Raw genomic sequence first — 72,089 nt, 5'->3', positions numbered from 1 at the left:
GAGCCAAGTGACTGGCAGAAGGAGGAGGAGCTGGCAGCGCTCACCCACAGTGGTATGCCGATGAAGAAACGATGCTGGTAAAGCTGGCGTTCCAGGCTGCCCTCCTCTCTCCTCAATAAAAGGGAAGGATATTGGCATGAGTGTGAAATTTCAACCACAATGCAGTTCCTGAAAACAGATCCAATTGTAGCTTTCGAAAGGAATTGGATATATCAGTGAAAAGTACAAATCATGAGAAAGATTGGGGAACTCAACGTCATTGGATGACTCACCCCGGTATAGGCCTGATGGGCCAAACGGCCTCTTTTCATTTTGAGATTCAATTAAATCCAAATCTCCCCCTGTTAAATCATGTCCTTCCCTTCTCAGAGCTGTGAAGGTATCTTCTTATGTTGTCTTCTGGATAGTAATTCAGGTTATTGAATAAAGATCCCCTGTGAGGGAGTGTTTACTGTAATTAATTCGAGATCATGTGCTTGAGTACAAATTGTGAGCTTGTCTATACATTCGGCAGAGAGTTCTGTTTGGCTCAGTGAATGTACAGTAGAATTTCTTCTTGGTGATTGTAAGGATTTACTGCCCAAATTGGACACTGAGATTGCGTCGAGGAAATTAAAAAGCTTTTGTTTGTCTTTCCGATAAGCACATGTACAAAGGAGGAAGTGGGCTTCGGAATGGCAAGATTAAATGTGCCTTTGTGACATTTACTCACTCTGGTGTAGCGTCACTTTCCCCACCAGACATGTATTTGGAGCATTTCTGCAATTCATCCCAGGTCTTTGATGTCTCCTGTCTGAACTAAACCTCACGGGCTATCACTAGCTAAAGAATCTAGAATCATAGAATCATACAGTGCTGAAGAGGCCCTCCGGCCCATTGCATCAGCACCAACACATTAGAAACATCTGAACTCCCACCTCATCCCATCTGCCAGCACTTGGCCCAAAGTCCTGAATGTTATGATGTGCCAAGTGCTCGTTCAGATACTTTTTAAAGGCTGTGAGGCAATCCGCCTCCATCACCCTCCCAGGCAGCGCATTCCAGGCCGTCACCACCCTCTGCGTAAAAAAGTTCTTCCTCACATTCCTCCTAAACCTCCTGCCCCTCACCTTGAACCTATGTCCCCTCGTGACTGACCCCACAACTAAGGGGAACAGCTGCTCCTTATCCACTCAGTCCATGCCCCTCATAATCTTGTACAACTCAATCAGGTCGCCCCTCAGTCTTTACTGCTCCAATGAAAACAACCCAAGCCTATCCGACTTCTCATAACTCAAATGTTCCATCCCAGGCAGCATCCTGGTGAATCTCCTCTGCACCCCCTCCAGTGCAATCACATCCTTCCTATAATGTGGCGACCAGAACTGCACACAGTACTCCAGCTGTGGCCTCAACAAAGTTCTATACAACTCCAACATGACATTAGTGCTTTTGTAATCTATGCCTCGATTGATAAAGGCAAGTGTCCCATATGCCTTTTTCAGAACCCTACTAAAATGCCATTCTGCTTTCAGAGATCTGTGGACAAACACGCCAAGGTCCCCTTGTTCCCCTAGTGTCCTACCATTCATTGAGTACTTCCTTGTCAAATTACTCATTCCAAAGTGTATCACCTCACACATTTCAGGGTTAAATTCTATCTGCCACTTATCCACCCATTTGACCATATCTTCTTGTAGCCCGAGATGCTCCGCCTCAATGTTAACCACTTGGCCAATCTTTGTGTCATCTGTAACTTAGTAAACCTACGCCCCACATAGTCTTCAATGTCATTTATATAAATGACGAATAATAGACAAGTGGGATTAGTGGGCAGGTCAGGGCCTTTCATGCATCGGTGCAGACTCGATGGGCTGAAGGGTCTCTTCTGTGTTGTAGTATTCTGTGAATAGAGGGCCCAACATAGATCCCTGTGGTACGCCACTGGACACTGGCTTCCAGTCACTAAAGCAGCCTTCTGTCATCACACTCTGTCTCCTACAGCTGAGCCAATTCTGAATCCACTTTATCAAATTACCCTGTATTCCATGTGAATTTACCTTCTTTACAAGTCTCCCATGTGGGACCTTGTCAAAGGCTTTGCTGAAATCCAGATAAACTACATCGACTGCACTACCCATGTCTACACACCTGGTCACCTCCTCAAAAAAAATTCAATTAAATTTGTTAGGCATGTCCTCCCTCTGATGAAGCCGTGCTGACTATCCCTGATCAAGCTTTGCCTCTCCAAATGGAGGTAGATGCTCTCCTTCAGAGGTTTCTCCAATAGTTTCCCTACCACTGACGTGAGACTCACTGGTCTGTAGTTTCCTGGTTTATCTCTACAACCCTTCTTAAATAGCAGAACCACATTAACTGTTCTCCAATCCTCTGGCACCTCCCCTGTGGCCAGAGAGGAATTGAAAATTTGGGTCAGAGCCCCTGCAATCTCCGGGGGCCATAATCTAAGAGTTGGGGGCCAAGCCTTTCCGGAGAGATGTCAGAAAACACATCTACACGCAGAGAGAGTGGGGGAGGTTTAGAATTCTCTTCCTCAAATGGCAGTGGATGCTGGTTCCATTGTTAGGTTTAAGTCTGAGACAAACTTTTATAGAGCAGGGATATCAAGGAATATGGGCCTAGGGCAGGTACATAGAGTTAGGCCACAGATCAGCCATGATCTTACTGAATGGCGGAGCGGGCTTGAGGGGCTGAATGGCCTACTTCTGTTCCTCTGTCCTTTCTATGTTCCTATAACATGGATCTGATGTGCCTCCAAGGTGTGCATAAATGACCATCCCAGTACATGAATGTGTCACGTGACAAACCAAAAAATTGAAGCTGGACAGGTTAAGGCCATTAATTGGCTACTTAAGGACTTTAAGCGGTCAATGGGCAGTTTTCCTGGCGAGATCCTCCCTGCCCAAGCGTGAAATAGTGTCTGGGTTTGGGAAGGTGTGTTCCCTGGAAAAATCCCGCCCATTCAATTTTACACTCAGAACCCACCCACCCCCACTTCTGAACCAGGCTTTGGGGGAATGTAAAAGTCTGCCCATAGAGTCATAAAATGGTTACAGGAGACCATTCAGCCTGTCAAACCCATGCTGGCTCTCTGCAAGAGCAAGTTAGCTATAGTTCCACTTCACCCACCCTTTCCTCGTGGCGCAGGATTGTTCTCCCTTCAAATGTTTATCCAGAATTCTCTTTGGAAACGGTTCCCCTTTCCACAGATGTTGCCTGACTTGCTGAATCATCCAGTGACTTCATGAAATTTATCTCAACACTTCCTTGTTGAGGGAAAGGGTTGCAAAATGCCACACTTGAAGGAAAAATGAATATCAGCTATTGTCAACATTGGTTCAGTGCAGTGGTGGGATGGGATGTCTTGGGAATGTAAGAGATACATCTCCCACAGAACAAGCTATTCCAAGTAGAGAGTGCTCCGCAACAACATCCACATCGACTTCATGGAATCATAGAATCCCTACACTGCAGAGGGAGGCCATTCAGCCCATCGGGTCTGCACCGACCACAATCCCACCCAGGCCCTGCCCCCATAACTCCACATATTTACCCTGCTAAAACCCCTTACACCACGGGTCATTACAGCATGGCCAATCCACCTAACCCGTGCATCTTCGGACTGTGGGAGGAAACCGGAGCACCCGGAGGAAACCCACGCAGACATGGGGAGGATGTGCAAACTCCACACAGACAGCGACCCAAGCCTGGAATCGAACCCGGGTCCCTGGCACTGTGAAGCAGCAGTGCTAACCACTGTGCCACTGTGTCGACTTGGGGGGAAGTCCAATGACTAATGGTGCACAGTCACGGCAGTTCACAGAACATCTATCAAAGACTATTTCCTCGGGTGGATGGAGCTATTACAAGGGGGCATAACTATAGGGTTCGTGGTGGGAGATACAGGACGGATATCAGAGGTAGGTTCTTTACGCAGAGAGTGGTTGGGGTGTGGAATGGACTGCCTGCAGTGATAGTGGAGTCAGACACTTTAGAAACATTTAAGCGGTTATTGGACAGGCACATGGAGCACACCAGGATGATAGGGAGTGGGATAGCTTGATTTTGGTTTCAGATAAAGCTCGGCACAACATCGTGGGCCGAAGGGCCTGTTCTGTGCTGTACTGTTCTATGTTCTATGTTCTATCTACTTTGTAAAATTCTCTGTTCTGTTATGTGTTTTTCCTTATGGATTGGGTTTATAGAGAACATTGCTTAACCGTTTTTGTTTGTACTTTATAATTTAAATGTGCAAATCTGTGGATAAAAATTTTTACAATCAGTTTTTGCATTGCAATTTCTGTGAGGAGAAGCGGCAGCAAATCAGAGAATTGAAATATATAAAATATATATAAATAAATCATTCAATATTTTTCTTAATTGAAAACAAGAAATGCTGGAAAACACTCGGTAAGTCAGACAACATCTGTGGAAAGGGGAACTGTTTCCAAAGAGAATTCTGGATAAGCGTCTGAAGGGAAACAATCCTGCGCCACGGGGAAAGGACGGGTAAAGTGGAACTATAGCTAACTTGTTATTGCAGAGAGCCAGCATGGGTTTGACAGGCTGAATGGCCTCCTTCTGTAACCATTGAATGCCTCTATGGGCAGAACCTTATGTTCTGAAGTGGTCCTGAGGTGGTGGGAGGGGGGAAAGCGGGTGTGGAGGGGGGTGGGGGGCGGGGGGGGGGGGGGGGGGGAGGGGCGGGAGGAGGAATGGGTGGATTCTGAGTGTAAAATTGAATGGGTGGGATTTCCTCTGGGAGCACGCCTTCCCAAACCCAGACACAATTTCACACTTGGGCCGACAGGGCCTTGAGTGGGAAATGTGCCCATTCACCTATTAGAGCCATTAAGTGGCCACTTAATGACCTCATCCTGCCCAGTCTCAATTCTTAGGTTGGCGAGATGGGAGGGTGAGAAATGGATGTTTTCACCTTTCCCCATTTTCTGCGGGATGTGGGGGGGGGGATGCCTGAAGTCCCTCCTCACAGTTGGGGCACCCCCCCCCCCGGGGGCATTGGAGCCCCAGAGCCTACCCCCCCCCCGCCACTGCGATCACCCCTCTCCTGAATCCCCGGGCATCCCCTACCTTCCCTCCTTGGGTCACCCGGGACTTCCCTTCTCCAAGGTCCTGGGACGTATTCCCAGGAAGAGCCTTGCATTACTGCTTCTGGATTGGATTGGAGAGTGGCATGGTGTAAGGTGGTACGATGGCACGGTGGTTAGCACTGCTGCCTCACAGCGCCAGGGATCGGGGTTTCGATTCTGGGTGACTGTGTGGAGTTTGCACATTCTCCCCGTGTCTGCGTGGGTTTCTTCCGCGTGCTCCGGTTTCCTCCCATTCTAATATATGCAGGTTAGATGGATTGGCCATGGTAAATGTATGGGGTTACGGGAATAGGGTGGGGGAAAGGGCCTGGGTAAGGCACTCTGTCGGAGTGAATCGGTGCAGACCTAATGGGCCGAATGGCCTCCTGAACTGTAGGGATTCTATAATAACAATTCTATTCTATGATAACTGTTCATCAATCTGACCGGGTGAGACTTCCTTCCAAGGGTGAACAGAAGTCCCAGCCACTGCCAATCAAGGCTCCAGGGAACATTAAATGGAAGTCGGAGTGCGAGAGTTGGTGACTGCGTGTTAGGTGCCGACTTGCGTGATGGCAAGCATTGATCGCTCACCATCCTCAAACTTCTACATGATGGTTCTTTAAGTTGAATATTTTCCTTGGGTGGTTCATAAGACCTGTTCAAAATAGATCTGATATTCCTTTATCCCTTATTAAGGTATGATGTTGATGTTTTGAAAAGTCAGGGGTGATCCTGCCTCTCCCAGGCCGGAAGATCTGTACTGATGTGATGGCCTTCAGGCCATTAATTGGCTCAGGATGAGACTTCTGCTCTCATTTGGGGGAAAACCCACCTCTGAGAGCTGCTGGCCAATCAGATGGCCAGTAGTTCTTCAGTTCCAGTAACTTCCAGGGAGTTGCTGCCAGTCCCCAATGATGGTCATCGGTTCCAGATACCATGATGAGTAGGAGGGGTGGGGGTTGCTGGGACCTGTATGGAGGCTCTAGACGAGGGGTTGGAGGGGGACCCATCATGAGTGCAACAGGGGGAAACAAGAGGGAAGAGGGAGCACCATGGGCTGGTGGGGAGCCATGTTGGGCACAGGGTGCCTGAGCAGAAGGCATCTCCCACTCCTCCAAAGCCTAAAGCCAGACCTCCAGAGTATACTGATTGCTTGGCCATTTAAGGACTTCAAGTGGCTCAAGGATGGACAGGCCACCTCACACCTCCCCTGCGGTTGGTCAGTCACCGGTGGAGGCATTACGTGACTGGCATGACACCCCAGTCATACCACTGATTTTCCAAACCCTGCCAGCCGACCCAATCTCAAATGGAGATGTAAAGTTCAGGCCCTCCGTGACCACACCACAGTTGCACATCCTGCATCTTAATGGCAGAACGTTAAACGCTACCACGATCTTAGAATCTTAGAAATCTTAGAAACCCTACAGCACAGAAAGAGGCCATTCAGCCCATCGAGTCTGCACCGACCACAATCCCACCCAGGCCCTACCCCCATATCCCAAGATATTTACCCACTAATCCCTCTAACCTACGCATCCCAGGACACTAAGGGCAATTTTTTTAGGATGGCCAATCAACCTAACCCGCACATCTTTGGACCGTGGGAGGAAACCGGAGCACCCGAAGGAAACCCACGCAGACACGAGGAGAATGTGCAAACTCCACACAGACAGTGACCCAAGCAGGGAATCAAACCCAGGTCCCTGGAGCTGTGAAGCAGCAGTGCTAACCACTGTGCTACCGCGCTGCCCTTAGAAAACAGGATTTCCGGCATCTTCTGCAGAAATATTGCGAAAATTGTTTGGTTGAGAAAGATATGAATCAGAAATTAACCACAATGACTTATACATCAATTCTGAAATGTTAGATACATTTGAGGTGGTGCAGGGTGCAGCTGGTACTGGTTGCTTTGTACTGGTTCAATGTGGCTGAGCTACAGAACAAACCTTTGGTTTTTTTCACTTTACAGTTGTTTGTGGGCTATGGCTTGTGGTAGTAAGTTTAAATTTATTTGTTAATGTTGCAAGTAAGGCTTACATTAACACTGCAATGAAGTTACTGTGAAAATCCCCTAGTCGCCACACTCCGGCGCCTGTTCGGTTCCGCTGAGGGAGAATTTAGCACCTAACCAGCACGTCTTTCGGACTGTGGGAGGAAACCGGAGCACCCGGAGGAAACTCACGCAGACACGGGGAGGACATGCAGACTCCGCACTGACAGTGACCCAAGCCGGGAATCGAACCTGGCACTGTGAGGCAGCAGTGCTAACCACTGTGCCACCGTGCCGTATTCCATCCTATTCTGTCTTATTCCATCCTATTCACAACCATTTCACAACAGATAAGAAGACCAATTACTGGGAATCCTACTGTGCCCCACTGTATGAATGTTAATAAAATTATCGAATTTTTTTCCTTCTTTTATTTGACATGGACTCGGTTAAACTGATTCACTCACAGATACATGCTCTGGTCAGCCAACTGATTTTCCTACCCCAATCCCGGGAACAATGTCATCAATTCTGCCTCTCTCCTTAGGACCAATTAAGAATGCACAGATGGTTGATCATGCCTTGTCTCTGTGACACAGTAGCACCCATGCAGTGTGTGCAATGATATTTGGGACACCAAGGATGAAATTCTCCAGTCTCGCTCGGCCCACTACTGTTGCCAGCGAGAATTTGGCACACTCAGCCAAATCTCCATTCACAGCAGCGGGGCTGGAGAATCCCAGCCGCCGGTGAGGTGGGAGAATTCCGGACTAAATTACATTTCAAGGTGAAAACTTTATTAGGACTGTCTTGTTAATGGATAGTTTGAAAGATCCGCAGTTATTTTAACTTACATTCAGTAGAATGTTAGTTGCTTAAATTTTCTATAGGCAAAGTTTATGACCTTGGACGAGAAAGCTTATAGAACGTAGAACAGAACAGGCCCTTCAGCCCACGATGTTGTGCCGAGCTTTATCTGAAACCAAGATCAAGCTATCCCACTCTCTATCATCCTGGTGTGCTCCATGTGCCTATCCAATAACCGCTTAAATGTTCCTAAAGTGTCTGACTCCACTATCACTGCAGGCAGTCCATTCCACACCCCAACCATTCTCTGCGTAAAGAACCTACCTCTGATATCCTTCCTATATCTCCCACTTATATCTTATGTACTGCACTGAGTTACTGTGCCATGGAACTATTTCCTATTGGGTGAGAATTAGGTTACAGACTGAAAGCAGAGAGTAGGAATAAACAGATCAGGATGGCAGGCTGTGACAAACGGGGTACCGCAAGGATCAGTGCTAGGTCCACACCTGTTCACAATCTATATAGATGATTTGTTTAAAGTTAAAATTTATTTATTAGTGTACACATAGGCTTACATTAACACTGCGATGAAGTTACTGTGAAAATCCCCTATTCGCCACACTCCAGCACCTGTTTGGGTACACTGAGGGAGAATTTAACATGGCCAATGCACCTATCTTTAGGACTGCGGGAGGAAACCGGAGCACCCGGAGGAAATCCACGCAGACACGGGGAAGAACGTACAGACTCCGCACAGACGGTGACCCAAGCCGGGAATTGAACCCGGGTCCCTGGCACTGTAAGGCAGCAGCGCTAACCACTGTGCCGCCGTGCCGCCCTTGAGTGCGGAGGTCAGTTGTAATATTTCCAAATTTGCTGACGACACAAAACTGGGTGGGAACATAAGATTTGAGGAGGATTCAAGGAGGCTTCAGGAGGACTTGGGGAGGCTAAGTAAATAGGCTTGAACATGGCTGATGGAATATCATGTGAATCAATGTGAAGTTATCCACTTTGGTAGAAAAAACAGGAAGCAGAGTATTTCTTAAGTAGTGAGAATTGGAAAGTGTCCAGAGGAACATGGGGGTGTCCCTGTTAGTCACTAAAAGCTAGCGTGCTGGTGCAGCAAGCGATTAGGAATGCAAATTGTATGTTGGCCTTCTAAGGGGCAAGGGGCAAGTTTTTCACACAGAGGGTGGTGAATGCCTGGAACGCGCTGCCGGAGGAGGTGGTGGAAGCAGACTCTATAGCAATGTTCAAGAGGCATCTGGATAGATACATGAATAGGCAGCGAATAGAGGGATATGGACCATGTAGAGGCAAGAAAATATTAGAGAGGCATCTGTGTCAGCACAGACTTGGTGGGCCGAAGGGCCTGTTCCTGTGCTGCATTGTTCTTTGTTCTAAGTGGAGTTATTTGAGTATAGGAATATGGGTGCCTTCCTGTATTTAAATAGAGCTTCAGTGAAACCACATGTGGAGTATTATGCACAGTCTTAGTCCCCTTGTCTAAGGAAGATTGCATTTACCACAGAAGGAGTGCAACAGATGTTCACCTGATTAATTTCTATGAAGAGACTGGGTCTGTTTTTCCTCAGAGTTACAAAGAACGAGGGCTGACCTCATTGAAACTTACAAAATTCTTACAGAGCGTAACAGGGTGGATGTAGATAAGATGTTTCCTCTGGCTGGTGAGTCGAAAATCGGGGGGCATAATCTCAGGATAAGAGGGTGGCCATTTAAAACTGAGATGAGGAAGAATTACTTCACTCAGAGGGTGGTGAATCTTTGGAATTCTCTACTCCAGACGGCTCTGGGAGGTCCATCATTGAGAAAGTTTCACGAGAGAAATCAAGACCAATGACATCAAGAGACATGGAGGAAAGAGACACTGAGGTAGATGATCAATAAATTGAATAGCGGAGCAGGCTCGATAGGTTGGATGACGTATGCCTGTTCCTATGAATATTGCTGAAAAAAGAGACATGCTGCGGAAGCTTTTCATCTTGCACTCATCAGGACAGATGCAAGCAGGTCAATTTTTAAGAGAGCAACAATTTATACTGCATGAGGAAAGAGTGCTGATTAATTGGTAAAACAACTCTGATTGATTGAACCGTTGCCATTGAGAGTGAACCTGGGAACTATTGTTCTCCATGTTTTTGTTTAATTCAAAAAAGGCACAAAAATGTCTGGATATGTTCTTCTTGCCTTGAAAGTGTGTGGGACAATAATATCCTGGTATGTTCTCCACCGCAATGCTCTTTTCTGTTGTTCCCTTTGAAATTTGGCATTCTTGCATCTGTCCTGATGAGTGCAGGATGAAAAGTTTCAGCAATGTGTCTCTTTTTTCAGCGGTACCCAGTTTACCTGCACTATCAAACAATTATTAATAACATTCCCTCCATCACAAGGTCAGGAGTGGGGCTGTTCACTGATAATGAGTGATAATGAGTGATCTATTCTCACTCATCTCTTGGCTGTGGTCAGCTGGTCAGGAAAATGGGATGCATGAGTCCCTACTCACCAACACTGTGCCACCACCTCACTTTGACATTGTTAACAGAGCATCCCACCCAGGCCCTATCCCGGTAACCCCACATATTTACCCCACTAATCCCCATAACCCACACATCCTGGAGCACTAAGGGAGAATTCAGCATGGCAAATCCACCTAACCTGCACATCTTTGGACTGTGGGAGGAAACCGGAGCACCCGGAGGAAACCCACGCAGACACAGGGAGAATGTGCAAACTTCACACAGACAGTGACCCAAGCTGGAATCAGAACCCGGGTCCCTGGTGCTGTGAGGCAGCAGTGCTAACCACTGTGCCACCTGACAATTCTCATCAGTTCTCACCTCATTTTGCAAAGAAAATGCATGAAGCCCAGTGGAAATAAATGGCCCAATAACACATCTGGATGAAACAAAATGGTGGGAAATAAACATAGAATCCATGCAGTGCAGAAGGAGGTCATTCAATCTGTACCAACTCTCTGAAAGGACATCTCACCCAGACAGCAACGCTAACCACAGTGCCACTATATAAAAAAATAGTCTTATGTTTAAAGGCTCAGATTTTTTGAGTTGGGGTGGGGAGGAGAATGGATTTAATGTGAAAGCTTTATTTACTCGATTGGCCGCTGTTGTGCAAGATTTGTGCAGATGGGGGTGTCTGGTGGACAACACATAGCACTCCTGCCTTGGAGTGTGAGCTCAAGTCCCAACTTGATGACCCAATGAAAGGTTCATTCATAATGGGGACAGGCATGTTGATCTGAAAATCCTTTCAATACATGCCAATGGTGAGAGCAAGAGATTCCTTCCTGGTCAGCGAGATGATGGAAAGAATATTGGAATCTTTGCCATCATTGTCCATAACTCCAGATGACAACATGCATGTAGAAGCGTATTCTTAAAAAACTCATTCACGGGGTGTGCATGTCACTGGCTAGGTCAGCATTTGTTGCCCTATCATAGAAAGGATATTATTAAACGAGAAAGAGTTTAGAAAAGATTTACTAGGATGCTACCGGGACTTGGTGGTTTGAGTCATAAGGAGAGGCTGGATAGACTGGGACTTTTTTCTCTGGAGAGTGATCTTATAGAAGTCTAATAAATAATGAGGGGCAGAGATCAGCTAGATAGTCAATATCTTTTCCCAAAGGTAGGGGAGTCTAAAACTAGAGGGCATAGGTTTAAGGTGAGAGGGGAGAGATACAAAAGTGTCCAGAGGGACAATTTTTTCACACAGAGGGTGGTGAGTGTCTGGAACAAGCTGCCAGAGGTAGTAGTAGAGATGGGTACAACTTTGTCTTTTAAAAAGCGTTTAGACAGTTACATGGATAAGATGGGTATAGAGGGATATGGGCCAAATGCGGGCAATTGGGACTAGCTTAGGAGTTTTAAAAAAAGGGCGGCATGGACAAGTTGGGCTGAAGGGCTTGTTTCCATGCTGTAAACCTCTATGACTCTATGACTCTATCCTTAATTACCCTTGAAATGAATGGCTTTCTAGGGCATTTAACAGAGAGCCACATTGCTGTGGATCTGGAGTGGCATGTACGCAGACTGGGCAAGAATGGCAGATTTCCTTCCCTTCCCTCAAGGACATTAGCAAAGCAAATGGGCTTTTAGGACAATGGTTTCATGATCATCATTAGACTTTTAATTCCACATTTTCAAATTTCACCACCTGCCATGGTGGGATTCAAACCCTTCTCCCCAAGGTCTTTGGGCAATGAACTGCAGAGGTTTGGTCTTCCTGAGTGATTTGTAACACACAATCAGTGTAGATAAAACATGCATCCGGATTGGGAAAAGATCTACCCTTTCATTCCTGTGATGTGAGAAACCTGTTCCCCCGGTCTATTTCTGATCTAAGTTTCCATTAGGTGAAAAGCATAATCACTCACTGGAACAATGGGAAAACATCTTTTCCCCACCTTGCTTTAGAGCGCAGCCTTACGCACATGCAACCAATTTTATTGTTCTATTGTTAAGAGATTTGCGAAACAGCAGGTGTGTTGTGGAGAGTTTCACAACTATTCAACTGCAGTGTACCTCACTCCTCCAACTGACCAGGTGACACTCAAGAGTTTAAGTTTAAAAATGGTCTTTATTCCAAGATATAACAAGGGAGCTAGTCATCCACCATGTGGCTTCCTAGCTCCTAGAACAAAGCAATACAGTGACAATTATACCTTAGGTTCAGTTACAAGTGATTTAGATACCACCAATCAAGAACTAACATTTAAATTTACTATTATCTATAACCTATTACAATCGGTATTCCTGCTTATGACACTCGACATACATGATCTTAGTTAACCAGTTACAACATCAATAACTTACCTCATTACAATGTCCGAGCAGTAATGAGGCATGTCTCTGTAATACACAATCCGTTTGTTAGTGAAGCATTTATTCCTTGATGGTCTGTAACTGTTATCTGGAGCAGTGGCTTGAAACTGTCTTGTGGTTACCAAAGTTACCGGGTGGGATCTTGAGCCCATGCCCGGCATTTGTGGGATGGGCGGGGAGGGTGGGGAGGGTTGGTGGTGGGGGGTAGTGGGGTGGGGGGGGGCTGGGGGGGCGGGGGGAGGGTGCTCAATATCCGACGAAATCCGGAAGTTGCGAATCTCACCGACAAGATCACCACTTCTGATTTCCATTTGCTGGCAACGTAATCAAGTTCATGCCCACAATCCATTTGACTGGATTGAAATATTATTAACACACCCCCTCACCGTGTATTGCCCCCACCCCCTGGCTGTATATTCACACCACACTGACGTGACATGGGTTACGGGGAGAAGGCAGGAAAATGGGGATGAGGAGCATATCAGCCATGATTGAATGGCGGAGCGGAGTGGATGGGCTGAATGATCAAATTCTGCTCCTATATCTTATGAACTTATGAACTTGTGTTTACAACAGGTTTACCTGGAAGTGAATCTGTTGTGGGGAATCCCAGCCCCCCCCATCCCCCGGGGGCATAAAGGTGAGGGACATGGCCAGGTAGTGACCTGTCAGCGCCCCCCGGCACTGCTTCCTGGCACATGTTGTCACTGCTGGGTTGGCACCATGCCTATTCCAATCTGGCAGTGCCAACTTTTTTTAAATTTGATTTGATTTATTATAGTCACAAGTATTAACATTAAGTGAGAAGTATTGTTTCCTGCGCGCTATACAGACAAAGCATATCATTCATAGAGAAGGAAACGAGAGAGTGCAGAATGTAGTGTTACAGTCGTAGCGTCCCCAGCTCTCACACCCATTCTTGGCCACCACCACTTACAAATGAACCCCTCCCCGCAATGAGGCTCCCACTGCAGTCTGCTCCTGACAATTTCCCTTGGCACTGCCCCAGCACAAGAAGTTTGGCATGTCAGCTACGACTCTCATCAACTTTTGCAGATGCATCATAGAAAGCATTCTTTCTGGTTGTATCACAGCTTGGTATGGCACCTGCTCTGCCCAAGACCGCAAGGAACTACAAAAGGTCGTGAATGAAGCCCAGTCCATCACACAAACCAGCCTCCCATCCATTGACTCTGTCTACACTTCCCGCTGCCTCGGCAAAGCAGCCAGCATAATCAAGGACCCCGTGCACCCCGGACATTCTCTCTTCCACCTTCTTCAGGGAAAATGATACAAAAGCCTGAGGTCACGTACCAACCGACTCAAGAACAGCTTCTTCCCTGCTGCTGTCAGACTTTTGAATGGACCTACCTTGCACTAAGTTGATCTTTCTCTACACCCTAGCTATGACTGTAACACTACATTCTGCACTCTCTCCTTTCCTTCTCTATGATCGGTATGCTTTGTCTGTATAGCGCGCAGGAAACAATACTTTTCACTGTATATTAATACATGTGACAATAATAAATCAAATCAAAAAAATCAAATCACTGTCAAATTCTGGTAAGGTTGTCCATGTCTTTGTGCATTATTTTACTTTACGGACTGTCGCAGCTGCTTAACAGGAATTCTTACAGCATGTATCTGATTTTTAACCCTTTCAGGGCTGAATCTTCGGTCTCCTACAGACAGGCGCAAATCGTGTCATGGCCAGTGTTGCTCGCGAAAGGGACCATAATGCCATTTTCACCGGGGAGAACTCACTTTGAGATTCTACCTGCCCCTGGCCAGCGACTCCACCTGGTTCACGCCCTCACTGGCCGTGAAGCAGATCATGATTTAAATATGCAGAATCGGTTTGAAGCCAATTGCAGCCAGCTCCTTCAATTCACCGACCCGCCAGCACAACGGGAATCATGCTGGTCTCCACAGATGAAGGAGACCAGGTGCGATGACCAAGCCAGGGGGCCTGGAGGCCACTGCAGGCCCCTGGGTGGTCAGGGACATGGCTGGGTGGTGGCCTGGCACTGCCCCCTGGCACCCTGGCAGTGCCAACATGTCAGTGCCAACCCAGCAGTGCCAACATGAAGGGGGGGGGAGGGGGGAGACATGAGGGGGAGGTCTGAAGTGTGGATCTTACTCATGTTTCCATTGGTAGGAGAGACTAGGACCTGATGGCACAGCCTCAGGGTAAAGGGGCGACCCTTTAGAACCGAGGTGAGGAGGAATTTCTTTAGCCAGAGGGTGGCGAATCTGTGGAATTCATTGCCATGGAGGGTTTAGAGGCAGAGTCATTGAGTGTCTTTAAGACAGAGATAGATATGCAGATTAGATTGATTAGTCAAGCTAAATTGGCCCGAGTGTAAGGGGGATTAGCAGAGTAAATCCATGGGGTTACAGGAATAGGGTCTGGGTAGGATTGTGTTTGGTACAGACTTGATGGGCTAAATGGCCTCCTTCTGCACTGTAAGGGTTCTATGATTCTATGATTCTATGATCTGTAGGTTCTTGATTGGTAAGGGGATCAAGAGTTATGGGGAAAAGGCAGGAGAATGGGGTTGAGAAACTTATCAGTCATGCTTGAATGGCGGAGCAGACTCGATGGGCCGAATGGCCTAATTCTGCTCCTATATCTTATGGTCTTATACCCCAAGTTCCAAAAAAATGTCTAAGGCTGGAATTCTCCGACCTCACCTGTGTGGCTGGGATTCCCTGTTCCCGCTGCAGTTCCTGCTCTCGCTGGCAGCAATACGACATTGGAGATCACACTGATCCACCATTGGGAACTGCACCGCTTTTCCCACCGGGGACAACACTTGGAAATTATTTGGGAGAATTGAGGGTGGACGTGAGGGAGTGCTGCCCTGGGAGAGCGAAGGAGTTTGGGAGTGTGGCAGATTGGGAGGGGTAGGAGTGAGGGTGTGTGGCACTGTGAGGGAGACAAGGGTGACGGGCTGTGACATTGTGCCTCACTCATACCCTGTGCAATGGCAGCATGACCTCTTCACCCGCATGCCCTCAATCACAGAATCCCTACAGTGCAGAAGGAGGCCATTCGGCCCATCGAGTCCGCACCGACTTTCCGACACAGCATCCCACCCAGGCTCTTTCAATTAACCCCACGTACTTATCCCATTAATTCTCCCAACCTAAACATCTTTGGACTCTAAGGGATAATTTAGCATGACCAAAACTTTTTATAGAAAAGGGGGCAGAGAAATATTTTCCCGTGGGATGGTTGCGGTTTAAGGATCTCAGTGAGATGCAGAAGTGAAACAGGCAGACTTATTATATTTAGTAGTGAATAGCGTGAAGGATGTGGATTGGCTGTACACTGTGTACAAATGTACTGAGATTGACCTTAATGCAGAAAGTGGACTGCAGTTGCAACTCCGACTTGATGGGATTTCACTCCTTACAAATATAATGTTAGCAACAAGTGAAGAGATGAAAGACATTTCTTCATTGTCAGCACTGAAACAGGCTTACAGGCACATGTGGACCACGCAAGCCTGCTTTCATCCCACCTCTCCTGATCTTCATCAACATATCCTTCTATTCCTTTTTGCCTCATGTGATGCTCTCACTTCCTCTTAAACACTATTTGTGTCAAAGACTCCCTGTGATAGCGAGTTCTACATCCTAACCATGTTTGGGATAAAGATCTTCCTTCTGACTTGCCTTTTTGATTTGATTCAATTTGAATTATTATTGTCACATGTATTAACATACAGTGAAAAGTATTGTTTCTTGCGCGGTATACAGACAAAGCATACCGTTCATAGAAAAGCAAACGAGAAAGTGCAGAATGTAGTGTTACAGTCATAGCTGGGTGTAGAGAAAGATCAACTTAATGCGAGGTAGATCCATTCAAAAGTCTGATGGCAGCAGGGAAGAAGCTGTTTTTGAGTTGGTTGGTACGTGACCTCAGACGGGCGGCACTGTGGCACAGTGATTAGCACTACTGCCTCACAGCGCCAGGGACCCGGGTTTGATTCCCGGCTTGGGTGACTATCTGTGTGGAGTTTGCACGTTCTCCCCATGTCTGCGTGGGTTTCCTCCGGGTGCTCTGATTTCCTCCCACAGTCTGAAAGATGTGTTGGTTAGGTGTATTGACCCGAACAGGTGCCGGAGTGTGGCGACTAGGGGAATTTCACAGTAACTTCATTGCAATATTAATGTAAGCCTTACTTGTGACACGAATAAAAAAACTTTTGTATCTTTTTCCCGACGGAAGAAAGTGGAAGAGAGAATGTCCGGGATGCGTGGGATCCTGTCCGGGATGCGTGGGATCCTTAATTATGCTGGCTGCTTTGCTGAGGCAGTGGGAAGTGTAGACAGAGTCAATGGATGGGAGGCTGGTTTGTGTGATGGATTGGGCTACATTCATGACCTTTTGTAGTTTCTTGCAGTCTTGGGCAGAGCAGGAGCCATACCAAGCTGTGATACAGCCAGAAAGAATGCTTTCTTTGGTGCATCTGTAAAAATTGGTGAGAGTCATAGCTGACATACCAAATTTCCTTAGTCTTCTGAGAAAGTAGAGGATTGGTGGGCTTTCTTAACTATAGTGTCGGCATGGGGGGGACCAGGACAGATCTTTGGTGATTTGGACACCTAAAAACGTGAAGCTCTCAACCTTTTCCACTTCATCCCCCTGGATGTAGACAAGGGTGTGTTCTCCTCTACGCTTCCTGAAGTCGATGACAATCTCCTTCGTTTTGTTGACATTGAGGGCGAGATTATTGTCGCCATAACAGTTCACCAAATTCTCTACTTCATTCCTGTACTCTGTCTCGTCATTGTTTGAGATCCGATCCACGACGGTGGTGTTGTCAGCAAACTTGAAAACCGAGTTGGACGAGAATTTGGCCACATGGTATAAGGAGTATAGTAGGGGGCTGAGAACAGAGTCTTGTGGGGCACCGGTGTTGAGGATGATTCTGGAGGAGGTGTTGTTGCCTATCCTTACTGATTGTGGTCTGTGACAAATCCCGATTGGAATTGTTACTGATCATCTTAGAATCATAGATTGGTCACAGCACTGAAGGAGGCCATTCAGCCCATCGTGCCTTGCTGCCAAATATGGAAAAGAAATCAAACAGCAAAGCAAAAACAACCAAAATCTGAAATAAAGAGGGCGGGGGGGGAGGGGGGGATTCTACAGCCCCATGTTCCCAGACGCCAATCGTGTTTGGCCAGAGAATCTCACGAGAGAGGCCATTACGTGATTTGTGCTGGGAAGAACCCCTTTTGGGAGGTTGGCACTGCCAAGAGGCGGTGCCTGAAGAGGGGGGCATGAGGGGGGCTGCTGAAGAGGGGGCCTTTGGAGACCCCATAGCAGGGTGTTGCACACTTGTGGGGGTGACTGCTAATAGCGATGATGGGGAGGGGGTCCGGGGGAGGTGGGGGGGTGGCGGCGGCCCTGATACCAGCAGGTGCGGCGGGTGGGGGGGGGGGGGGGGTTCTTTTCCAGCAAGTAGAGGGATAGGTTGTGTAGAGTTGTCTGGAGATGGGGGTGCCCTTTAAAAATGCCGTCCCAATCTCCGAGCAGCCGGTCTTGCCACCGTCTTTAGGTCCTGCACATCTCTTTGCCGTGGGAATCTCCCCAAGCTCCAAAAAAATGAGTATGTGTGGATGGATTGCGATCTGGATCACTCAGAACTGCCCAGTGGGAATCTCATCAGTTTTCCCACTGGGGACAACACTTGGGGGATGGGGGGGGGGCGATCTACCAAAAAAATTCAAAGTTCTGAATGAGCGTGAAATCGGGAGAGAATTGCACCCATTTTTGGGGCGAGCACCAGACGCAATTATATGGCACTTAGAAAAAAAAGCCCAGATTTGATTCTTGCTAGCAGGGGGAGGGGGTAGAGTCTAGTCTCACCGGGAAGCCGGCTGCTGAGCTCCAGAGGCGCTATTGTGCAGGTGCTCTGATCTCCCAGTGCACTGTGTGCACATAGTGTACATAGTGCACTGGGAGATGTCACTCTCCTCCCCACTCCCTGAACATTGCCCGCCCCCCTGATTGCCACCTAGGACATAGCCCCCCTCACCCCCGATTGCCACCCCGGACGATGCCAATCTGCCAATGCTGATCCCCATCACCCCCCTCGATGCAGAGTACCCCACTTCACTCCCCCCCCCTATGGATCTCTGCACCACCCCCCCTCCCCCCCCCCCCCCCCCCCCCGGCTCCTCACAGTCTCCCCGTCATGGGCTCACTCCCTCCCCTCCCCCTTTCAGGCCCCATGATAGTGCCCAGGACTCACTAATGATATTTAAATAAGCTCATAAATATTGAAATTACGGGCGCGAAGCTGATTTCGCCGGCAATTCAGGTCCAGTAACATCTCCAGAGGCAAGAAATCGGGCGCGAACCCAATTTTTCGCAACTTGCCCTATCTTACCGGCTTGCTATGACAATCGACTGGCGGGACAAGCTAGTAAGATCGCCCCCCTTTAGAAATGCTTTGGGAGAATTGGGCCCAAAATCAGAAAACATTGAGAAAATGTAAGCAGTTAGTTAGTACATGAAGCAAGGGCTTACCAAGTAACCTCACTCTCTCTCTCTCCTTTGGATGCTGACTGATTGGCTGAGTAATTTTAGCATCTGTTTTGTCTTTATTTTGGGTCGCCAACATCCTGTCCCCTTTGTCCTGCTGAGGATGCAGTTTGTTTGGCTTGCTTTACTATTATATGCACAGAATTTATCAGACCACATTCACTGAGAAAACATCACTATCACCTACCAAAACCTCTTTCTTCATTAACTCAGTCCAGTGGTGCAGAATGAAGGGCTTTCACAGATCACAGATTGCTTCGGCCCATCGAGTCTGCACCGATGCATGAAATGCCCTGACCTGCCCACCTATTCACACTTGCCAGCACTCTCACCAACTTTTACAGATGCACCACAGAAAGCATTCTTTCTGGTTGTATCACAGCTTGGTATGGGCTCCTGCTCTGCCCAAGACCGCAAGAAACTACAAAAGGTCGTGAATGTAGCCCAGTCCATCACGCAAACCAGCCTCCCATCCATTGACTCTGTCTACACTTCTCGCCGCCTCGGCAAAGCAGCCAGGATATTCTCTCTTCCACCGTCTTCCATTGGGAAAAAGTTCCAAAAGTCTGAGGTCACGTACCAACCGACTCAAGAACAGCTTCTTCCCTGCTGCTGTCAGACTTTTGAATGGACTTACCTTGCATTAAGTTGATCTTTCTCTACACCCTAGCTATGACTGTAACACTACATTCCGCACCCTCTCATTTCCTTCTCTATGAATGGTATGTTTTGTCTGTATAGCGCGCAAGAAACAATACTTTTCACTGTACACTAATACATGTGACAATAATAAATCAAATCAAATCAACTTGGCCCACAGCCTTGAATGTTATGGCATGCCAATTACTCATCCAGGTACTTTTTAAAGGATGTGAGGCATCCCGCCTCCACCACCCTCCCAGGCAGTGCATTCCAGACATCACCACCCTCTTTCCTGTCCTGTAAATGTGGTTTTGAACAATCTATACTGAATGAATAGAAATAACCAAGGGAATGTTTCCTCCTCACGTACGGTAGCTGGGTTGGCTGCATCAATGGTGACAAATGCTAAAAGATTGCAGTGGTTACAACTGTTGTCATTTTGAAAATGATACCTCAGGTGAGAGTTAAGTGTAGAACAGAGACGTCGCAAACTTGTTGCTACTTCAGGGCAACAAGTAAATGAAGTTTCTCCTGTCAACATTTGTCAAGACATCAGTAACTGGTGTTCATATCTAACAGGGTCTATTGCTGTATGTTAAATAACTCATCGTTTAAGGTGAACAGGTGTATTTGCTAGTTAATCATAATCAGGTGAGGGTGACTTGATAGCGGTGTACAAAATTATGTCCTGATGTGGAGATGCCGGCGTTGGACTGGGGAGGGCACAGTAAGAAGTCTCACAACACCAGGTTAAAGTCCAACAGGTTTATTTGGAATCACGAGCTTTCGGAGCGATGCTCCTTCATCGGGTGAGTGGGGAAGGAGCAGTGCTCCGAAAGCCCGTGATTCCAAATAAAGCTGTTGGACTTTAACCTGGTGTTGTGAGACTTCTTACTCTACAAAACTATGAGGGGAAGGGATAGAGTGGACAGAATAAAATTTTTGTTTCCCTTGGGGGAGAATTCTAGAACCAGGGACATAGTTTCAAGATAAGTGGCAGTCGGTGTAGGGGGGACATGAGGAAGAACCTTTTTACACAGAGGGTGGTAGGTGTCTGGAATTCGCTGCCCAAGTTGATGGTGGAGGCAGAGACCCTAAACTATTTTTAAAAAGTACTTGGATCTGCACCTCAAGTGCTGTATGCTACAGGCTACGGGCCTGGTGCAGGAAGGTGCGGTTAGAAAGGGCACCTGGGTGTCCTTGGGCTGGCATGGCCAAGATGGACCAAATGGCCTCAATCTGTGCTGTAACTTTTCTATGGTTCTATGTATATAAAGAGGTGTCAGCCAGCACTGCGTGTATGATGTTAGAATGGAGAAGTAAGCTCTGTGGTGAGTAATAAACAGCTTCGACCACAGCATCCTATTCTCAGTGTCTTCTTCAGAACCAGGTTTGAAAGCGGTAACGGAGGGATGGTTGTCTGGAGACTAAGACTTTCTTCCAGACAGATGGAATTGGAGTTTTCTTTGATGAGAGAAGACTGTGATTGAAGACTCTTAGAAGAAGGATGACTGAAAGGGCAGCACAGGGGTTAGCACTACTGCCTCACAGCACCAGGGACCTGGGTTCAATTCCGGCTTTGGGTCAGTGTCTGTGCTGCGTCTACATGTTCTCCCTGTGTCTGCATGGGTTTCCTCCGGGTGCTCTGGTTTCCTCCCACAGCCCAAAGATGTGTGGGTTAGGTGGATTGGCCATGCTAAATTGACCCTTGGTGTCCCAAGATGTGTAGGTTAGTGGGGTAAATACGTGGGGTTATAGGGATAGGACTTGGGTAAGATGTTCTATCAGAGAGTCAGTGGAGACTAGATGGGCCGAATGGCCTCCACCTGCACTGTAGGGATTCTCTGAAACCAAGTAAAAAGGTGGCAGGATATGATTCCCCACTGCTGTTTTGTAAAATGAAACTTTATGATCAATGTGAAACTACAGTCGAGGTACGGCCATGGCTTACCTCGCAGCCGAAAAGACAGCAAAGGGATAGTTCCGGCCCTTTCGCTTCCTGCCAGGAGCAACGTTTTCTTAGAATTGGACAAATCAGGAAGTGGAAAATGAAGAAGATTTGGGCATTCAGGGAAGGGAATCAAGGGTTATGGGGATAAGGCAGGAAAATTGTCTTCTGGCATTATTCTCTTAAAATAAGGTAAAATTGAAATGAAAGATGAAGGGCGGAATTTTCCCGTCCCGCCTGCCACGGGAATCATAGCGGGCGGGACAGACAATTCAGCGGACCATGCAAAGGTCCGTTGACCTCAGGCGGGAATTTCCGGCCTTGGAGCGAGCGCAGCCGAAAAATTCCACCCGATTTATTGAATACCTCTGAGACTTTAATTCATTCGTGGGGCTTGGGCATCGCTGGCTGGGCCAGCATTTATTGCCCATCCCTAGTTGCCCTTGGAGGGCCATTGAGAGTCAACCACATTGCTGTGGCTCTGGAGTCACATGTAGGCCAGACCAGGTAAGGACGGCAGATTTCCTTCCCTGAAGGGACATTAGTGAAACGGGCGGGTTTTTCCGACAATGGTTTCATGGTCATCAGTAGATTCTTAATTCCAGATTTATAAAATTGAATTCAAACTCTACCGTGGCTGGATTCGAACGCAGGTCCCCAGAACATTAGCTGAGTTTCTGGATTAATAGGCTAGCGATAATACCACTAGGCCATCGCCTTCCCTTGGTTGGGCTTTGATAAATGTCACAAAATGAATGAATCTTCCATTGAAAAATGCTTGACGGAGTTTAACCGACTCGATAGGAGATTGCAGTGATTCCAACTGGAAATTCCCAAATCAGCAACGGCCTTTTAATTATTGCTCTGTGATAGGATATCAAATACGGAGTTAGATTCTAACTGGAGCTAGATTCAAAGAGAGAGAAATGCTTTTGGTTTGAGTTTCCGAAGCCTTGAAAAGGTTTCTGGGAAAGCATTCATTTCCGGCTGCTTTTCTGGCACGACTGGGATCTTCAGTTGCGACACTAGCGATGGAGGATGCAATGGGAGCAGCAATTTGGGACTGTGCAGATACAGGGCCCAAGTGTCTGTATGAAAGAAGAACTAGAAACAAAATGTATGAGGATGGAGACCCTTTTGGGGGGTCGAAAAGGCAGCAGGAGATGGACAATTATGGAGGAAGAATGAACCCCGGGAATAACTTGGGTAAATTTGGAAATATTACAATTGATCTTCGCATCCAAGGACTGCACGGTGGTACAGTGGTTAGCACTGCTGCTTCACAGCGGTGGGGACCCGGGTTCAGATTCCCGGCTTCAGATTCCCGGCTTGGGTCACTGTCTGTGCAGAATCCGCACGTTCTCCCCGTGTCTGCATGGGTTTCCTCCGGGTGATCCGGTTTCCTCCCACAGTCTGAAAGTTGTGCTGCTTAGGTGGATTGGCCATGCTAGCTTCTCCCTCAATGTACCTGAACAGGTTCCAGAGTGTGGCCACTAGGGGATTTTCACAGTAACTTCATTGCAGTGTTAATGTAAGCCTACTTGTGACACTAATGAATAAAACTAAAAGACTACCTAAAAGGGGTGGTCAACAAGTGCTTCAGATGCGACTCAAAGTATTATTATGCGTTGAATAATTAAAAAGAATGAAAAGCAGGTTATTGAGGCAACAGATCACATGGAAGGTGAGGAGGATGATACTAATCCTTACCGTTGGCCCAAATGATGTTGGACATGGAGCATGATAAAGTGATTGCTTTTGGTAGATTTGTAGTTTTCACAGTCAGGACGTTATTGTATTCCTTTGAGGCCTTTCATCCCTAGGCAGTGTTGGAGTGAAATCAAAGTAAAGGACACAAAATGGTTACCTGGCACACAAAATGGACTCTGGGAAAGGACATTAAGAGGCACTGACTTTGGGCACAGACATTACACAAAGAGTTAAAACCTGTAGTGTTTAAATTACTGCAGGAAACAGGTCAGACCTTGAGGCACCTTAAGCTTGAGATATAAGCAGACCCAGAACAATGAGTTTGATAACGAGATCAGCCACTGATGGGGACATAAATCCATAAATGTATATAACAAGATTAGCCATTGATAGAGGGCATAACTGCATAAATGTATCTACTCTGTGTACAATGATGTGATAACTGTCAATGCCCGTACTTGTCTATGTATAACGATGTGTTAACTGTCGATGTCCGTATCTGTCGACTCAACTTGTAACAATGTGCTAACGGCTAATGTCTGTACTGTCTATTATCTAAAAAGTATAAAAGATGCTCAACTACCATTGTGTAGTTGGGAAGGTGACTGTCTGTACTGCGGAGTGCCAGCCCTTCTCCCAAAGCTTTGTCCGAATAAAACTGTTTGTTGAACCTCCAAGTCTGACTCCAAAGTGGTGAATTTCCCACAACAGCAGTATGCTAAAGAGATATTAATGGTAGGAACGCACTAGACATGTCGAGGATATGTCCAGTAAGAAGTACTGGAGAGTGCAATGGTGACCAGTCGTAAGTCTTGTATTGGTGAGAGACTTCAAGGAAATCCTGGTTAGTGAGATTTTGCAAGCCCAGGCAAGTCGTGGGGGTTACAGATAATGTGACATGAACCCAAGATCCTGGTTGAGGCCGAACTCATGTGTGCGGAACTTGGCTATCAGTCTCTGCTCAGCGACTCTGCGTTGTTGTGTGTCGTGAAGGCTGCCTTGGAGAACGCTTACTCGAAGATCAGAGGCCGAATGCCCGTGGCCGCTGAAGTGTTCCCCAACAGGAAGAGAATACTCTTGCCTGGTGATTGTCGAGCGATGTTCATTGATCCGTTGTCGTAGCGTCTGCATGGTCTCCCCAATGTACCATGCCTCGGGACATCCTTTCCTGCAGCGTATCAGGTAGACAACGTTGGCCGAGTTGCAAGAGTATGTACCGTGTACCTGGTGGATGGTGTTCTCACGTGAGATGATGGCATCCGTGTCGATGATCCCACGACTTGCCTGGGCTTGCAAAATCTCACTAACTGTCCTGTCTGGAGACAATACACATCTCTTTAACCTGTGCTTAACGCTCTCTCCACTCACATTGTCTGTACCTTTAAGACTTGATTACCTGTAAAGACTCGCATTCCAACCATTATTTTGTGAATTGAGTTTGTGTCTTTATATGCCCTGTTTGTGAACAGAACTTCCACTTACCTGACGAAGGAGCAGCAAGCGCTCTGAAAGCTAGTGGCTTTTGCTACCAAATAAACCTGTTGGACTTTAACCTGGTGTTGTGAGACTTCTTACTGTATTGGATCAGCTCAGGGACATGGCGTATTATAAATGAGCAAGGTAGAAAGAATGGAGAGGCCCCAGAAAAGCTATAGGCACTGCTGGAAAAACGTTAATCTCACAACATGGTAACCGAACTGTTAGAGTATATCCCATGTGGTTTATTGCTGCTTGGACAGCACGGTGCACAGTGGTTAGTACTGCTGTCTCACAGCGCCTGGGACCCAGGTTCGATTCCTGGCTTGGGTCACTGTCTGTGTGGAGTCTGCACTTTCTCCCCGTGTCTGCGTGGGTTTCCTCTGGGTGCTCTGGTTTGCTCCCACAGTCTGAAAGATGTGCTGGTTAGGTGCATCGGCCGTGCTAAATTCTCCCTCAGTGTACCCGAACAAGCGCCGGAGTGTGGCGACTCGGGGATTTTCACAGTAACTGTGTTGCAGTGTTAATGCCAGCCTACTTGTGACACTAATAAATTAACTTTAAAACTTTACTGATAACACAATGATGGAAGCAGAGCAGATGTGAAAACTGAAGCTGCAGTATGCATCCTGCACACATATCTGCCAACACTTCACAAACAACAGATGGTGACAGATAGTGAGCGAGCTGAAAGTAGACCAAGTGATACTGAGATAGGGCATTTATCACCAAGGTCAACTACCAATTGTTGGAACTAGGGTGGCATATATTCCAGAAGGGACTAGTGGGTGGAGGGAAACCATCATAATAGGAAGGCCACAGAGGAATATAAAGAAATGACTAAAAGTGTAAGACAAGAGGCATTGAATTATCTGCCAATTCAATGGATTGGCAGAAGGATGTGAGTCAATACACATCTTTTTAGCCTGTCTTGATGCTCTCTCCACTCACATTGTTTCGTTTCTTAAAGACTTGATGAGTTGTAAGTATTCGCATTCCAACCATTACTCATGTAAATTGAGTCTGTGTCTTTATAAGCTCTGTTTGTGAACAGAATTCCCACTCACCTGAAGAAGGGGCTAAGAGCTCCGAAAGCTTGTGTGGCTTTTGCTACCAAATAAACCTGTTGGACTTTAACCTGGTGTTGTTAAACTTCTTACTGTGTTTACCCCAGTCCAACGCCGGCACCTCCACATCGAGAGAGAACAGAGCCAATGTTTCGAGTCTAGATGATCCTTCGTCAGCTCTGCTGAGATTTTCCAGCATTCTTCTGTTTTGTTAGCACCAAAGAATGGGTGAGAAACAGTGCAAGGTGTAGGAGCTCCTACAATCGAGAAGCTTTAGTGGCCACTAACAATTTAAATGGTAAATTGGTGAAGGAGGCGAAACAAAAAGGATTTGAGAGTTGGAGAGAGTTTGATGTTTACGCGGAATGCGAGACAAAGGACAGCATTGTCCCAAAGATGTATACATATGGAGAAAGTACTTCCAGATGGTACCGTATAAAGCTCAAGCCAGACTCCTAGTTCAGGGATTTGAGGAACAACTGAGCGACCAGGAAGTTAGAGTAGACCCCCCCGACCAACAGCAGGAAAGGTAAATTTGAGTATTTTCCTTTTAGTGACATACTCATGGGAATGTAATTCCATTGACATCAAGGCAGCAACATATTGACAAGTGGAACAATTTCAAACAGAAGTAATTTTAACCCTCACTAGAAGCTGGAGATACAGGGGAGGAATGATAAAGGCTGACGTGCTAAACGACGCATCCAGGGTTTGATATTTTTCAGTTAGGTTCTTCCTTCTAAAAGCTTTCAGCTGAAAGGACCACGGTGGCACAATGGTTAGCACTGCTGCCTCACAGCGCCAAGGACCCGGGTTCAAGGACCTGGGTGACTGTGTGCAGTTTGCACTTTCTCCCTGTGTCTGCATGGCTTGCCTCCGGGTGCTCTGGTTTTCTCCCACAGTCTAAAGATGTGCAGGTTAGGTGGATTGGCCATGCTAAATTGACCCTAGCGTCACGGGGATTAGCAGGGAAATGTGTGGGGTTATGGGGATAGGGCCTGGGTGGGATTGTGGTCGGTATAGACTCGATGGGCTGAATGGCCTCCTTCTGTACTGTGGGGATTCTATGAAAAGCTGATCCAGCAATGTTTATTGGTTACTATGAAGGGAAACTAACAGGCAATTTCTTTATGGACATCCATGATTTCCTCTTGGGGGCAGGCAATCTGCGGCATTTGAACAATTTGTGACAGATATATTTATAAAGAAAGTTAAAATTGGTAGTTGGGTTTATGGAGCTTTTCAGGAATACAAGATTGGACATAAGGCAGACTAAGTTGGGATAACCCTAACTCAACAGCCTTACCCAGCAAGTGTTAACAGGATCCCGATAAATTGGGCCAAGAAGACTCGACAACCAAGGAAGAAGCAGATTGATTCAGAAGCTTAACTGGTTATGCACACAAATTAGACTGGGGGTTGTGTGCTAGGATGTACTAAAACTGAGCATAAGACCAGAAGACCATAAGACCGAGGAGCAGAATTAGGCCATTCGGCCCATCGAGTTTGCTCCGCCATTCAATCATGGCTGATATTCTTCTCATCCCCATTCTCCTGCCTTTTCCCCATAACCCCTGATTCCCTTATTAATGAAGAACCCATCTATCTCTGTCTTAAAGACACTCAATGAGCACCATGTTAAAACATGCCACTGTTGGGAAAGTGCTAAAAACTAATAAGCCATTGAATAAATTAAGTTTGGAAGAATGTATGCTCAGATTTCCAGACCTGGGTAACCCAGACAGGATGAAATTAGTCATTTTTTTATTGAGTCATAGAGTTTTACAGCACAGAAAGAGGCCCTTTGGCCCATCATATTTCCCTCGACCATCAAGCCACCGACCATCAACCATCTATTCTAGTCCCATTTGTTAGCACTTGTTCTGTAACCTTGTGTGCTATGTCGTTTCAAGCGCTCATCTAAATGCTTCTTAAACGTCGTGAGGGTTCCCGCCTCTACCACCCTTTCAGGCAGCCGGTTCCAGATTCCCACCACCCACTGGGTCAAAACGGTTTTCCTCAAACCCCCTCGAAGTAATGCCTCACACGCGAACCTTCCTGATGGTCACTTGAGTATAGCAGGGGTCATTATATTTGTAGTGGGAAGAAACGACAAATGTTGTCCATTAGCATGGGAGTCAAAGAAAATAAAGAGAGTGGTTAAAAGCCTCACACTTGCACTGGTAGAAGTGACAGATGGCGTCGCATTTACCGAGCATTTTAAAGGAACTGCCGTATAAGGGGGCAACAGGGGAAAATTACATCTATAGAGTGCTGTAGAGATAACCAGTCACTCTGGGACAATGTCCCTTCGAGTGTCACAGAAAAGAGGTTGAGGATCAATCCCGTGAGTGTAGAAGAGATGGTGGAAGGCAAGGAGATTTCAAAAATAAAATGGGCCAATGCAGGTCACCAGTTGCCACAGAGTAACTGCTTGTCCATGGAAATTTTTGGACGCACTTGAAGAGAGAGGCTGTGCATTATGAGAATGCAGAAATTTTCATTTAGTATAGAATGGAATCATAGAATCTCTACCGTGCAGAAGGAGGCCATTTGGTCCATCAAGTCTGCACCGACCACAATCCCACCCAGGCCCTATCCCCATAACCCCATGCATTTACTCTAGCTAACTCCTCTGACACTATGGGGTAGCCTTATTTTCTTTTTGTTTTGCAAGAAGGGGGAGGGAGAATGGAGAATGTTAAAATTGATTGTATCATAAGTTAACACGTATTATCGTTTTGTATTCTTACTCATGAATAGATTTTTTGCTTGCATATCAATTTAGTTTCAAGATAAGTCAGTTTAAAGCTAGTATCTATTAGATAAAAGGGGAATCTGTTAGTATCTATTAGGTTCCATTAATGGAAGCTAAATAGCTAATAGTTTAAGGTGACAGGAGGTGGGTATTGATTAGCTGATTATACTCAGAGATATTTATAGAGTCAGCAAGCAATTTCTTGATTAATAAGGGGGTCAGGGGTTATGGGGAAAAGACAGGAGAATGAGGATGAGAAAAATATCAGTCATGATTGGATGGCGGAGCAAACTCGATGGACCGAGTGGCCTAATTCTGCTCCTATGTCTTATGGTCTAAGCACTGGTTTAGAATGGATTAGTAAACTTGGCAGTGAGCAATAACCAATTTCTACCAAAGGTTATTTATTAGTGTCACAAGTAGGCTTACATTTTTTTTAATTCGTTCATCAGATGTGGACATCACAGGTTGGGCCAGCATTTATTGCTCACTCCTAGTTACCTTGAACTGAGTGCTCGCTAGGCCATTTCAGAGGGCAGTTGAGAGTCAACCACATTGCTGTGGCTTTGGAGTCACATGTAGAGCAGACCAGGTAAGGATGGCAGATTTCCTTCCCTAAAGGACATTAATGAACCAGTTGGGTTTTTCTGACAATTGACAATGGTTTCATGGTCATTAGTAGATTCTTAATTCCAGATATTATTTTTCCTTTATTGAACTCAATTGAATTCAAATTCCACCAGCTGCCATGGTGGGATTCGAACCCGGGTCCCCAAAACATTAGCTGAGTTTCTGGATTAATAGTCTAATGATAATACCACTAGGCCATCACCACCTCCCCCCTTAACACTACAATGAAGTTACTGTAAAAATCCCCTAGTTGCCACACCCTGTTCAGGTGCACTGAGGGAGAATTTGGCATGGCCAATGCACCTAACCACAAGTCCTTCAGAGTGTGGGAGGAAACTGGAGCACCCGGAAGAAACCCACGCAGACATGGGGAGAATGTGCAGACTCCACAGGCAGTCACCCAAGCCAGGAGTTGAACCCGGGTCCCTGGCACTCTGAGGCAGCAGTGCTAACCTTTGTGCCACCATGCCGCCCTGTGATAATTCCTCGGGTAGAGGTTTAGCTCTCAAAATAACGACACCTCTCTGCTTCTATATTCTCACATTAGCCCTGTTGCAAAGATTGTACAGATAAAACATTCACATTTTATGAGCAGAGTTCAAGAACTGTTTCCGTGTCAGCTAGGTTCCACATTCGTGTGGTTCATGCAGGAGATTTGTTTAAAGTTTTAAGTTAAAGTTTATTTATTAGTGTCACAAGTAGGCTTACATTAACACTGCAATGAAAAATCCCTTAAAGCATCCTAGCCTCAGTATCATCCTTACAAGCAGGTTTGGTAGTTTTCTCTGACAACTGGATGTTGAACTTTAACCTATCCTGTGAAGAGTGCTACAAGGAGAAGAAGGAAGCCCTACTACAGAACCATGAGGTGGAGATGCCGGCGTTGGACTGGGGTGGGGCACAGTAAGAAGTCTCACAACACCAGGTTAAAGTCCGACAGGTTTATTTGGAATCACAAGCTGCTCCTTCATCAGGTGAGTGGAGGTTAGTTCACAAACACGGCATATATAGGCAAAGACACAATTACGAGATAATCACAGATTGGAAAGTGTAGAATGGTTGGAATACGAGTCTTTACAGGTATGAACAGTGTGGGTGGAGAGAGGGATTATCACAGGCTAAAGAGGTGTGAATTGTCTCAAGCCAGGACAGTTAGCAGGATTTTGCAAGCCCAGGCAGTATGGTAGAGGTTACAAGTAATGTGACATGAACCCAAGATCCCAGTTGAGGCCGTCCTCATACGAGCAAAACTTGATTCCAAATAAACCTGTTGGACTTTAACCTGGTGGTGCGAGACTTCTTACTGTGCAGAACCTTAAAGAGCGATGCTTCTCTTTGCACCTCCTCAATAGTGCCAGAATGGGCAATAGAATGAACTACAAGTTATAGGGTGCAATTCACCCACCGTGTGAATGTGTGCAATCCTGATCACTATCCACCCACACTTAGCCATTTTCTTGGAGGAGGCCATGATTTTCACCTGAGATTAAAATAAATGCAAACGAGTTGTGATCAGGTTCTCACCATTTCTGGCTGAGATCATTGACCACGCCGGCTGCAGCAGGCCAGGAGAATCACGAGACATTTTGACACCCAATGTGAATCCTGCTTTGGGCCTCTCATCAAATTCACCGGCTGGACAGGATTTACACCGGGGGCTGATGTGGCCGGTGAATCACCCCCATAGTTTGCAAACCTCTCTTATGCGATTATAGAAGTCTTCTTAACGCAGTGGTTCCCAAAGGGTGCGGCGCGCCACACTGGTGCGGCGAGAGAGGATGGCAAGTGTGGTGGGAAGATTCAAGGACAATCAAAGAACCATTTAAACATGGTTTAAACAAGCATTGTTTTATACTTTCTGGATGTCCCATGATCATATTATAAAGTAGTTGTGTTCTATGTTATGAATCAAGCACTGCTAGGAGTTGTTTTTTTTTTGTTTTTGAATGTATTTCTTATCAATAAAAAATTCGGTGTGGCGCGAGCAAATTTTCATTCCGAAAGTGCGGCCCAGTGAAAAAAGTTTGGGAACCACTGTCTTAACAGGTGAGACAAACTGGGGATGATCTGCTGAGTGCCCCGGAAGGTTACCTCAGAATCATGTAGGGAAGTGACAGTGATTGCTCGTCAAGGGTTGTCTCTTCTGGGCCGCCGATAAGAGTTGGTGGCTTTCCAAAGTGGCTCAGTGGTTAGAACTCTCACTTCTGCATCCTGAGGGAGTGCTGTATTGTTAGAAGTGCTATATTTCAGATGGGATGTTAAATCAGGGCACCACCGGCCCTCCAGGTAGATGTAAAAGTGTCCATGGCACTATATTGAGGAAGAGCAGGAGAGTTATGTCTGGTGTCCTGGTCAATATTCACCCCTCAGTCTGTTTTGGATGGTCTCTCTTGGCGTGGTTCTTGGTTAATGGCATGTGGTGATCTTATCTTCCTTTAGTGGCCTTCTGGCTCTTGCGTAACAGACTTACTAGTATTGCGTCTAAACAAGTTACAAAGTAGACATCTTTCACCTGCGCATTATGAGTTCCAACCTCTCTCTTTCCCAAGAATTGAACACATGGCTGAATGATCATAGAGTCATAGAAACCCTACAGTGTAGAAGGAGGCCATTCGGCCCATCAAGCCTGCACCAACAACAATCCCACCCAACACCTACCCCCATAACTCCACATATTTGACCTGCTAGTCCCCCTGACAGTAAGGGGCAATTTAGTATGGCCAATCAACCTAACCTGTACATCTTTGGACTGTGGGAGGAAACCGGAGCACCCGGAGGAAACCCACGCAGACACGAGGAGAATGTGCAAACTCCACACAGTCACCCAAGGTTGGAATTGAACCCGGGTCCCTGGCACTGCGAGGCAGCAATGCTACTGATGCACGATTAAATCACTCGGGAGGCTAGATTGTACCCGGGAAATAAAGGCTTTTATTACTAACAAGAATGGAGCACACTATATACAATACAATCCCAGACTAAAGGGTCACCAGGCAGTGCAGTGACCTTTATACTTCTCCAGGTAGGCGGAACCAACTGGAGTGTACCACAGAACAATAGCAACAGGTAGAACAGCCCAACCCTAACCCCAACAGTGACAACAGTAACATATCTACAAATACCCATAGTGCTGACCATCTATGGTTCAGTACTCATAGTGGTAACCAACCATGGTTCACCACAGCTACCCACTGTGCCACCGTGTCAGTGATACATCATCATCTACCTCATACATTAGCATGTCTATTCTGTTAACCCTTGCACTATACATTCAACATCACAGAAATAGATTGCCTGGTCTTTGCTGCTGTTTATGTGGACTTACTGAGTGCAAACTGGCTGCCATGTTTCCTATATTACAACAGTGATGACACATCAAAAGTAGTCCATTCAAAGTGAATCTTTTTGAGGTGTCCAGAAGTTGTGAAAGATGCTGTACAAGAGCGAATCTTTCTTTTATTTTTATTGCAATCCTTATCTCTCTTAATCCCAATTGGTCTCGCTAAGACCCACCCAGAGGACTGCCTTTATATTGCTTCACTGTGGAACCCGTCACTTTCAGTGGTGTCACCAGCTGGAGAACCAAAGGGGTTGGCGTTTCCCAGCCCCACCCACCTCTGGGGTCTTCCGGTCGTGCCAAGAATGAGTGGAGTTTTGGCTAGCCCGCAATATCCGTCCCCCCCACCCCCCCCCAACCGCCCAACCGACAGTTCCCACCATGGCGGGGTCAGAGAATCCCAGCCACAGTCTCTGAGGAGCTGACCAGATATTTGTGTAGCTTTGCCTAAAGAAAGCTGGGAGGCTGGACTGCTGAAAGACCAGCAGAAAATTGGAGTATTTTCTTTCCAAAAATATGCTAGATTGATAACGTTCCATGACATACATTATATGACCATTCAAAGTTGACATTGCATGAGGTGCAAACCAATTTAGTTACTTCCAACACTGTACTTCAGGAAGCGTAGTGGAGAACATACTCCTGTCTACATCAACGGGGATGAAGTGGAAATAGTCGAGAGCTTCAAGTTTTTAGGTGCCTAGATCACCAACAACCTGTCCTGGCCCCTCCATGCCGACGTTATCGCTAAGAAAGTCCACCAACGCCTCAACTTTCTCAAAAAGCTAAGGAAATTCTGCATGTCCACGACAACTCTCACCAATTTTTACAGATGCACCATAGAAAGCATTCTTTCTGGTTGTATCACAGCTTGGTATGGCTCCTGCTCTGCCCAAGACCGCAAGAAACTACAAAAGGTTGTGAATGTAGCTCAATCCATCACACAAACCAGCCTCCCATCCATTGACACGGTCTATACTTCTTGCTGCCCCAGAAAAGCAGCCAGCATAATTAAGGACCCCACTCATCATGGGCATACTCTCTTCCACCTTCTTCGTCAGGAAAAAAATCTGAGGTCACATACCAACCGACTTAAGAATAACTTCTTCCCTGCTGCCATCAGACTTCTGAATGGGTCTACCTCATATTAAGTTGATCTTTCTCTACACTCTAACTATGACTGTAACACTTCATCCTGCACCTTCTCCTTTCCTTCTCTATGAATGGCATGCTTTGTTGTATAGTGTGCAAGAAACAATACTTTTCACTGTATACCAATACATGTGACAATAATAAATCAAATCAAATCAAATGTTACTCATTCCAATTGCAATTAGAGCTAATATTTATAATGTTTGTTACAGGGACATCCAGCCCTAGGGGTTTTATTCTGTTTCCAGCTCCCCCAGCAGTAATGACCAGGCAATCTGTTTTTGTGATGTTGAATGTGTAGTGCAAGGGTTAACAGTATAGATTTGCTAATATATGGTGTAGATGATGATGTATCACTGACATTACCCAGCTATGTGTTAAATTCCCAGGAAAGAGAGAGGTTGGAACTCACAATGTTCAGGAGCAAGATGCCTACTCTGTAACTTGTTTAGATGCAGTTCCAGTAATTTTATTACGCAAGAGCCAGAATGGCACTAAAGGAAGATAAGATCACACATGCCAGAAACCAAGAACCACGCCAAGAGGTTACGGGTCTGAGAGACCATCCAAAACAGATTGAGGGGTAAATATTGACCAGGACACCAGCGATAAATCTCCCGCTCTTCCTCAATATAATACCATGGGCTCTTATACATCATGTGGAGATGCCGGCGTTGGACTGGGGTGGGTACAGTAAGAGGTCTCACAACACCAGGTTAAAATCCAACAGCCTGTTGGACTTTAAACCTGCTGGACTTTAACCTGGTGTTGTGAGACTTCTTACTCTTTTACATCTACCTAGAGGGAAGGTGGTGCCCCGATATAACATTCCATCTGAACCAAGCACCTCAATATGACTGTACTATGACTGGAAGGTCTTAGAGAGTGACCTTTTTCCCAATTGCACCTCTGCTGTGGCTGCCCCAAGCTTTAGTGCATCCCTCAGCCCATGTCCCTGGTCCTGATCTGCCGCACTTGTCGCGGACAATACTTCGAAAGACGGTTGGAAGCAAATTGGGCATTGATATGCATTGCTGCGTACAGACCAACTGAATCATGATTGAATGGAATTGAAGTTCTTCCTTCTACTGAGAATGGTGGAATGTTGCACAAATGCCAGGAAATTATGGCATGCTTAAGTAATAGCATCTGTTATTCAGTCTGTGGAAATTCTGAGCTACGACGGCATGACCAGCACGGTGGCACAGTGGTTAGCACTGCTGCCTCAGAGCGCCAGGGACCCGGGTTTGATTCCCGGCTTGGGTCACTGTTTGTGTGGAGTTTGCACATTCTCCCCGTGTCTGTGTGGGTTTCCTCCGGGTGCTCCGGTTTCCTCCCACAGTCCAAAGATGTGTGGGTCAGGTGGATTGGCCGTGCTAAATTGCCCCTTAGTGTCAGGGGGACTAGTTAGGGTAAATGCATGGGGTTATGGGGATGGGGCTTGGGTGGGATTGTGGTCGGTGCAGACTCGATGGGCCGAATGACCTCCTTCTGCACTGTAAAGTTAAAGTTTAAAGTTAATTTATTAGTCACAAATAAGGCTTGCATTAACACTGCAATGAAGTTACTGTGAAATTCGCCGAGTCGCCACAGTCCGACACCTGTTCGGATCAATGCACCCTAACCGGCACGTCTTTCAGAATGTGGGGGAAAACTGGAGCACCCGGAGGAAACACAGGGAGAATGTGCAAACTCCACACGGTCAGTGACCCAAGCCGGGAATCGAACCCAGGTCCCTGGCACTGTGAAGCAGCAGTGCCAACCACTGTGCCACCGTGCCTCAGTAGAACCCCTGTAGGATTCTATGACAAAGAGGCACCTCCCTGGCACAGGTTTTCAGCAAACCTTGTCCATCATAATGAATAACCTAAAGAATATTATGTGTATCTCCATCTATCGGGTTTCCAAATGATTTTCTTGCCAATTAAATGCCTAACTAATCCTGTATTTTAGTTGAATTGACCATGTTAAATTGCCCCTTAGTGTCCCAAGATCTGTAGGTTAGTTGGATTTGTTTTTTAAAATTAATTCATGGGACATGGACGTCGCTGTTTGGCCAGAATTTATTGCCCATCCCTAGTTTCCCTTGTCCAAAGGGCAGTTGAGAGTCAACCACATTGCTGTGGCTCTGGTGTCTTATGTAGGCCAGACCAGGTAAGGATGGAAGATTTCCTTCCCTAAAGGACATTAGTGAACCAGTTGGGCTTTTCCCACAATCGATAATGGGTTCATGGTCATCAGTAGGTTCTTGATTCCAAATATTTTTTATGGAATTCAAATTCCGCCAGCTGCCGTGGCGGGATTCGAACCCAGGTCCCCAGAACATTAGCTGAGTTTCTGGATTAATAATCTAGCGCTAATGCCATTAGTCCATTGCCTCCTGTCATGGCAAATGTGTGGGGTTGGGGGGATAGGGTGTGGGATATGACCTAAGTGGAATGCTCTGGTCTGAGTTGGTGGAGACTCAAAGGGCTGAATGGCCTTTTCTGCACTAGAGGGAATCTATGATTCTATTTGTCTTTTTCAGACTTAGCTCATCTCTCCTGTGAAGGTGTTTAAGATTAGACTCAATAAATGTTGTGGCACCGTTGGTTAACAAAGAACAACTTTGCCTTCTGACACATTGGGCAGACTTTTACGAGAATGATTCTAAAGTATTCATCTAGCGTGAAAATGGGAGAGTTGCAGATCCGTTTTTTGGGTGAGTTTTTAACGTCCAATCTTGTGCACGGAGTGCATGAAAAAAATGGGCTAGACCATTTCTAGCTGCTGCAGGCAGTGGGCGGGGCTTAATTCGCCAGCCAGCAGCAAAGGGAACTATTGCGCATGCGCAGACCTCTGTGTCTGCACATGCACAAGAGCAACAGCAGAGGCTTGACAAAAAGAGAGAGATAGAGAGAGCTGTCAGGTCTCTGCGGTTAGAGTCAACCTGAGCACAGCCCCCCATCTGCAATTGTGGGACACGTGACCAATCGTAAGCCTCAGACCGCTGGAAATGTAGTCCCCCTCCCACCACTATCCCAGACTGATCATGCCCCTCTCCCTACACTGATCTGATACAGAGCGGCAGCGGGCCCTCTCCCTCACCCCACCGATCACAGGTAGAGTGGCAGTGGGCCCCCTCACTCATCCCACTGATCGGATGCAGAGTGGCAGCGCCCCCTCTATTTCTCCACCCCAGTCGGGTCACCCTGGCCTAGCCTCGCCTCCTCCAGGCCCCACCCGCATAAGCCCCACCCCCTTCAGGCCTTGTTGCCATAGGCCCCACCCCCTGGCACAGCCTGGCTGGCAGTGCCAAGGTGCCTGGTGGGCATTGCCGAGCTGCCCAAGGGGCACCCCCGGGGGGGGGCCTCAATGGCCTTTGGTTCTACTGGCAAGGGCAACTCGAGTGTTCCCCGTTCATGGGAAGCAGGTGTTTTCCTCACCGGAGAGAACCTCTCCCGGCAAGGCCATAAAGGCAAGTGAACCCGGACGATTCAGCGCCGGGCTGGCTAATCCCATGGTAACGATCATTTCCATAAATGTAAATAAGCTACTCAGCCTCTTGTCGGAAATGGGAGAGGCTGACTTCACCGGAAAGCCGGTTTTGGTAAGGGGCGGCAAGTTGGCAAAGTGGTTAGCACTGCTGCCTCACAGCACCAGGGATGTGGGTTCGTTTCCAGCCTTGGGGTGTCTGTCTGTGTGGAGTTTGCAAATTCTCCCCGTGTCTGCATGGGTTTGCCTCCGGGAGCTCTGATTTCCTCCCACAGTCCAAAGATGTGCAGGTTAGGTTGATTGGCCATGCTAAATTGACCTTAGTGCCAGGGGGATTAGCAGGGTAAATATGTGGGGTTACGGAGATAGGGCCTGGGTGGGATTGTGGTCGGTGCAGACTCAATGGGCTCAATGGCCTCCTTCTGTACTGTAGGGATTCTATGGATTGTACGGAAATCGGGCACGATGCTGATTCCTCGGCTCTGGCGCAATTTTACCGACTTTCCCCGCCCATCGCAAACCTGTAAAACTCCGCCCATTAACTCCAACCTAAAGACGCAGCCAATCTCAGACCAGTCGGTTAACAAAACACCCAATTGTCATCAGCAGGATTTGCATGTGAGTAATTACATGGTTGGTAGTGAATTGCATTACTTTTTATTCATGCGTCAGATAGGGTTTAAAGATCAGGAGGAACTGGTTCATCATTTATGGAAAATACACCTTGAAAGTAAAATGAAGCATTTATTTTTATTGGGCCTGACCAGTTTTTCTTGTTACTGCATGAGATGACAAAATAGTTTTGGATGAAAGACATCATTTGATTTCTAATGTACCATTTGCGCAGTACATCATCTCATTATTTCTTTAGTTGACTCCAACATCCTGGTCTCAAACACCTGAGTGACCTATTTGAACATTAGTCACCTGTGGGCAAAAGAAATGCCACTTCCTGGAGTCAGTTCTAAATTTACCCTTAACTTTCATCATACTAAACCTGTCCTGAAAAGTAACATTTCATCTCTACTCATTTTGATAACAGCTTTATGTATCTCCATACCATCATTCTATAAGTTTATTGCCTATAGCCGTATTATTATTTTTTAAATATATTTTTTCAAAAGCTTTTAAGAACCGATGATGGTGGTTTTAAATGCAATTGGTTGTAATATTTTTACACGCAAGATCATCCATTGTGCTGACAGTACAATATTGCCATATCTGTCATTACGAACTGTCTCCATGAGCATTGTTTGTCTTGGGGAGGCAATGGCCTAATTTTTAAAAAATTCATTAATGGGACATGGGCATCGCTGGCTGGCCAGCATTTATTGCCCATCCCTAGTTGCCTGAGGGCAGTTGAGAGTCAACCACATTGCTGTGGCTCTGCAGTCACACGTAGGCCAGACCAGGTAAGAACGGCAGATTTCCTTCCCTAAAGGACATTAGCGAACCAGATGGGTTTTTCCGACAATGGTTTCATGGTCATCAGTAGATTCTTAATTCCAGATATTTTTTGTTGAATTCAAATTCCACCATCTGCTGTGGCGGGATTCGAACCCGGGTCCCCAGAACAGTAGCTGAGTTGCTGGATTAATAGTCCAGTGATAATACCACTAGACCATCGCCTCCCCTCTGGTGGTATTATTGCTAGTCTGTCAATCCAGAAACTTGCATTTATCCACATTTTACTGCACCTACCATGCATATGCCTGCTCATGATGTGGAGATGCCGGCGTTGGACTGGGGTGAACACAGTAAGAAGTCTCACAACACCAGGTTAAAGTCTAACAGGTTTATTTGGTAGCAAATACCATAAGCTTTCGGAGCACTGCTCCTTCGTCAGATGGAGTGGAAATGTGCTCTCAAACAGGGCACAGACACAAAATCAAGTTGCAGAATACTGATTAGAATGCGAATCCCTAAAGCCAGCCAGGTCTTAAAGGTACAGACAATGTGGGTGGAGGGAGCATTAAACACAGGTTAAAGAGATGTGTATTGTCTCCAGGCAGAACAGCTTGTGAGATTCTGCAAGCCCAGGAGGCAAGCTGTGGGGGTTACTGATAGTGTGACATAAATCTGCTGGCTTTAGGAATTCACATTCTAATCAGTATTCTGCAACTTGATTTTGTGTCTCTGTGCCCTGTTCGAGAGCACATTTCCACTCCATCTGACAAAGGAGCAGCGCTCCGAAAGCTTATGGTATTTGCTACCAAATAAACCTGTTGGACTTTAACCTGGTGTTGTGAGACTTCTTACTATGCCTGCTCACTCAGCCACACACACATGACTGTTTTGTGGTCTCTGACTGTTTTAGGTGCATTCTGCCCCATGGGTCCACCCATTCCCCCAGCCTGCCCACATCCTCTGTAAGTTTATCGCAATCCTCTTCACGGTTAAGGATATTTCCAACTTCCAACTTTAATGTACCTTTTGGCCTGGATACCAATTGGAAGTGTGGCGTCAGCTTCCACTTCTGTGCTGTTGAAACCCAGCATTTTCTCTCTGCTTGTTCCAACAATGTAAAAGCTGTGGTCGCACCCTCCAACTGCTGGCCTGGCATGAAGCCCTCGATGAGTCAAAATATTCTTCTGTTCAATTTCTGAGAAACCAAATCCATTCTATTTGATTCATACCAGGAATAAGCCTGACCTAGACTCCCATCAACAAGTCCCATCACGGGTCACCTCCAGCTGGATCAGACAGTGTGGAATCCTGGTGTAGTGCGAACTCTACCTCCCCTGTAGACATTCCATCACCAAGGACACTTCCCCCGTCCCTGTCAGACACTGAAACCTTAATCCTTGTCTTGGTTAGCTAGAGTTTTGACTGCTCAAATCAACAAACCAGCAGTCAAGGGCATTCAGCCTCCGTTCTTCGGGTAAGCATTCTCGAAGGTGTCCTTCAGGACTCATGATAACACAGAATCACCGAGCAGAAACTGATAGCCAAGTTCCGCATGCATGAGGACGGCCTCAACCAGGATCTTGGGTTCATGTCACACTACATGTAACCCCCACCATTTGTCCTGGGCTTGCAAAATCCTACTATGTCCTGGCTTGAGACAATTCACACCTCTTTAACCTGTGATTATCCCCCTCTCCACTCGCACTGTCTGTACCTGTAAAGACTTGATTACCTGTAAAGACTCACATTCCAACCATTATCCTGCAATTGTGTCACTGTCTATATATGATGTGTTTGTGAACCCAACTCTCCACTCACCTGATGAAAGAGCAGCACTCCAAAAGCTCATGATTCCAAATAAACCTGTTGGACTTTAACCTGGTGTTGTGAAACTTCTTAAAGACAAAGAACAAGAGCAAAGAACAGTACAGCACAGGAACAGGCCCTTCGGCCCTCCAAGCCTGCGCCAATCATGATGCCTATTAAACTAAAACCGTATGTACTTACGGAGCCTGTATCCTTCCATTCCCATCCGATTCATGTATTCGTCTAGATGCCCCTTAAATGCCGCTACCGTACCTACTCCCACCACCTCCCCGGGCAGCGCGTTCCAGATATTCACCACCCTTTGTGTAAAAAACTTGCCTCGCACATCTCCTCTAAACTTTTCCCCATGCACCTTAAACCTATGTCCCCTCGTACTTGACTTTTCTACCCCAGGAAAGAGCATCTGACTATCCACTCTGTCCATGCCACTCATAATCTTGTAAACCTCTATCAGGTCACCCCTTAACCTCCTTCGTTCCAGTGAGAACAAACCGAGTTCATCCAACCTCTCCTCATAGCTAATACCCTCCAGACCAGGCAACATCCTGGTCAACCACTTCTGTACAGTCTCCAGAGCATCCACATCCTTCTGGTAGTGTGGTGACCAGAACTGTACACAATATTCCAACATTAGTCTTTAATGTAACAAAAACAGAAAATGCTAGATAAATGCAGCGGGTCTGGCAGCATCTGGAGAAACGCAGTTAACGTTTTGAGTTCATTAACCCTTCGACAGAACTGAAGAGGAGCAGAAATGTGACAAATTACATACTTGGAGGGGATGGGGCAGAATGGAAGGTCAGTGTACATTGGGGCATAACCACTTTAAGGGAATGGGTCATATGACCTGGGGTGTGGGATGAGCTGGTTGGGAACCACCCTGAGCGGGCAGTCAACGTTCAGAGTGTGGAATGAGTAGACTGAACAAAGATCTGTGTTCCCTGACGCCTGGCTGTGGAATAGTTATTGAGGAGACACCTCAGTACTCAGAGATTTAACAGTCAGTGATAGGTCAGAGCTAAGGAGAGATTGACAAAGATGTCACGGATGTGAAACAATATGGCTGTTAATGGTGCCATTAGGGGACTGGAGATTGTTAATAGTGGCAAAGGTAGCATTTTATTTTATTCACTCATGGGACATGGGCATTGCTGGCTGGCCAGCATTTATTGCCCATCCCTAGTTACCTTTGGAGGCAGTTAAGAGTCAACCACATTGCTGTGGCTCTAGAATCACTTGTAGGCCAGACCAGGTAAGGACGGCAGGTTTCCTTCCCTAAAGGACATTAGTGAACCAGATGGGTTTTTCCGACATTCAACAATGGTTTCATGGTCATTAGTAGATTCTTAATTCCAGATATTTTTTATTGAATTCAAATTCCACCACCTGCCATGGCCGGAATCGAACCCGGGTCCCCAGAACATTAGCTGGATTTCTGGATTACATACTTGGAGGGGATGGGGCAGAATGGAAGGTCCGTGTATGTTGGGGCATAGCCTCTTTAAGGGAATGGATCATGTGACCTAGGATGTGGGGTGAGCTGGTTGGGAACCACCCAGAGTGGGCAGTCAACGTTTGGAGTGTGGAGTGAGTAGACTGAAGAACGATCTATGTTCCCTCACGCCTGGCTGTGGAATAGTTATTGAGGAGAGTGACTAGTGTTAATACCACTAGGCCATTGCCTCCCTTAAATAGGAGATAGCAGAATGTGTTAATAGGAGAATCGGGTCAGTGCTCAGTGGGAGCAAAACTGAACAACAAAGGACAGTGACCATGTGGGGGTGGGATGGGGTTGTGTTGGGATGTGACTGAATAGTCCAAAATGCTACAGAGCTCTCTCTCATACCTACCAAGCTGCAAGCTTTCATCACAAAAATAGCTGATGGGATCATTGGCACATTACTGTGTGTGTGTGACAGGGCCTGCTGGGTGCAAATAGGCTGTTTCCTACACTGCAACAATGAACACACTCCAAAAATATACCATTGACTGTGAAACACTTTGGAATGGCCCGTGGCCATGTAAAACACTTCCACACTTTCCCTTCCTCTGAGTCCAACTGGTTGTCAGTGCCACAGTGAAGTGAGAATTCCTGCCCTTTGTTTTCATGTCTCTTCATGGCTTCATCCTCCGTAACTTAGCGCTCTCTATCTGACTTGCCGCACCCACGTACATTCTCCACCCCCCGCCCCCTTCTTTAAATCTTGTGTAATGCTGGGAGTTTTCTGCTCGCCGTTATTGCTAGTGATGACTCACTCGGCTTGCCAGCTCCCCTCTCGCTTTCGCAAAAGCTTCCTGAAAATATGTGAACTGTGCCCTTTGTTCCCCTTTGTCTAAACCCTCTCAAGTTTCCTCTCTGCTTCCCGACACGCTCTTCCCCTTAATCTCGTTGACCTTGAGATGTCTCTCGGCGGGCGACTAAAGAATAGTGAGCAATTAAAGTGTTAGCTCGGTTCAACTGTCAGACTTCCAATCCCCAGACGATTGTGGATTCAAAACTTGACCAGTGTATGATCGGAAACAACAACACTGGGGCACAACGTGCATGTGCTGAATCCACTTTCAGAACGAAACATTAAATTCAGGTCCAATTTGCCCGGTCAGATTGAATTAAAATGTCCCAGAGCACCATCTGAGAAAGATCAATGAATCTTCCTGGTGTCTTGCACACCATTCACCCCATAAACGCTAAATGGATTAATTGGTCATTTATATTACTTGCTGTCAGTTGGGCCTCACACGGGACAAATTGGCCGCCATGTTTATCTTCACAAGGACACAAATCAAATGGTCATTGTCTCCAAACTGCTGTGCGGTGTCCGTCCCATGAATGAAGGCACATAAATTTCATACAGTTCATTATTCCTAACAGGGCGGCACGGTGGCGCGGTGGTTCGCACTGCTGCCTCACAGCACCCTGGGTTCAATTCTGGCCTCAGGTGACTGTCTGTGTGGAGTTTGCACATTCTCCCCGTGTCTGCGTGGGTTTCCTCCGGGTGCTCCCGGTTTCCTCCCACAGTCCGAACGAGGTGCAGATCAGGTAGATTGGCCGAGCTAAATTGTCCCCTTCGTGTCCAAAGGTGTGTCGGTTAGATGGATTAGCCATGGGAAATGCGTGAGGTTACGGGGATGGGATGGTCTAGGTAAGATGCTCTGTCAGAGAGTCAGTGCAGACACACACACATGGACACATACACACACTCATGCACTCACACACACACATTCACACACACACATACACACATTCACACATGCACAGAGAAACACGAACATACAAACACATACACACAGAGACACACCTGCACATGCAGACACACATACACCGCCACATGTACACACACAAACACAGACAGACACGATGGGCCAAATGGCCTCTTCTGCACTGTAAGGGATTCTATGATAACCTTTCACACGCACTCTTTTGGTTTTTAAGAATCCCCACATTTTCCAGTTGATAAATTACAACTTGACATGGCAATTCCCCCCATGCCGACACTATAGTTAAGAAAGCCCACCAATGCCTCTACTTTCTCAGAAGACTAAGGAAATTTGGCATGTCAGCTATGACTCTCACCAACTTTTACAGATGCACCTTGGAAAGCATTCTTTCTGGTTGTGTCACAGGTTGGTATGGCTCCTGCTCTGCCCAAGGCTGCAAGAAACTACAAAGGGTCGTGAATGTAGCTCAGTCCATCACGCAAACCAGCCTCCCATCCATTGACTCTGTCTATACTTCCTGCTACCTCGGCAAAGCAGCCAGCATAATTAAGGACCCCACGCACCCCGGACATTCTCTCTTCCACCTTCTTCCGTCGGGAAAAAGATAGAAAAGTCTGAGGACACGTACCAACCGACTCAAGAACAGCTTCTTCCCTGCTGCTGTCAGACTTTTGAATGGCCCTATCTTGCATTAAGTCGATCTTTTTCTACACCCTAGCCGTGACTGTAACACTACATTCTGCACTCTCTCGTTTCCTTCTCTATGAACAATATATTTTATCTGTATAGCGCACAAGAAACAATACTTTTCATTGTATGTTAATACATGTGACAATAATAAACCAAATCAAATCAAATTTAAAAAGTAGAATTTTCTCTTTTACGAGTTAATAATCTGTTTATTGCACTGGAAACACGAGTGCCAACCTTTTAGAGTTAATATACAATATATTATGTCATGAAAACATTCCTCATGTTAAATAATGACTCATAATCAGCAGACTGGCAAATCTGAACTGAACTTTTAAAAATAGAAACCTTTTGAAGTACAGAGGTAAAAGGTGACTTGACTCACAGACAAAATATATACACGGATGTGCATTATTGTGCATTTCGCATTCCAATCTATTGGGATGGCGGCAACGTCACAGAATCATAGAATCCCTACAGTGCAGAAGGAGGCCATTTGGCCCATCGAGCCCACCCCGGCAACAATCCCCCCCCTATCTCCATAACCCCAGTATTTACTCTGCTAATCCCCCTGACACGTCTTCAAAACCCATTAAAGACAATCATCTCAGGAAAATGTGAAGAATCCACATACCCTGTCCCATAAGCAAGGCATTCAGGCATCGCAGATAATCAACTGCAAAAGATAAACTGTTAAGTCTAATCGCATAGCCTATGGGATCCTTTCTCGGAGAGCTTCCCAGATATGATCCACTGCGGTTACCTTTAACAATGGTCTAGCTCAGATCTCCTGGGTGGTTGGATGGGGAAGCTCACGGGACAAACCAAGCATCTGTTCTCTCTGCAGAGCTGAGGACAGGCAGCTGAGATGCTGAGGGAAAGGACCAGAGTGTGGAGTCCCACCTGCCTTCCCCCTCTCTCCAACCCAGCTTGCAAACTTCCAATCCTGTTTGCTGACCCCATGACCACCTTGGGGCATCCATGTTGAACACACAGATGTAACCCAACACCACCAGCTCCTGAAGAACAAATAAACCAGCCACCTGGATCTTTAATCCAAGACCAAGAAACTCGGTCTAAATCCAGCCAGGTCACCAGACTACAAACTGTGAATTCCTTTTACTCTTTATGGACTCTCATTTGTCCAATTCAACCTTCCCCTAACCGATATGTATGTGGGTGTGTGTTTGTTTGTGCATTTGTGAGCAGCTGTGTGTACGCATGTGTGCAGGTGTGTGCGTGTCTCTGTGTGAATGTATGTGTGTGTGTTTGTGTGCATATGTTCTTGTGTGTGCAGGTGTATGTGTGAATGCGTATGTGTGCAGATCTGTGTGTGTGCAAGCGTGTGTGCATTTGTGTGTGTGCAGGTGCCTGTGTGCGTGCTTAAGTGTGTGCGTGCCTCTGTGTGCATGTATATTTTTGTGCATCTGTCTTTGTGTGTGTACATGCAGAGGTATATGTGTGTATGCATGTGCAGATGTGTGTCTCTGTGTGTATGTGCATATGTGCATTTGTGTGTTCGTGTGTGTGTGTGTTTCTCCGAGCACGTGTGTGTGTGAATGTGTGTATGTGCATGTGAGCCTGTGTGTATGTGTGCGTGAGCATGTGTGAATGTGTGTGTGAGTGCATGAGTGTGTGTATGTGTCCATGTGTGTGTGTGTGTAATGTGCGTGTGTGTGTATCTATGTGTGTGTGAATGTGCGTGTGTGTGTCTATGTGTGTGTGTCTATATGCGTGAGTGTATGTGTGTGTTCGTGTGTGTGTGTGTCTATGTGTGCGTGTGTGTGTGAGTATGTGAGTGTATGTGTGTTTTCGTGTGTGTGTGTCTATGTGTATGAGTGTGTGTGTGTGTGTTCGGGTGTGTGTCTATGTGTGTGTGTGTGAGAGTGTGTGTGTGAGTGTGTGAGTCTATGTGTATGAGTGTGTGTGTTCGTGTGTGTGTGTGTGTGTGTGTGTGTCTATGTGTGTGAGTGTGTGTGAGTGTGTGTGAGTGTGTGTGAGTGTGTGTGTGTGTGTGTGTGTCTATGTGTATGTGTGTGTGTGTGTTCGCGTGTGTGTCTATGTGTGTGTGTGTGAGAGTGTGAGAGTGTGAGAGTGTGAGTGTGTGAGTATGTGAGTGTGTGAGTGTGTGAGTGTGTGTGTCTATGTGTATGAGTGTGTGTGTTCGTGTGTTTGTGTGTTCGTGTGTGTGTGTCTATGTGTGTGTGTGTGTGTGAGTGTGTGTGTGTGAGTGTGTGTGTGTCTATGTGTGTGTGTGTGTGAGTGTGTGTGTGTCTATGTGTATGAGTGTGTGTGTGTGTATGTGTGTGTGTGTGTGAGTGTGTGTGTCTATGTGTATGAGTGTGTGTGAGTGTGTGTGTCTATGTGTATGAGTGTGTGTGTGTGAGTGTGTGTGTGTGTCTATGTGTGTGTGTCTATGTGTGTGTGTGTGAGAGTGTGTGTGTGTGAGTGTGTGAGTCTATGTGTATGAGTGTGTGTGTTCGTGTGTGTGTGTGTGTGTGAGTGTGTGTGTGTGTCTATGTGTGTGAGTGTGTGTGAGTGTGTGTGAGTGTGTGTGTGTGTGTGTGTGTCTATGTGTATGTGTGTGTGTGTGTGTGTTCGCGTGTGTGTCTATGTGTGTGTGTGTGAGAGTGTGTGTGTGTGAGTGTGTGAGTGTGTGAGTGTGTGAGTGTGTGAGTGTGTGTGTCTATGTGTATGAGTGTGTGTGTTCGTGTGTTTGTGTGTTCGTGTGTGTGTGTCTATGTGTGTGTGTGTGTGTGAGTGTGTGTGTGTGAGTGTGTGAGTGTGTGAGTGTGTGAGTGTGTGAGTGTGTGAGTGTGTGTGTGTCTATGTGTGTGTGTGTGTGAGTGTGTGTGTGTCTATGTGTATGAGTGTGTGTGTGTGAGTGTGTGTGTGTCTATGTGTGTGTGTGTGTGAGTGTGTGTGTGTCTATGTGTATGAGTGTGTGTGTGTGTGTGTGTGTGTGTGAGTGTGTGTGTCTATGTGTATGAGTGTGTGTGAGTGTGTGTGTCTATGTGTATGAGTGTGTGTGAGTGTGTGTGTCTATGTGTATGAGTGTGCGTGTGTGTGTTCGTGTGTGTCTATGTGTATGAGTGTGTGTGAGTGTGTGTGTGTATGTGTGAGTGTGTGAGTGTGAGTGTGTGAGTGTGTGAGTGTGTGAGTGTGTGAGTGTGTGAGTGTGTGTGTGTGTGTGTGTGTGTGGAGAGAGGGGGAAGGCAGGTGTGTGTCTGTGTCCTAACTTGCCCCAAGTCCTCATCCCCTATCACCCCTGCACCCGCTGCTCCTACATCATCATCTGGTTAACCATTCTTTTCAAATTCTCATCCTCGTTTCCGAATTCTCCCCTCACCCTCGTCCCTCCCTATCTCCATCACCTACTCTAGCTGCACAAGCCTGCGAGACAGCTGTGCCCATCTAATTCTGGCCTCTTGAACATCCCCAATTTTAATCGTTCCTTACTAATGGCCGTGCCTGGGCCCTGAGCTCTGGAATTCCCTCTGCAAACCTATTTGCCTTTCCACCTCACTTTCTCCCTTTAAGAAGCTCCTTAAAACCTATGGCTGGAAAGTCATGGCTGTTCACGCCGGCAGGATTTTCCCGTCCCGCTGCCGTGAACCAAGATTTGGCTGGGCGCCAAATTCTCCGACCTGGCTGCAGTGGGAGCGTGGCGCAAAGGGCCGGTAAGATTGCGGCCTACCTCTTTGACCAAGCTTTTGATCCCCTTGCCCTAATTATCGCCTTGCGTGGTTTGACGTTCAGCATCGTTTTATAATGCTCCTGTGAAGCACCTTGGGATGTTTTATTACATTAAGGGTGCTATATAAATGCACGTGGTCATTGTTGTTGTTCCTAAAATGAGCATTCTGTTCCGTCAACCTATATTAAATTGCGATTTAACTGACCTGACCTCCCTGTCTGTGAAGTCCCTTTGACAGCTCCCTTTGACAGCAAGATGCAATGCGCACAAACACTGAATTTGTGTTAATGCGTTGGGGGAATAAATCACTTCTGAGTGCGGTTTAAACTGGAGGATTCCACATTGCCGGGCAACCAGGCTCTGAGAGAGGCAGATGATGTAGGGATCCTCTGAAATTCCCACAATTAGTTTTCTCGTCAGTATCCTGTCGTTTCAGGGTACAGCACCTAAAAGCCTATATTTCTCTGATAAATCAGAAGGTTATTCAAACTGTCGGGCTGACTTCAATGAGATCCTAAATATCATCTGGTAACCATGGCGCTGTGCAGCCAATAAAAGAATGAGAGGAATGGGTGAAATGCAAGCTTCGGCTGTCCTTTGATGAATGTACATATTTAACAGACAGCTGTAGAAATGAAATAGAACAATTATTTACAACACAGGCTTGTCAGCTGCCACCAGTCCTGCGGTTAGAGGGAGAATCTGTTTAAATTGCATTCTTTTAAAGATATTGAACCAATAACTCATTAACCACTTACCTCTGAGAGCTAAGCACAGTCATTGCTTTTGTTAAAGCCAGAGTGTGACAGCTTCGAAATGTTTTATTGCAAGCATTTAACCTCCTTTGTGAGTTTTACAAATGATCTTTTTGGAATGTGTCTGCAGAGAAACTGACTAACTGAGTGCTTTAAGAGCAGCGTTTTGACAAAAACCATTTAAATTTCACAAGTGGCGGCACGGTAGCACAGTGGTTAGCACTGCTGCTTCACAGCTCCAGGGTCCCGGGTTCGATTCCCGGCTCGGGTCCCTGTCTGTGTGGAGTTTCCACATTCTCCTCGTGTCTGCGTGGGTTTCCTCCGGGTGCTCCGGTTTCCTCCCACAATCCAAAGATGTGCGGGTTAGGTTGATTGGCCAGGTTAAAAAAAAATTGCCCCTTAAAGTCCTGGGATGTGTAGGTTAGAGGGATTAGCGGGTAAAATATGTGGGGGTAGGGCCTGGGTGGGATTGTGGTCGGTGCAGACTCGATGGGCCGAATGGCCTCCTTCTGCACTGTAGGGTTTCTATGATTCTATGGGAAATTACAGGAAATCGACTCCAGATGACCCTTAATCAGAAAATCTCGCCTATGCTTGGATGGGGGCGGCACGGTGGCACAGTGGTTAGCACTGCTGCCTCACAGCGCCAGGGACCTGGGTTCGATTCCCAGCTTGGGTCATTGTCTGTGTGGAGTTTGCACATTCTTCCCATGTCTGCGAGGGTTTCCTCCGGGTGCTCCGGTTTCCTCCCACATTCTGAAAGACGTGCTGGTTAGGGTGCATTGACCCGAACAGGTGCCGGAGTGTGGCGACTAGGGGAATTTCACAATAAGTTCATTGCAGTGTTAATGTAAGCCTTACTTGTGGCGAATAAATAAACTTTACTTTAACTTTTCGAGATTGTCGCCACAGGAGCAGAGGTGGTCTAACTCGGAGGTCCTGCGTGTGGGGTTTTAGCAAGGTGGGCTCTCCCCGCGACAGGAAGCGGGTGACCTCTTTAAGCGGGCAGGCGTGGGTGGAGGTGCAATGGGCAACAGAGGTGCGCTCCTTACAATCTGGAGAGGGTGCACCAAGAGGATCCGGATCAGGAGAGCAATGACAGGGGAGTGGCAAAGCACTTAAAGATGCCAGATTCGCCGACTTGCTCAGCCCGTCTTGCACAGCACTCCTCAGGCCAACACACCTTGCGGTTCTGCTGATTTCTGGAACGTGCAGTAGAACGTGGAAAAGTGCAAACTTGTCCAATTTGGCAGCAAGAATAGAAAAACGGCATATTGTTTAAATGGAGAGACATGGCAGAACTCGGAGGTGATCTGTGCGCCCTTCAAAATTAATCGGTAAAAGGTCAGTGCACAGGCACACAGCAAGTGATTCGGAAGGAAAATGGAATATTGGCATTAATTGCAAGGGGAATCATAGAATCTACAGTGCAGAAGGAAGCCATTCGGCCCATCGAGTCTGCGCCAACCACAGTCCCACCCAGGCCCTATTCCCGTAACCTCTCATATTTACCCTGCTAAACCCCCTGATACTAGGGTTAATTTAGCGTGGCCAATCCACCTAACCCGCACATCTTTCTTTGGACTGTGGGAGAAAACCAGAGCACCCGGAGGAAACCCACGCAGACACGGGGAGAACGTGTAAACTCCACACAGACATTGACCCAAGCCGGGAATCGAACCTGGGTCCCCTGACGCTGTGAGGCAGCAGCGCTAACCACTGTGCCACCCCATGGAACATAATGGAATGGAATATAAAAGTTGGGAAATTTTACTGCAGTTACATGGGCATTGGAGCGAGCTTCCCTGGAATACCGGCTGGGATTCTACTTTGCGCGAGCAGGCATCGCTGCGCACTCGCACACTATTCCAGTTGGCGGGCATGCTCCCGATTCCTGCGTGGGGATTAAGCTGGCAATTAAGCCCACTAAGGAATTGGTTGCAATTTTCCTGTGGCCTGTCCCCTTTTACAGGGTGGTGGGCGGACCAGTTGGCCAGGCGGCCTACACATTTTTGCTTCACAACCTTGATCAAGGGCTGGATAAAATGTCCGGGGCGAAAGAAAAGTGAAAAAGTTGTCTGGGGTCTGAGGTTTTCTGAGTTCTGCTGTCAGGTGTTCGACTTTGCAGCCCAGCCACGGTTTACTGTATTTTCTCATCACATTTACATCGCCTCACACGTGCAGGACAGTGGCACAGTGGTTAGCAATGCTGCCTCACAGCTCCAGGGACCCGGGTTCGATTCCCGGCCTCGGGTCACTGTGTCTGCGAGGATTTTTGCATGTTCTCCCCGTGTCTGCGCGGGTTTCCTCCGGGTGCTCCGGTTTCCTCCCACAGTCCAAAGATGTGCGGGTTGGCCATGCTAAATTGCTTCTTTGTGTTAGGGAGATTAGCAGGGTATATGCGTTGGGTGATGCGGATAAGGCCTGGGTGGGATTGCTGTCGGTGCAAGCTCGATGTGCTGAACCTCCTCTTTCTGCACTGCAGGGATTCTATGCATCACTTTACAGCCCCACTTGAGCAAACAACACTACCCACTCATTTCTCCAGCACTATTTCTTTAGTAATACTAATTTCCTTCAATTCCTTGTCACCAGACTCTTGGTTCCCTCGCATTTCTGGGTAGTTAGTTGTGTCTTCCTCCATGAAGGCAGAACTAAAGTAGTTTAATCACGCTGCCATTTCATTGTTCCCTATTATAAATTCTTCTGTTTTCCACAGTAAGGGATCGACATTTATTTTCACTAATCTTTTTCTTTTTTATACTTTTAGAAGTTTTTACGGTCCACTTTCATGTTCCCTGTAAGTTTACTTTTATACTTTATCTTTCCCTTTGTAATCAAACTCTTGGTCCTCCTTTGCTAAATTCTGAACTGCTCCCAATCCTCAGGCTTGCTACTTTATCAAACAGTTTTATACGACTCCTCTTTGGATCTGATACTATCCTTAATTTTTTTTGTGAGCCGTGGTTGGGCTGCTTTTCTTGTCGTCTTTTTGTGCCAGACAGGAGTGTGTAACTGTTGCAATGCAATGTAACATGTTCTTTCAATATTAGCCACTGCCTGTCCACATGCATTGCCTTTTAACGAAGGTCCCCCAAACTACCTTAACTAACACACGTGTCGAACTTTCATAGTTTCCTTTATTTTTAGATTTACGACCCTAGTTTCAGATTGGAACTTCTTCACCTTTCATCCTAATGAAGAATTCGATCATGTTATGGTCACTCTTCCCTAAAGGACCCCGCACAACAATATTATAAATTAACCCCTTCTCAATGCAGAATGCTGAAACAAGCATGTTCCCTTGTTGGTTCCTCATCAAAAAACCATTTCATACACACTCCAAGAATTCACCTGCCACAATATTGTTGCGAATTTGATTTGCCCAATATGTAGATTAAAGTCACCCATGATTGGTGCAGCACCCTTTGTCACATGAATCTCTAATTTCCTGTTTAATGCCACCCCTACCTTACACGCACTGTTTGGAGGCCCATAGACAAATCCCACTAATGTTTTCCACTCATTTTAGCTCCACCCAGACTGATTCTGCATTGAGATTTTCTGATCCAATATCCTCCCTCACTAGTGCACAAATTTCATCCTTAATTAACAATGCCACCCCACCTTCTTTCACTTGTTGCCTGTCCTCCCTAAATATCGAGCACCCTTATGTATTCATTGCCAGCCTCGATCACCCTGCAGCTGTGTCTCCGTAATTGCAACCACATCGTGCCCGTGTGTACCAATTTGTACTGTTAATTGATCTACCTTATTGTGGATGCTCCATGCATTCAGATACTCCCCAGAATCAAAACCACCTCCCCAGGGCATGGTAAAGTTTGCCTCTTTGTGTCAAACCAGATATTTTATAACCCAGTAGTTATCCCAAAGACTTGTAAAAAAAAAATTCATTCATGGGCGTCCAATACACATACGTGGAGACAATACACATCTCTTTAACCTGTGCTTAATGCCCTCTCCACTCACATGGTCTGTACCTTTAAGACTTGATTAGCTGTATTAGCATTGATTAGCTTGATTAGCATTCCAATCAATATTCTGTAAATTGAGTTTGTGTCTCTGTGTGCCCTGTTTGTGAGCACATCTCCCACTCCACCTGACGAAGGAGCAGCACACTCCGAAAGCTAGTGGCATTTGCTACCAAATAAACCTGTTGGACTTTAACCTGGCGTTGTTAGACTTCTTACTAACTTTTTACTGCAGGGGGCCGGGATATTGTGTTGGCCGATTCGTGGGGTTTGCGTGCGCGTTCGTGCCCCAGTAGTGTCTCCCAGCGTCGGATTTCCACCGGCATCTGCTCCGTACTGGAAATTGGCAGGGAGACACAAAGACTATTTAAATGGTCATTTGAATGTGATTCCAATATGATCAGCGAGCCCGGGACTAAAGTCTCCGGGTCCGATAGCATCTCCCCTCCACCTCCCGCTGGGGTGGTTCACTCCAGTGGGGTTTAGAGTAGCTCCCTTCCTACGGGGAATAGTGGCCCGACTTTGCTGGAGTGAAGGGGGGGCAATTGGGGCCCCCCAGGGGGTCGGGTGGCAGGGGGTGATGCCCGTTGGGCATTGGTACCCTGGCAGTGCCAGCCTGTGCCCTGGGCACTACCCAAGGGACAAAGTTCCAAAGCCCAGGGGGCACCTTGGCCCTGCCCATTTGGCCTGGGGCAGTGCCAAGGGGGCAGGGCATGTAGGGAGGTTGATGGGTTGGCGGGACATAGGGGGCAATCGGTGAGGGTGGGGTTCCCATTGCCACTCTGGATTGGTGGATGGGGGAAGCAGGGAGGCCAGCGTTCGGGGCATGCTGACTGGGGGTGTAAGCCAGGGTGGCAGGGGCGGGGGAGAGGTCAGCCTGCTGGGGGGGTTGGCACTGCAGGAGGGGGAATGAGACAGCAGGGGGGGTCGGGACTGCAGGGAGGGGGGTAACTGTTGGGGGAGGTTCGGTGGGGGGATGTGGCTGGAGATCGGGCTGGGCCAGGAGTGGGGGGACTGGGGGCTGGGCCCGGGAATTGTCAGGGGGCCAGCGATCGGACTGTGGGGAGGTCAGAGAGCTGACGTTGTGGGGTTCGTGGGGCTGGCCGGTGATCGGGAGGCCAGCAGTGTGGGGCTACTGCGCAGATGCCGTACTCCACGCTGACAGATCGGGACCTGTGCAGTGGCCCACTTAGCGCCATGCTGCTGGCCTCTCCAGCGGGAATAGGCCCCGCTCCCTGAAATTTAATGATATCCACGCTGTGGCCTCTGTAGTGCACAGACTGTGGGAGATTCTTCTCTGAACTCCCACTAAAAAAAACCAGCATGAATTACTCCAGTTTTCACACGAATTTGACAAGGAGAATTCAGGGCCACAGGCCTAAGTTTAAATCCTCAGTTTTTGAAGTTTAGTATTGTGGTGAAACTGCGTTCCTGAAACTCAGTCAGCCAATAAAATTAGAATTAAAGGAATGATGCCATATTAATACACTTAATGACCTGGAAAGTAATCACTTGACCTTTGCATTATTTTCATTGGCCGCAAGCAATGTAAAACAAACAGAGACAGATCTGCTGTTGCATGATGTTCAAAAATCTCCCAAAGTCTTCCTTGCATTCAGGGAAATAAATAACTTTGTGCTCCGTGGGTTGGTGGTGCTGGGGTAGAAGTTGGCAGCGTAATTAATGGCGTTTTTACAAAATCACAAGGGAGACACGGGGAGGGAACATACATGGGTTAACACCACCGCCCTTCCACTTGGGCACCTGTCTCCTGGCCCTAATGGATTGACCCAGTTTCAAACGCTGCCCGTATGTATATATACATGGGGTTACAGCGATAGGACCTGGGTGGGGTTGTTGTTGGTGCAGGCTCGATGGGCCGAATGGCCTCCTCCTGCACTGTAGGGATTCTATGATTCTATATCGGTAGTCTTATCGAGACAGGGTTCAGGCTGAGGAAATGAAAGAAACCACAGGGAAACAATAGGGGAATTCCTGAGTAGAGCACACGGCCGGAATTTCACCGTCCACCCGACACGGGAATCGGAGCGGGCGAGAGGCAGACCATGGAGACGTCTGTTGACCTCGGGTGGAATTTTACAATTTTGGGGCGAGTGAGACTGTAAAATCCCATCCCACATTTTTTTTTATTCATTCGGGGGACATGGTTCCTCGCTGTCTGACCATCATTTATTGCCCATCCCTAGTTGCCCTTGGCTAGGCCATTTCAGAGGGCAGTTGAGAGCCAACCACATTGCTGTGGCTCTGGAGTCACATGTAGGCCAGACCAGGTAAGGACGGCAGGTTTCCTTCCCTCAAGGATATTAGTGAACCAGATGGGTTTTTCCGACAATCGGCAATGGTTTCATGGTCATCAGTAGATTCTTAATTTCAGATATTTTTTATTGAATTCAAATTCCACCATCTGCCGTGGCGAGATTCGAACCCAGATCCCCAGAACATTAGCTGAGTTTCTGGATTAATAGCCTAGCGATAATACCACTGGGCCATGGCCGCCTCCCCTAATGTTCATAGCCATATGTTCATAGAAGATAATCAAAAAGGGCTAATGAGATGCTGGCCCTTAGTGGGCTAGAGTGGTCAAAGCGTAAAGTTGTCCTTCAGCTGTACAAAGCCCCGGTTGGACCACACATGGGATGGAACTCTACCCTTCCCCACCTGCGCGTTTGAGGGCAGGAGGCCTGCCCCCCCCCCACCATGACCTGTCTCCCATTTTATGGGAGATGATGCAAGTGCTGGGTCCGACTAAGAGACTGAAGTGGCCGATTACTAGACACATTATAACTGTGGGGCGGGAGGGGCCCACTCACCTTTAGCTGCGCGGGCAGTTATTGGGGTATCTCTTTTGGGGGGGGGGGCACCTGGACCCATTTGGAGACACCACCCCCCTGCCCCAAGTTTATACCCCACTTTAAAGCTCCCCCTCCCAGGCCTCTCAAACTCCAACACCCCAATGCCTCACCCCCTCACTGGGACCTGCCTGCCAGCTTCTGCCAATACCCAGAATTTACCATCAGTCCCACCTCGATAACGTCCTCTTCTTTGGAGAGCAGACTGAGTCTAAGCAGTGGCCATTGCTCAAACCTGACTATGGAACATCCTTCCTGGATGGGGCAGGAGTCTTGCCTTTAGCCAGTGACTGCAGGGCGGTCGGTATCGGAGGGGAGCCGTTCTCTGCAAACCCTTTGGGGTGGAATTTTCCACTCAGTGCTGGTTGAGGTGAGGCAGCCAGTGTGTAGCTCTCCAGCTGCTTAGCCGGGTTTTCTCCCCAGATAATCCGGCTCTTTGTGCAGAGATAATCTGGAGGTGTGGTCCAGGCCATCAATGTGGCAGGGCAGGACCTTAAAGAGCACCTCGATCTGTGCTTAAAGAATATGCATCCCCCCCATGGATATGGAGAACCCCCCCATCCACAAATACCAGGGCAACTCCCCCCAACACACAAGGGGAAATGCCACAATGGAGCTCCCCGGAGGCCCACTAGGGGGAGCATGGTGGCACAATGGTTAGCACTGCTGCCTCATTGCACCAAAAACCCGGGTTCAATTCCCGGCTTGGGTCACTGTCTGTGCGGAGTCTGCACGTTCTCCCCCGTCTGCATGGGTTTCCTCCGGGTGCTCTGGTTTCCTCCCACAGTCCGAAAGATGTGCTGGTTAGATGCATTGGCCATGCTAAATTCTCCCGAACAGGTGCCGGAGCGTGGCGACTGGGGGATTTTCACAATAACTTCATTGCAGTGTTAATATAAGCCTACTTGTGACACCATTAAATAAATAAATAAATTTAAAACTCCTGGCACTGCCCTGATAGTGCCACCTTGGCAGTGCCGGGGACAGTATTAGGGGGCAGTGCCATGGTGCCAGGGGGCAGTGCCATGGTGCCAGGGGGCAGTGTCAGGGCATTACCCAGGCATGTGTCTCTCGCAGTGGGGGCTATACTTACTGGGGGTCCTGATAGTTGCCCCTCTGCTGCCTCCAGTTTATGCAAAGCAGTTGTAGATCTTGCCACTGTGATGTCATGTTGACCAGAGGACAATTCCAAGGGGGGGTGAAGGGTGGAGGGTGATATGGCATGGACGCTTGTATTAAAATGTAAAGAGATGAGTGTTGTGTATTCATGGTGTTTCTGTTGCTTCCTCAGTGGTAGCCTTGCAGTGGAACAGGGGCACTTTAAGAGACTGACCACGGGCAGTGTAAGATAACAGCCGGTAGTGTTGACATCTTCCAAGTCAAGCTCTTTGTTTGTTTGAACCCCAAAGGCCTGCAGACCTCATTTTAAAACCATCGCAGAGGTTGCCGTTCTACCGCAGGCACAGGGTGAGAAAAATCAGAAAACGAGATCTTGCCAGCGAGTACTGTCAGCATTTTTGCGCTCCGCAGCTTATCATAGAATCATAGAATCCCTACAGTGCAGAAGGAGACCATTCGGCCCATCGAGTCTGCACCGACCACAATCCCACACAGGTCCTATCCCCATATTCCCATGCATGTACCCTAGCTAGACCCCTGACACTTAGGGGCAATTTAACATGGCCAATCCACCAAACCCGCACATCTTTGGACTATGGGAGGAATCTTGTCTGCTTTCTTGCATCTTTGCAGAAATTTGATGTCTGTGTCGATATGCGTGATCTTCTTGGGAGATCCTTTCCACTTGAAGCTGGACAATGGGAGGAAACCGGAGCACCCGGAGGAAACCCATGCAGACAGTGACCCAAACCAGGAATCGAACCCGTGTCCCTGGCACTGTGAGGCAGCAGTGCTAACCACTGTACCACTGTGCCGCCCTTAGGAAGCTTAGGGAGAATATATTAGCCTTAGAGGGCGAGCAATACCAGAATTTTACTTTTATTCATTCATGGGATGTGGGCATTGCTGGTGACATCAGCATTTATTGCCCATCCCTAATTGCCCTTGAGAAGGTGGTGGTGAGCTGCCTTCTTGAGCCGCTGCAGTCCCTGAGGTACAGGTACATCCACAGTGCTGTCAGGGAGGGAGTTTCAGGATTTTGACCCAGCGACAGTGAAGAAATGGCAGATATGTTTTCAAGTCGGGACAGTGAGTGGCTTGGAGGGGAATCTCCAGGTGGTGGCGTTCCCAGGTATCTGCTGCCTCCTTGTCCTTCAAGATGGCAGTTACGATGAGTTTGGAAGATGCTGTGTAAGGAATATTGGTGAGTTCCTGCAGTGCATCTTGTAGGTAGCACACACAGCTGCCACTGTTTGACAGTGGTGGAGAGAGTGATTGTTTGTGGAAGGGATGCCAATCAAGAGAGCTGCTTTGTTCTGGATGGTGTTTCTTGAGTGTTTTTAGAGAATAGAATCCCTACCATAAAATGCCTACAGTGCAGAAAGAGGCCATTTAGCCCATCAAATCTCCATTGATTCTCCGGAAAAGCATCCCACCCAAACCCTCCCCTCTGCCCTATTCCCTTGACCCCCACGCATTTCCCATGGCTAATCCACCTAACCCGCACATCCTTGGACTGACACCCTGACTGCAATGATTAAATTACAAAGCTAGATTACACACATTAGGATTGTATTGCCTGGAATCTAGGGTAAGGTGTGCTTGAATCATTGCTTTCAAGATATTAGGGGACTAGATAGGGGAGATGAGGAGTAACATTCTCTGTTAATTGGGGAACCTCAGACGAGTTGGCATAGTTAACAAATCAACACCCAACTAGTTCAGGAATGAAATTAGCAAACATCTCATCATGAAAAGTGGGGGCAGGGGAAGAGTCAAAGTTTGGAATTCCCTTCCACAAATGACAATTGATGCTAGGTCAACTGTTGATATTAAATCTGAACTTGATAGATTTTTGTTACCCAACTTTATTAAGGTTATAGAGTCATAGTGTCTCGAGGTTTACAGCATGGAAACAGGCCCTTCGGCCCAACTTGTCCATGCTGCCCTTTTTTAAAAACCCCGATGCTAGTCCCAATTGCCCACATTTGGCCCATATCCCTCTATACCCATTTTACCTATTTAACTGTCTAAATGCTTTTTAAAAGACAAAATTGTACCCGCCTCTACCACTACCTCTGGCAGCTCGTTCCAGACACTTACCACCCTCTGTGTGAAAAAATTGCCCCTCTGGACCCTTTTGTATCTTTCTCCTCTCACCTTAAACCTATGCCCTCTAGTTTTAAACTCCCCTACCTTTGGGAAAAGATATTGACTATCTAGCTGATCTATGCCCCTCATTATTTTATAGACCTCTATAAAATCATCCCTCAGCCTTCTATGCTCCAGAGAAAAAAGTCCCAGTCTATCCAGCCTCTCCTTATAACTCAATCCATCAACCCCCAGTAGCATCCTAGTAAATCTTTTCTGTACTCTTTCTAAGTTTAGTAATATCCTTTCTATAATAGGGTGACCAGAATTGTACACAGTATTTGGTTTGAGGGGTAAAGGTGGGAATCTGGGGATCGATCATGGATCAGTCATGATCTCATTGAATGACAGAACTGGCTGGAAGGCCAAATGGCCTCCATCTGTTCCAATGTGCCAGTTCTGGGCTGGCATGCTTTGACCATAGCTTTCTTTTAGACTTTCCAATCAATGTTAAGCGCAGCAAAGGGTGGGATGTCAATGCTGGACATCAACTAAGATTGGCGTACACTGGGTCAACTTTATGGCAGGCACAGAGGTTGACACCATCAGCACATTCTCAAATGCAACTGGTGATGGGCAACATTTGCCAGCCTTGCTGGTGACGTCAACATCTCAAGAATGTGTGAAAAGTAGTATTGGTTGAAATCTGCAAGCAGAAATGTGTGCCTCCTCAACTTCCACATCCAGAATCTTCTTCATTCATCAAGTACTCCCCCAGTGGAATGATGCGGGGGAAATAAAAAGGAACCATTTTGTTTCTTGGCAAGAATTTTGCAAGACAAGGTATGAAAAAATGCTGATGAGTATTATAAAATTATGAGTGGCGTAGGCAGAAACGTTTTCCCAGAGTTGAAATGTCTAATACTAGGGGGGCAAGCACTGAAGGTGAGAGGGGGAAAGTTTTAAAGGAGATGTGAGGGGCAAGTTTTTTTTTTTACACAGAGAGTGGTAGGTCTCTGGAACACGCTGCTAGGGGTGGTGGTGCAGGCAGATACAATAGAGGTGTTTAAGGGGCTTTTAGATAAGCACATGAATATGCAAGGAATAGAGGGATATGGACCAAGAACAGACAGAAGGGATTAGCTTAAATTGGTATCATGCTCGGCACAAGATTGTGGGCCGAAGGGCCTGTTCCTGTGCTGTACTGTTCTACGTTCTATGTTCTAGTTCTAAATTTTTTCTGCCAGGAAGTAAACCGATGGCCTGGATTTTCCGATCTCTCTATAATCGGAGACTGGACATACGCCCAAGATATACATCAGGATGCCCCGGAAGTGCCAATGGACTGTCTCCGTGAGAATTGCCCCTGGAAGTTTGAACGTTCGATGGCTCCCTGGGACCCCCCAAACCAGTCTCCAGAGTTCAGGTGGTACCGACTTACTTCCCTTGATGGTTATCTAGGAAGATGTTAGGAAGAAAAAGCCCAGTGTAACTCCTGTACAAAGATATCTCTCCGACCCCCTCTCGACTCCCTCCTCTAGACCCCCCAATGCCTCGACCCGACCCTACCTCACCACCCGATTCCCCCCGACCCCGTACCTCCCTCTGTCTGACCTCACCCACCTCCTTGATCACCTAACACCTCAATTCTCACCTGACTTTGTGGCCTTGACTAGAAGCCTAATCCTCAGCAATCCTCCAAATGATGGATGGATGTGTGGCCAGCCTCATGGTAACTGAGGCAAAGCGGTGACATTTTGGCTTTTGTGAGTGCTTGGATCCAACGTGCCAGTGGGGCTGATGGGGATGCGTGCTGACAACGGGTTAGGTATCACTTGACATGCCACTAAATCTGCACTTTGTCATGTAGGAGCAGCGGACGCAAGTCTGAAAGGAGAGGGCAGTACCTGAATCTGCACCCTGTGGAAGAAGATGCATTGTAGATTTCAGGAGAGGAGGGGCCTGTGCACTCGCACACAGCCAGGCTGGGATGCCGGTTCCCAGTCTGAGAATGCACCATCCTGTGGTTGGCATATGGACACACGGGAGGCACATGAGGAAATGCGGTGCGTTGATGGACTGTGCTGACCCTGAATGTGATTCTTCTTACTCTTCACTGCAGATCCTCACAATCGGAAACCCGACTCACAGCTACAACAGGAGTTTGGAGACTGCACCTCTGGTGATGATGACACCACTGCAGAGGATGAATGTCACCTGCCTCTTCATAAGTTCATCAGATACAGGAGCAGAATTAGGCCATTCAGCCCATTGAGTCTGCTCTGCTATTCAATCACGGGCAATAAATTTCTCAACCCCATTTTCCCACTTTCCCCGTAACCTTTGATCTCCTTACCAATCAAGAACCTATCTATCTCTGTCTTAAATACACTCAATGACCTGGCCTCCACAGCCTTCTGTGGCAATGAATTCCACAGAGTCCCCACCTTCTGGCTGAAGAAATTCCTCCTCATCTCGGTTCTAAAGGGTCGGCCTTTTATCCTGAGGCTGTGCCCTCACATCCTAGTCTCGTCTACTAATGGAAACATCTTCCCCAGGTCCACCCTATCCAGGCCTTTCAGTCTTCTGCAAGTTTCAGTGAGATCCCCCTACATCTTCTACAAGCTCCATCTGCACAGTTACACCCACACAGGTCAAGGAGGGTTTGCGTTGCGATTCGGACACAGTCTGGTGAGCATTTTGCACTCATATCCCAGCAGTCAAGGGACACTGTGATGGCTAAAGCCCCCGACACTTGAAGGATTGCCGAGGAGCAGGTGAGGCCCAAGCTGAGGACAGGCCTTCTGGTCAAGGCCACAAGAAGCCCGTTGGACTTGCAGCAAAATGTAGGTGAACATACAGCAGAGATGCCGGAAGTTTTACACAGCTTGGTGTGGGAAATGGTGGAGTCCTTGAAAACCATGAATTCTGCCACTTCTCAAAGCACCTGAACACGTGGCTTCACCTGTGGAGAGGATGGTGACTGCTACGGAGAGCTAGGTCCGACATACGGCCAAGTGCACTCTGGCCTATATCTGTTGCTCTAACCATGGGTTCCATACAGCAGTTGCTATGTCAGACGGAGACGAGGCACTTGGGCATCTCCACATGCACCTTCCCCTTCGAGTGGGTCATAGAATCCCTACAATGCAGAAGGAGGCCATTCAGCCCATCGAGTCTGCACCAACTCTCCGAAAGAACACCTTATCTATGAGGCTCTATTCTCATAACCTGCTAAACCCCCTAACCTACACAGCTTGGGACACTAAGGGGCAATTTAGCATGGCCAATGCATATCTTTGGACTGTGGGAGGAAGCTGGAGCACCCGGAGGAAAGCCACGCAGACACGGGGAGAATGTGCAAACTCCACACAGACAGTGACCCAAGGCTGGAATCGAACCCGGGTCCCTGGCACCGCGAGGCAGCGGTGCTAACCCACTGTGCCACCGTGCCATTGGAATATGTTTGTCTATTTTGAGCGACAGTCTGTCACAGAGCATCGACCTATGATAACAAAGCAAATTTTTGTTTAATTGGCCACATTTCATTCCCTGAATCCAATTTGAATATTTTTTTTAAAATTCTGAGATAAAAACAAACTTTGGGCTTTGAACAGATGGTCTATGCTTGCTCAGGTGTTACTTTCAAGGGTGCTTGAATTTATTTCAATTTATCATGGCCAATCAACCTAACCCACACATCTTTGGAGTGTGGGAGGAAACCGGAGCACCCAAAGGAAACCCAAGAAGACACGGGGAGAATGTGCAAACTCCACGCAGACAGTGACCGAGACCGGAATCGTACCCAGGTCGCTGGCGTTGTGAGGCAGCAGTGCTAACATGTAGACAAAATGATACAAAATGAAGACATGTTCCGGCCCTTCCCGCTGGTGGGATCTTCCGTCCCCGCTGAAGGCGACCCCTGCCACGATGGGTTCCCCAATGGCAAGACGGATGTGCCACACAAAACACCGTAGACATCGACGGGACTGGACGATCACAACAGCGGCCAATGACGAGCCATCTCCACCTTGGGAAAACATGCTGTGGGGGGGGGCGGTCAGGACTGGAAAATCCTGCCCAATGATTCTTATGACTCTATTCTATTTGAATGTTAAGTCACTCACAATAGAAGGGCGGGGGATGGTTAAGAGTGGGATTTTCTGTCCATTGGCCAATGGTGCGAACTTCCAGTCCTGCCGATGCAACCCCCCCCTCCGCCGCTGCTGGTTCCCCAGTGGTGGGAAATGCAAGCAATGGGAAACACCACTGACAGTGGCGGGACCAGAAAATTCCACATGCGGCCAATGGTGGGTCTCCAACACCATTGCAAAACTCACTGCGGGGAGCATGGAAAATCCAGCCCCAAGTGTTTAATTAAGGACACTGCAATTTTCATTTAAGCAGATGGCTTCTCAGTCTATACCCCAAACCGAAGGTTGATATTTTATTCAGACCAGCAATGTTAATAGACTCAGTGATTTCCCCCACACTCACTTTGTCTCTGGCTATGAATCTAAAGCTCGTACACCAGCATTTTTCATATGGATTCCTCCAAAGTGCTTACTCTATGAGCCGCAAATCTGAAAAATCAGTTGCTCATTTAATAGGAGGCAGGGAACACACACAGATAGAACAAATTCCTCAGAAGAACCTATTCAGTGTTAGAATGGTTCACTCTGGTTAACTAATATAGCTGTCACAAAGAGAGATAGAAGCTAAAAGAATCCTTGTGCTTTTATCATCTACTCAACTGTCAACCATCACTCTGAAATATTTCCATGATTATTATAGGTGGGCTGGTCTTTTTAGCATCCATGACAGGTTTCATTGGTCCTTTTAACATTGATAGAATTCCTCCCGCTTCAAAAACAATAAGAGATAACTGCAAACAAATTGGATTAAATAATAGATATTTGTCTGATAGACCCGATTAAAAGAAATGTGAAGAGACCTTGAAGGAGATATCTGTCAAATGCTCACCAGATTACCCAGTAATGTTTTTTCTGCAGTAAGTCTGCATTCATTGACACAGGCAGCAGGGTACAGTGTTGTGCAAAACTTCACCTAGACTCTGACATGACTGACATTGACTATCTAGAAATGCTGCTCAGACTTTGCTACGCTTGGAAAGAAATTTCTGACACCACACGGTGCCCCCAAAAGATCTGTATGTAAACGAGCCACTTGCTTTTTAGGATTCCCGGCGCTGGTGCTGGCCTCAATATCTGCTGCGTGTGGTCTGTACTTTAAGAGGCTGCAGCTGCAGTTTACATCAGTGGACACGTGGAGTCACTGTTTACACATCCAACTCACCTTCCACAGCGGGTTCAGACTGAGGGACGGTCGCTGGCGTCAGACCAAGCCTCAGTTTTTGTGTTGTTATCCAGTATTACTCCCAGAGGTGTCCAACTTCATCAAGCTTAAAATGTCATCAGGTTTCAAAGAAAAAATTCTCAACCGCATTTAAGTATCCGAACCTGGCCACACAGAATCTGTTTTTAATTCGGGAGACTCACATTTCTGCCTGTCATAATGGAACAAGAAAAGAAACCTGGTGCAAAGCCCACACATGAAAGTGGCAATCAAATTTCTGCCAATAAGGGACCAGTGTCAGCTACTCCTCCCCCCCCTCCCCGCCCCGTAATTCATTGGTTTAGTAAGGTAAATTGGCCATGCTAAATTGTCCCTTAGTGTCCACAGATGTGCAGTTTAGGTGGATTGGCCATGCCAAATTGCCCCTTAGTTTCCAAAGATGAGCTGGTTAGAGGGATTGGCCGTGCTAAATTACCCCTTAATGTCCCAAGATGAACAGATTAGGTGGATTAGCCATGCCAAATTGCTCCTTAGTGTCCAAAGGTGTGCAGTTTAGGTGGATTGGCCATGCCAAATTGCACCTTAGTGTCCAAAGATATACAGGTTAGATGGGTTAGAACCATAGAACCATAGAAAATTACAGCTCAGAAACAGGCCTTTTGGCCCCTCTTGTCTGTGCCGAACCATTTTATGCCTAGTCCCACTGACCTGCACTTGGACCATATTCCTCCACACCCCTCTCATCCATGAACCCGTCCAAGTTTTTCTTAAATGTTAAAAGTGACCCCGCATTTACCACTTTATCCGGCAGCTCATTCCACACTCCCACCACTCTCTGCGTAAAGAAGCCCCCCCTAATATTCCCTTTAAACTTTTCTCCTTTCACCCTTAACCCATGCCCTCTGGTTTTTTTCTCCCCTAGCCTCAGCGGAAAAAGCCTGCTTGCATTCACTCTATCTATACCCATCAAAATCTTATACACCTCTATCAAATCTCCCCTCAATCTTCTACGCTCCAGGGAATAAAGTCCCAACCTATTCAATCTCTCTCTGTAACTCAGCTTCTCAAGTCCCGGCAACATCCTTGTGAACCTTCTCTGCACTCTTTCAACCTTATTTACATCCTTCCTGTAACTAGGTGACCAAAACTGTACACAATACTCCAAATTCGGCCTCACCAATGCCTTATATAACCTTACCATAACACTCCAACTTTTATACTCGATACTCCGATTTATAAAGGCCAATGTACCAAAGGCACTCTTTACGAGCCTATCCACCTGTGATGTCACTTTTAGGGAACTCTGTACCTGTATTCCCAGATCCCTCTGTTCAACTGCACTCTTCAGAGTCCTACCATTTACCCTGTACGTTCTTCTTTGGTTTGTCCTTCCAAAGTGCAATATCTCACACTTGTCTGCGTTAAATTCCATTTGCCATTTTTCAGCCCATTTTTCTAGTAGGTCCAAATCCCTCTGCAAGCTTTGAAAACCTTCCTCACTGTCCACTACACCTCCAATCTTTGTATCATCAGCAAACTTGCTGATCCAATTTACCACATTATCATCCAGATCATTGATATAGATGACAAACAACAATGGACCCAACACCGATCCCTGCGGCACACCACTAGTCACAGGCCTCCACTCAGAGAAGCAATCCTCCACAACCACTCTCTGGCTTCTTCCATTGAGCCAGTGTCTTATCCAATTTACTACCTCCCCATGTATACCTAGCGACTGAACCTTCCTAACTAACCTCCCACGAGGGACCTTGTCAAAGGCCTTGCTAAATTGCCCCTTAGAGTCCAAAGATATAGAGGTTAGGTGGATTGGCCATGCTAAATTGATTTGATTTATTATTGTCATGTATATTAGTATACAGTGAAAAGTATTGTTTCTTGCCTGCTACACAGACAAAGCATACCGTTCATAGAGAAGGAAAGGAGAGGGTGCAGAATGTCGTGTTACTATCATAGCTAGAGTGTAGAGAAAGATCAACTTAGTGCGAGGTAGGTCCATACAAAAGTCTGATGGCAGCAGGGAAGAAGCTGTTCTTGAGTCAGTTGGTACGTGACCTCAGACTTTTGTATCTTTTTCCCGATGGAAGAAGGTGGAAGAGAGAATGTCTGGGGTGCGTGGGGTCCATAATTATGCTGGCTGCTTTTCCGAGGCAGTGGGAAGTATAGACGGAGTCAATAGATGGGAGGCTGGTTTGTGTGATGGACTGGGCTTCATTCACAACCCTTTGTAGTTCCTTGCGGTCTTGGGCAGAGCAGGAGCCATACCAAGCTGTGACACAACCAGAAAGAATGCCTTCTTTCAAAGATGTGCAGGCTAGGTGGATTGGCCATGGTAAATGCATGGTATTACGGGGATAGGCTGGAGGGGAGACCCTAGGTGGAATGTCAGTGTAGACATGATGGGCCGAATGGCCTCTGGCTGCACTGTAGGGATTTAATGGTTCTAAGACTGGACCTTGGGAGCGCTCGCTACCAAAAACGCTCAGATTTGAGAAATTACTTATCTGACTGTGGTGCCAGGAGTCACAATGTTCCTCTTGACTGAACATTCAAAGAATGTGGACTGCTGCTCTGCTCCCCATACCCTCAGCGGCATGGTGGCACAGTGGTTAGCACTGCTGCCTCACAGTGCTAGGGATCTGGGTTCGATTCCTGGCTTGGGTCACTGTCTGTGTGGAGGCCGCACGTTCTCCCCGAGTCTGCGCGGGTTTCCTCCGGGTGCTCCGGTTTTCCTCCCACAGTCTGAAAGACATGCTGGTTAGGGTGCATTGACCCGAACAGGCGCCAGAGTGTGGCGACTCGGGGAATTTCACAGTAACTTCATTGCAGTGTTAACGTAAGCCTTACTTGTGACTAATAAATATATAAACTTTATAAAATAGATTCCTCCTGAACCCCCATCCTCCTATCTCCCCACCAGCCCTTGCAGCCATCTCATTACCCAACCTCTGGCTTCCAAACAGCCCTCCTCTCCACCACCCTCCTCCACCCTCTCCAACGGCTTCCAATGTTGACCTCTGGTTTTACTTCCCTGAGAGCTCATTGCCCTATTATCAGCGACTCAATCTTCGACCCCTCTGGTGGGTTGGCTGCTTGCTGAGTGCGTTGACATATGGCCCGGAGCCCAGGGATGGGCCGTAGGCCTCATCATTCAGTTGAATTGGACCCTCAGTTTCCTGCACACCCAAATTTGTACTCCATGGTCTTGTCATTAAAAAAATACTTTTCTATCCAAATAGAAGGTTTGTCCCATATTTTGCACAATAAAGCACTCCCCGTGCTGAGCGCGATAAGATGTTGGATGCAAGATACAGTCGCCAAACCTGCCAACATCAGAAGAACTCACCTGCTGTGACATTACAACATTTCCATTCCTCACACCTATCTTCAAGGCCTCTCTGTGTGAGATTGATGAATTGGTGCCAAATTTATAGAAAGATTTTGTACGCTGACTTGTATCCAATGGGAACTGGATTGAAACTGTTAATTTCTGTCAGAATGAGAGAGCTTTTCCCATCTGCTTGAGTTGGAATGAAACCTGATTTTTTTTTTGTATAAGTTCTTGCGGGCCTCCACTTCTACACTTGTCTGTGCTGGGGCCAGACATGTGAAAATATCTTCTCTGAAGTGTCAATAATAATGATATCTAGGCTATGATCTGCAAACATTCGATGTGGCCATTTGTTGAACAAACTGAGTTAATGTAGTGAGCAGAAACAACATCCTACAGAGCAAGGCCGCCAGTGCTTACCAAAATAGTAATTTCATTAACTTCAAATCGTCCAAGGTCAGCTATTTAAGTTTGTGTTCCCGAGAGCGTTGTCCTGCCTGAGTTCAACTCCTGGATTCTCTGCTTTGGGGGAGGGGCTGCCAGTAAATTGGACACTTAATGAACAAGATCGTTGATTGGTTGAGGTCTGCACGTTTTTTGCTGATGGGCTGTTGAATATCATAGAATCCCTACAGTACAGAAGTAGGCCATTCAGCCCCATCGATCCTGCACTGACAACAGGTTTGATTCCCCGTAACCCCAAGCATTTACCCTACTAATCCCCCTGACATTAAGGGGCAATTTAGCGTGGCCAATCCACCCAACCTGCACCTCTTCGGACTGTGGGAGGAAACCGGAGCTCCCAGAGGAAACGCATGTGGACACAGAGAGAATTCAAACTCCCCCACAGACAGTGATCCCAGGCTGGATTTGAACCGCGGTCCCTGGTGCTGCGAGGCAGCAGTGCTAACTGTGCCATCCTGCCACGACACACAATGTCTGACTTCAAAAATATTTGTAAGTGTTAAGCTGGGGAAGGAGGTTTAAAGGAATATTTACTTTTGCAATGTTCTTACAACTGGAGATGCTAAATTATGTTGGGGTTATGGGGACAAGAACAGTCTGCTTTCTCACCCAAGTGGCCATTCTTCAGTAGAGTTTAATTGCATTGTCAAGTACTTGGCCTATCTGTGTCACACCTGGTTCAATTGGCAACACTCTCATGTCTAACTGGAGGCGATGGTCTAGTGTTATTATCGTTAAATTAATCCAGAAACTCAGCTAATGTTCTGGGGATCCGGGTTTGAATCCCTCTACTGCAGATGGTGGAATTTGAACTCAATAAAAAGTATCTGGAATTAAGGATCCACTGATGGCCGTGAAACCATTGTCGATTGTCAGAAAAATCCATTTGGTTCACCAATGTCCTTGAGGGAAGGAAATCTGCCATCTTTACCAGGTCTGGCCGACATGTGAGCCCAGAGCCACAGCAATGTGGTTGACTCTCAAATGCCCTCTGAAATTGCCTAGCAAGCCACTCAGTTGTTACCGCCGCCTTCTCAAGGGCAACTAGGGATGGGCAATAAATGCTGGCCCGTCAGCCACACCCATGTCCCATGAATGAATAAAATAAATCACAAGGCTGTGGGTTCAAGACTCCCGAGGGTGGGTCTGGAACCCACAGCCTTGTGATTTTTTTTTTAACTGGGGCACAGTAATCAAGGCTGAGGCTCCAACTACTGAGCAAATTCTGCTCGTGTTTCAGGTATGTTAAACTGAGGCCCTGTCTTCCCTCTCAGGTGAACAAAAAAGATGCCATGGCATTATTTTGAAGAATAATAGGGGAGTTATCTCCAATGTCCTGGCCAATAGCAACATCGCAGAAATTTACCATGACTTGGCTGTGGGCCAAGTGGGAGATCAGGGGATGAATTTTCCCGTCCCGCCCGCCACGGGAATCAGAGCGGGCGAGGGGCGGACCATGGAAAGGTCCGTTGGCCTCGGGCGGGATTTTATGGGTTTCAGGATGAGCGCGGCTGTAAAATCCCATCCCAGGTGTTTCTCACGTGTTGGCTCAGACTCGATGGGCTGAATGGCCTCTCCTGCACTGTGTGATTCTCTGGTTCTAAGCAGATTATCTGGACAACACAGGTTTTTGTTTCGTGGGATATGAGTGTTGGCAGGCCAAATTTGTTGCCCATCATAGAAAAACATAGTTTTTCTATGTTTCTATTTATAGGTAGGCCTAGAAGGTAGGGATATGTCCGGCACAACTTGTGGGGCCGAAGGGCCTGTTTTGTGCTGTAGTTTTGCTATGTTTCTTTCTATGTTTCTATCCCTAATTTCCCCTGAACTGAGTGGCTTTCTAGGCCACCTCGGAGGGCAGTTGAGACACTCATTGCTGTGGCTCTGGAGTCACACATAGGCCAGACCAAGTAAGGACGGCAGATTTCCTTCCCTAAAGGACATTAGTGAAGCAGATGATTTTTTTTTCATTCAATGATAGTTTCATAGTTGCCATTACTGAGGCCAGCTTCATGTTCCAATATTTTTTATTAATTGAATTCAAATTTCACCAGCTGTCATAGGGGGATTAGCCTGGATTACTAATCCAGTGACAATACGCCACTGTCTCCTCAAGTCATTGGAATAGATGCTAAAGGTCATTGTCTTTGTTCTTCATAACTACCAGGTGGTGAAGTCAATTCTGAGATGTTTGCGCCTAGTCTCACTGAGACCATAAGACCATGAGACATTGGAGCAGAATTAGGCCTCTCGGCCCATCGAGTCTGCTCCGTCATTCAATCATGGCTGATTTTTTTCTCATCTCCATTCTCCGGTCTTTTCCCCATAACCCCTGAGCCCCTTATTAATCAAGAACCTATTTATCTCTGTCTTAAGGACACTCAATGACCTGGCCTCCACAGCCTTCTGCGGCAAAGAGTTCCACAGATTCACCACTCTCTAGCTGAAGAAATTCCTCCTCATCTCTGTTTTAAAGGATCATCCCTTTCGCCTGAGGCTGTGCCCTCTGGTTCTAGTTTTTCCTACTAGTGGAAACATCCTCTCCACGTCCACTCTATCCAGGCCTCGCAGTATCCTGTAAATTTCCATAAGATCCCCCCCCTCATCTTTCTAAACTCCAACGAGTACAGACCCAGAGTCCTCAACCGTTCCTCATACGACAAGCTCTTCATTCCAGGGATCATTCTTGTGAACCTCCTCTGGACCCTTTCCAAGGCCAGCACATCCATCCTTAGATATGGGGCCCAAAATTGCTCACAATACTCCAAATGGGGTCTGACCAGAGCCTTATACAGCTTCAGAAGTTCATCCCTGCTCTTGTATTCTAAATAAAGTAGGACTGAGACCAGCCAACCCAAGATTAATTGTAATATTTCAGATGCACACATTTATCATCCAGGTGATCAAAGGAAAGGATATTCCTTTTACATGAAAATCGCAGTCGTATTTCTTTATATGTGTTCAAAGTACTTAATCAATCAGTGCCCTTCACCACCTGTATTCTTAACCTTGATAACACAATGAACGCATCATTAACAACTCTAGTGATATCAGTTCATGGAGAGTGTCCCTATGTATTGCACGTAGTTCCATTGGCACTGGCCAGGACATTCCTGCACCCCCCCCCACCCCCCCGCCCCGAGGCAGGTTATCTGGTGATGAAGGCGGGTGGTCTTTGGCTGACGGGTTTCCCGGTGGTGCAGCTGGTGACTAATGCCAGTAGCCATTGCTTTCGACAGGAGATCCCACTGAAGGTAAAGGCCATTTGCATTGGTTGCTGGCCACACCACCTGGGGGAACCACAGGCGCCCTGTCTTCACCACACGGACAGCCCGCCACAGGGGGTGTGCCCAAAAATCCTGGCCACTGACTTCATGAGATCATACTTGCCCGAGAGCCCTCCGGCTACACAAGCTCCAGGGTGGGATATCTGCCACCAGCCTATAGAATGGCTCCATGAGTCAGGTGGTTCCAGTGTGGCTGGTCAGATGCTTTGAGATCCTTCTCTTACACTCTCACTATCTCTGCTCTTTGTAAGAATGTGGCCCAGGACATTTCAAAGGATCTTGGAATCATAGAGTTGTTAGAATTAGGCCTGTGCTGACTCTGTGCAAGAGCAATTTAGCTTGGCCCACTCCCCAACTTTTCCCCAGGACCCAGCAATGCTTTTCCCTTTAGGTGTTTATCCAATTCCCTAAGGAAAACCATGATTGAATTTACGTCCAGTGCATTTCAGATCATAACTATTCATTATATTTGGTGATGACTTAGA

Source organism: Mustelus asterias, chromosome 21, assembly GCF_964213995.1.
Source record: "Mustelus asterias chromosome 21, sMusAst1.hap1.1, whole genome shotgun sequence".
NCBI classification, from domain to species: domain Eukaryota; kingdom Metazoa; phylum Chordata; class Chondrichthyes; order Carcharhiniformes; family Triakidae; genus Mustelus; species Mustelus asterias.
Note: the sequence above shows the minus strand (reverse complement) of the source record.